This window comes from Oncorhynchus nerka, linkage group LG10 (genome assembly GCF_034236695.1).
Source record: "Oncorhynchus nerka isolate Pitt River linkage group LG10, Oner_Uvic_2.0, whole genome shotgun sequence".
In the NCBI taxonomy this organism is placed as follows: Eukaryota; Metazoa; Chordata; class Actinopteri; order Salmoniformes; family Salmonidae; genus Oncorhynchus; species Oncorhynchus nerka.
Window position 1 is genome coordinate 92,655,715 of NC_088405.1, and position 69,133 is coordinate 92,724,847.

The 69,133-nt window shown below is 44.8% G+C and overlaps 2 protein-coding genes across 2 annotated transcripts; both read left to right on the forward strand.

Annotated features, from left to right (window-relative positions):
• Positions 1–49,582: 49,582 nt before the first annotated feature.
• LOC115124592 (insulin-like) lies at positions 49,583–50,842 on the forward strand. The gene is made up of 3 exons (XM_029654006.1): positions 49,583–49,690; positions 50,092–50,278; positions 50,544–50,842. Exons 1-3 carry the CDS (start codon positions 49,598–49,600, stop codon positions 50,690–50,692), a joined length of 429 nt encoding a protein of 142 aa, XP_029509866.1. The 5' UTR covers positions 49,583–49,597; the 3' UTR covers positions 50,693–50,842.
• Positions 50,843–52,808: 1,966 nt separating this feature from the next.
• On the forward strand, positions 52,809–60,721 carry nipal4 (NIPA like domain containing 4). Its single transcript, XM_029654008.2, has 6 exons — positions 52,809–53,030; positions 54,258–54,518; positions 57,861–57,917; positions 58,322–58,412; positions 58,883–59,043; positions 59,342–60,721. Exons 1-6 carry the CDS (start codon positions 52,991–52,993, stop codon positions 59,938–59,940), a joined length of 1,209 nt encoding a protein of 402 aa, XP_029509868.1. The 5' UTR covers positions 52,809–52,990; the 3' UTR covers positions 59,941–60,721.
• The last annotated feature ends 8,412 nt before the right edge of the window (positions 60,722–69,133 follow it).

Here is a 69,133-nt window from a genome sequence, read left to right on the forward strand (position 1 = left end):
GAACCACATTATAGTCAGAGGAACCACACTATGGTCAGAGGAACCACAGTATGGTCAGAGGAACCACAGTATGGTCAGAGGAACCACAGTATAGTCAGAGGAACCACAGTATAGTCAGAGGAACCACATTATGGTCAGAGGAACCACAGTATAGTCAGAGGAACCACAGTATAGTCAGAGGAACCACAGTATAGTCAGAGGAACCACAGTATCGTCAGAGGAACCACAGTATAGTCAGAGGAACCACAGTATAGTCAGAGGAACCACTTATAGTCAGAGGTCAGAGGAACCACAGTATAGTCAGAGGAACCACAGTATAGTCAGAGGAACCACATTATAGTCAGAGGAACCACATTATAGTCAGAGGTCAGAGGAACCACAGTATAGTCAGAGGAACCACAGTATAGTCAGAGGGACCACATTATAGTCAGAGGAACCACATTATAGTCAGAGGTCAGAGGAACCACAGTATAGTCAGAGGAACCACAGTATAGTCAGAGGAACCACAGTATAGTCAGAGGAACCACAGTATCAGAGGTCAGAGGAACCACATTATAGTCAGAGGAACCACAGTATAGTCAGAGGTCAGAGGAACCACAGTATAGTCAGAGGAACCACATTATAGTCAGAGGTCAGAGGAACCACATTATAGTCAGAGGGACCACATTATAGTCAGAGGTCAGAGGAACCACATTATAGTCAGAGGAACCACAGTATAGTCAGAGGAACCACAGTATAGTCAGAAGAACCACAGTATAGTCAGAGGAACCACATTATAGTCAGAGGAACCAGAGGTCAGAGGAACCACAGTATAGAGGTCAGAGGAACCACAGTATAGTCAGATGTCAGAGGAACCACATTATAGTCAGAGGTCAGAGGAACCACATTATAGTCAGAGGAACCACAGTATAGTCAGAGGAACCACATTATAGTCAGAGGAACCACACTATAGTCAGAGGAACCACAGTATGGTCAGAGGAACCACAGTATAGTCAGAGGAACCACAGTATAGTCAGAGGAACCACAGTATAGTCAGAGGAACCACAGTATAGTCAGAGGAACCACAGTATAGTCAGAGGAACCACAGTATAGTCAGAGGAACCACAGTATAGTCAGAGGAACCACAGTATAGTCAGAGGAACCACAGTATAGTCAGAGGAACCACAGTATATAGTCAGAGGAACCACAGTATAGTCAGAGGAACCACATTATAGTCAGAGGAACCACAGTATAGTCAGAGGTCAGTCAGAGGAACCACAGTATAGTCAGAGGAACCACAGTATAGTCAGAGGAACCACAGTATATAGTCAGAGGAACCACAGTATAGTCAGATGTCAGAGGAACCACATTATAGTCAGAGGAACCACAGTATAGTCAGAGGAACCACAGTATAGTCAGAGGAACCACATTATAGTCAGAGGAACCACATTATAGTCAGAGGTCAGAGGAACCACAGTATAGTCAGAGGAACCACAGTATAGTCAGAGGAAACAGTATAGTCAGAGGAACCACAGTATAGTCAGAGAACCACATTATAGGAACCACAGTATAGTCAGAGGTCAGAGGAACCACAGTATAGTCAGAGGAACCACATTATAGTCAGAGGTCAGAGGAACCACAGTATAGTCAGAGGAACCACAGTATAGTCAGAGGAACCACAGTATAGTCAGAGGAACCACATTATAGTCAGAGGTCAGAGGAACCACAGTATAGTCAGAGGAACCACAGTATAGTCAGAGGAACCACATTATAGTCAGAGGAACCACATTATAGTCAGAGGTCAGAGGAACCACATTATAGTCAGAGGAACCACAGTATAGTCAGAGGAACCACAGTATAGTCAGAGGAACCACATTATAGTCAGAGGTCAGAGGAACCACATTATAGTCAGAGGAACCACAGTATAGTCAGAGGAACCACAGTATAGTCAGAGGAACCACATTATAGTCAGAGGAACCACAGTATGGTCAGAGGAACCACAGTATAGTCAGAGGAACCACAGGTCAGAGGAACCACAGTATAGTCAGAGGTCAGAGGAACCACATTATAGTCAGAGGAACCACAGTATAGTCAGAGGAACCACAGTATAGTCAGAGGAACCACATTATAGTCAGAGGAACCACAGTATAGTCAGAGGAACCACATTATAGTCAGAGGAACCACAGTATAGTCAGAGGAACCACATTATAGTCAGAGGTCAGAGGAACCACATTATAGTCAGAGGAACCACAGTATAGTCAGAGGTCAGAGGAACCACAGTATAGTCAGAGGAACCACATTATAGTCAGAGGAACCACAGTATAGTCAGATGTCAGAGGAACCACATTATAGTCAGAGGAACCACAGTATAGTCAGAGGAACCACAGTATAGTCAGAGGTCAGAGGAACCACATTATAGTCAGAGGAACCACAGTATAGTCAGAGGAACCACATTATAGTCAGAGGAACCACACTATGGTCAGAGGAACCACAGTATGGTCAGAGGAACCACAGTATGGTCAGAGGAACCACAGTATAGTCAGAGGAACCACAGTATAGTCAGAGGAACCACATTATGGTCAGAGGAACCACAGTATAGTCAGAGGAACCACAGTATAGTCAGAGGAACCACAGTATAGTCAGAGGAACCACAGTATCGTCAGAGGAACCACAGTATAGTCAGAGGAACCACAGTATAGTCAGAGGAACCACCTTATAGTCAGAGGTCAGAGGAACCACGGTATAGTCAGAGGTCAGAGGAACCACAGTATAGTCAGAGGAACCACATTATAGTCAGAGGAACCACATTATAGTCAGAGGTCAGAGGAACCACAGTATAGTCAGAGGAACCACAGTATAGTCAGAGGGACCACATTATAGTCAGAGGAACCACATTATAGTCAGAGGAACCACATTATAGTCAGAGGTCAGAGGAACCACAGTATAGTCAGAGGAACCACATTATGGTCAGAGGAACCACAGTATAGTCAGAGGAACCACAGTATAGTCAGAGGAACCACAGTATAGTCAGAGGAACCACAGTATAGTCAGTCAGGTATAGTCAGAGGAACCACATTATAGTCAGAGGTCAGAGGAACCACAGTATAGTCAGAGGAACCACAGTATAGTCAGAGGAGGAACCACAGTATAGTCAGAGGAACCACAGTATAGTCAGTCAGAGGAACCACAGTATAGTCAGAGGAACCACAGTATATAGTCAGAGGAACCACATTATAGTAGGTCAGAGGAACCACAGTATAGTCAGAGGAACCACAGTATAGTCAGAGGAACCACAGTATAGTCAGAGGAACCACATTATAGTCAGAGGTCAGAGGAACCACAGTATAGTCAGAGGAACCACAGTATAGTCAGAGGAACCACAGTATAGTCAGAGGAACCACAGTATAGTCAGAGGAACCACAGTATAGTCAGAGGAACCACAGTATAGTCAGTATAGTCAGAGGAACCACAGTATAGTCAGAGGAACCACAGTATAGTCAGAGGAACCACAGTATAGTCAGAGGGACCACATTATAGTCAGAGGAACCACATTATAGTCAGAGGTCAGAGGAACCACAGTATCGTCAGAGGAACCACAGTATAGTCAGAGGAACCACAGTATAGTCAGAGGTCAGTCAGAGGACCACAGTATAGTCAGAGGAACCACATTATAGTCAGAGGTCAGAGGAACCACAGTATCGTCAGAGGAACCACAGTATAGTCAGAGGAACCACAGTATAGTCAGAGGAACCACAGTATAGTCAGAGGAACCACAGTATAGTCAGAGGTCAGAGGAACCACAGTATAGTCAGAGGTCAGAGGAACCACAGTATAGTCAGAGGGACCACATTATAGTCAGAGGAACCACATTATAGTCAGAGGTCAGAGGGACCACATTATAGTCAGAGGTCAGAGGAACCACAGTATAGTCAGAGGTCAGAGGAACCACAGTATAGTCAGAGGAACCACAGTATAGTCAGAGGTCAGAAGAACCACAGTATAGTCAGAGGAACCACAGTATAGTCAGAGGAACCACAGTATAGTCAGAGGAACCACATTATAGTCAGAGGTCAGAGGAACCACATTATAGTCAGAGGAACCACAGTATAGTCAGAGGAACCACATTATAGTCAGAGGAACCACAGTATAGTCAGAGGTCAGAGGAACCACATTATAGTCAGAGGAACCACAGTATAGTCAGAGGTCAGAGGAACCACATTATAGTCAGAGGTCAGAGGGACCACATTATAGTCAGAGGTCAGAGGAACCACAGTATAGTCAGAGGAACAACAGTATAGTCAGAGGAACCACTTTATAGTCAGAGGAACCACATTACAGTCAGAGGTCAGAGGAACCACATTATAGTCAGAGGAACCACAGTATAGTCAGAGGAACCACAGTATAGTCAGAGGAACCACTTTATAGTCAGAGGAACCACATTATAGTCAGAGGAACCACAGTATATAGTCAGAGGAACCACAGTATAGTCAGAGGAACCACAGTATAGTCAGAGGAACCACAGTATAGTCAGAGGAACCACATTATAGTCAGAGGAACCACAGTATAGTCAGAGGAACCACAGTATAGTCAGAGAAACCACATTATAGTCAGAGGAACCACACTATGGTCAGAGGAACCACAGTATGGTCAGAGGAACCACAGTATGGTCAGAGGATAGTCAGAGGAACCACATATATGGTCAGAGGAACCACAGTATAGTCAGAGGAACCACAGTATAGTCAGAGGAACCACAGTATAGTCAGAGGAACCACAGTATCGTCAGAGGAACCACAGTATAGTCAGAGGAACCACAGTATAGTCAGAGGAACCACCTTATAGTCAGAGGTCAGAGGAACCACGGTATAGTCAGAGGTCAGAGGAACCACAGTATAGTCAGAGGAACCACATTATAGTCAGAGGAACCACATTATAGTCAGAGGTCAGAGGAACCACAGTATAGTCAGAGGAACCACAGTATAGTCAGAGGAACCACAGTATAGTCAGAGGAACCACAGTATAGTCAGAGGAACCACAGTATAGTCAGAGGAACCACAGTATAGTCAGAGGTCAGAGGAACCACAGTATAGTCAGAGGTCAGAGGAACCACAGTATAGCCACAGTATAGTCAGAGGAACCACAGTATAGTCAGAGGTCAGAGGAACCACAGTATAGTCAGAGGAACCACAGTATAGTCAGAGGAACCACATTATAGTCAGAGGTCAGAGGAACCACAGTATAGTCAGAGGAACCACATTATAGTCAGAGGTCAGAGGAACCACATTATAGTCAGAGGTCAGAGGAACCACAGTATAGTCAGAGGAACCACATTATAGTCAGAGGTCAGAGGAACCACAGTATAGTCAGAGGAACCACAGTATAGTCAGAGGAACCACATTATAGTCAGAGGTCAGAGGAACCACATTATAGTCAGAGGAACCACAGTATAGTCAGAGGAACCACATTATAGTCAGAGGAACCACAGTATAGTCAGAGGAACCACATTATAGTCAGAGGTCAGAGGAACCACAGTATAGTCAGAGGAACCACATTATAGTCAGAGGTCAGAGGAACCACATTATAGTCAGAGGAACCACAGTATAGTCAGAGGAACCACATTATAGTCAGAGGAACCACAGTATAGTCAGAGGAACCACAGTATAGTCAGAGGAACCACATTATAGTCAGAGGTCAGAGGAACCACATTATATAGTCAGAGGAACCACAGTATAGTCAGAGGAACCACATTATAGTCAGAGGAACCACAGTATAGTCAGAGGAACCACATTATAGTCAGAGGAACCACAGTATAGTCAGAGGAACCACATTATAGTCAGAGGTCAGAGGAACCACAGTATAGTCAGAGGAACCACTTTATAGTCAGAGGAACCACAGTATAGAGGTCAGAGGAACCACAGTATAGTCAGATGTCAGAGGAACCACATTATAGTCAGAGGAACCACATTATAGTCAGAGGAACCACAGTATAGTCAGAGGTCAGAGGAACCACAGTATAGTCAGAGGAACCACAGTATAGTCAGAGGGACCACATTATAGTCAGAGGTCAGAGGAACCACAGTATAGTCAGAGGGACCACAGTATAGTCAGAGGAACCACATTATAGTCAAAGGAACCACATTATAGTCAGAGGAACCACATTTCTCTACAATGCAATGGCAAGTACAATTTCCCAAGCGCCGCAAAATGAGTCCATGAAAAAGTTGAATTAAAACCATTTGAAATGCATGTCTTTAAGTGAGAATATTCCACATACACTACTTTAAAAGGGTTAGAGTCAATTGACTTCAGATCTCCATCAGATTATGACTTGACACCACAGTCCATATTCTACCTGGTGAATCTATTCCAGTCAGACATGTCAAGGGTACCCACCTGGTTTGGTGTTTAATGAAGACAGGGAGGAGGTAATGACTGAGGGAGGAGGTAAGGAGAGAGGGAGGAAGTAAGGAGAGAGTCGGAGGTAATGACTGAGGGAAGCACCCCACCACAACGGTCCATCCGTAGCACGGAAAAAGCGCGGGCCCAAATTCATCTTGGTCAGTAGTCCCAGACTAACTGTAGCTCTCTGTCTGAGCAGGTAAGTCATGATGCAGACACTGCTGTCCACTGCTTACCAAGGAGTGCCTGGTTGCCCAGATCACTTTAAACAAGGCTGCTGGCCTGACTCTGGCAGACATCATAGTGTCGGCTGGGACTGCCCTACATTATTCCACATGCTCAGATTGACACAGAACACAGAACTGTCTTTAGTTCTGGACTGTCTAAGGCTTCTATTAGAATATGCAGAAATTCCATTTAGCACAATATTCCAAACTGTCTCCCCTTAATGAGTTTAAATCAGAAAATAATAACCGAGATGCATTTTGATGTTTCTATCTACCTGACGTCTAGGTATGATTTTGATCTAATTATTGAATTGGTATTTGATTGAACTTTTGTTGCTGTAGGCCTGGGGACCAACATTAGCATATACATGACTTGTCTTCATTTATATAACAGGGAGCATAATCTTAACGAAGTCATGTGTTACATTTACTTCAACATAAATATAGAAATCAACAGAGAAGAAAATCTAGGTGAAAATAGTCACAGCTGATCATGTTGAACAAACACACGTTTCAAAACAACAAATGTGACAGGAGGGAAACGGTCCAACAGACACGCAGCACGAGGTTAATTAGGGACTATAGTACAGTGTAGGACAGATTGTAATCTGGAGGGCAACGTCGTGTCCACCGGGCCGCAAACACATTACACCTTGTTAAGACTTATGTTAGTCCAATACGTGTACACGCTGTTAGTTAGTCCAATACGTGTACATGCTGTTAGTTAGTCCAATACGTGTACACGCTGTTAGTTAGTCCAATACATGCACACGCTGTTAGTTAGTCCAATACATGTCAACGCTGTTAGTTAGTCCAATACATGTCAACGCTGGTAGTTAGTCCAACACGTGTACACGCTGTTAGTTAGTCCAATACGTGTACACGCTGTTAGTTAGTCCAATACATGCACACGCTGTTAGTTAGTCCAAAACATGTACACGCTGTTAGTTAGTCCAATACATGTACACACTGTTAGTTAGTCCAATACATGTACACACTGTTAGTCCAATACATGTACACACTGTTAGTTAGTCCAATACATGTACACACTGTTAGTTAGCCCAATACATGTACACACTGTTAGTTAGTCCAATACATGTACACACTGTTAGTTAGTCCAATACATGTACACGCTGTTAGTTAGTCCAACACATGCACACACTGTTAGTTAGTCCAATACATGCACACGCTGTTAGTTAGTCCAAAACATGTACACACTGTTAGTTAGTCCAATACATGTACACGCAACCACATCATTCATCTCAAGGTAGCCAGATGAGACAACCACATCATTCATCTCAAGGTAGCCAGATGAGACAACCACATCATTCATCTCAAGGTAGCTAGGTGGGACAACCACATCATTCATCTCAAGGTAGCTAGGTGGGACAACCACATTATTCATCTTAAGGTAGATACAGTAGGTGAGACAACCACATCATTCATCTTAAGGTAGATACAGTAGGTGGGACAACCACATCATTCATCTTAAGGTAGCTAGGTGGGATAACCACATCATTCATCTGAAGGTAGCTAGGTGGGATAACCACATCATTCATCTTAAGGTAGCTAGGTGGGATAACCACATCATTCATCTTAAGGTAGCTAGGTGGGACAACCACATCATTCATCTTAGCTAGGTGGGATAACCACATCATTCATCTTAAGGTAGCTAGGTGGGACAACCACATCATTCATCTTAATTAAGGTAGCTAGGTGGGACAACCACATCATTCATCTTAAGGTAGCTAGGTGGGATAACCACATAATTCATCTTAAGGTAGCTAGGTGGGACAACCACATCATTCATCTTAAGGTAGATACAGTAGGTGGGACAACCACATCATTCATCTTAAGGTAGATACAGTAGGTGGGACAACCACATCATTCATCTTAAGGTAGATACAGTAGGTGGGACAACCACATCATTCATCTTAAGGTAGATACAGTAGGTGGGACAACCACATCATTCATCTTAAGGTAGCTAGGTGGGACAACCACATCATTCATCTTAAGGTAGATACAATAGGTGGGACAACCACATCATTCATCTTAAGGTAGCTAGGTGGGACAACCACATCATTCATCTTAAGGTAGCTAGGTGAGACAACCACATCATTCATCTTAGCTAGGTGGGATAACCACATCATTCATCTTAAGGTAGCTAGGTGGGACAACCACATCATTCATCTTAAGGTAGATACAGTAGGTGGGACAACCACATCATTCATCTTAAGGTAGCTAGGTGGGACAACCACATCATTCATCTTAAGGTAGATACAGTAGGTGGGACAACCACATCATTCATCTTAAGGTAGATACAGTAGGTGGGACAACCACATCATTCATCTTAAGGTAGCTAGGTGGGACAACCACATCATTCATCTTACGGTAGCTAGGTGGGACAACCACATCATTCATCTTAGGTAGCTAGGTGGGACAACCACATCATTCATCTTAAGGTAGCTAGGTGGGACAACCACATCATTCATCTTAGCTAGGTGGGACAACCACATCATTCATCTTAAGGTAGCTAGGTGGGACAACCACATCATTCATCTTAGCTAGGTGGGACAACCACATCATTCATCTTAAGGTAGCTAGGTGGGACAACCACATCATTCATCTTAAGGTAGCTAGGTGGGACAACCACATCATTCATCTTAGCTAGGTGGGACAACCACATCATTCATCTTAAGGTAGCTAGGTGGGACAACCACATCATTCATCTTAAGGTAGCTAGGTGGGACAACCACATCATTCATCTTAAGGTAGCTAGGTGGGACAACCACATCATTCATCTTAAGGTAGCTAGGTGGGACAACCACATCATTCATCTTAAGGTAGCTAGGTGGGACAACCACATCATTCATCTTAAGGTAGCTAGGTGGGACAACCACATCATTCATCTTAAGGTAGCAAGGTGAGACAACCACATCATTCATCTTAAGGTAGATACAGTAGGTGAGACAACCACATCATTCATCTTAAGGTAGATACAGTAGGTGAGACAACCACATCATTCATCTTAAGGTAGATACAGTAGGTGAGACAACCACATCATTCATCTGAAGGTAGCTAGGTGGGACAACCACATCATTCATCTTAGCTAGGTGGGACAACCACATCATTCATCTTAAGGTAGCTAGGTGAGACAACCACATCATTCATCTTAAGGTAGCTAGGTGGGACAACCACATCATTCATCTGAAGGTAGCTAGGTGGGACAACCACATCATTCATCTCAAGGTAGCTAGGTGGGACAACCACATCATTCATCTGAAGGTAGCTAGGTGGGACAACCACATCATTCATCTTAGCTAGGTGGGATAACCACATCATTCATCTTAAGGTAGCTAGGTGGGACAACCACATCATTCATCTCAAGGTAGCTAGGTGGGATAACCACATCATTCATCTTAGCTAGGTGGGACAACCACATCATTCATCTCAAGGTAGCTAGGTGAGACAACCACATCATTCATCTTAAGGTAGCTAGGTGAGACAACCACATCATTCATCTTAAGGTAGCTAGGTGGGACAACCACATCATTCATCTTAAGGTAGATACAGTAGGTGAGACAACCACATCATTCATCTTAAGGTAGCTAGGTGGGACAACCACATCATTCATCTTAAGGTAGCTAGGTGGGACAACCACATCATTCATCTTAAGGTAGATACAGTAGGTGAGACAACCACATCATTCATCTTAAGGTAGCTAGGTGGGACAACCACATCATTCATCTTAAGGTAGCTAGGTGGGACAACCACATCATTCATCTTAAGGTAGCTAGGTGAGACAACCACATCATTCATCTTAAGGTAGATACAGTAGGTGGGACAACCACATCATTCATCTTAAGGTAGCTAGGTGAGACAACCACATCATTCATCTTAAGGTAGCTAGGTGAGACAACCACATCATTCATCTTAAGGTAGCTAGGTGGGACAACCACATCATTCATCTTAAGGTAGCTAGGTGGGACAACCACATCATTCATCTTAAGGTAGCTAGGTGAGACAACCACATCATTCATCTTAAGGTAGCTAGGTGAGACAACCACATCATTCATCTTAAGGTAGCTAGGTGGGACAACCACATCATTCATCTTAAGGTAGCTAGGTGGGACAACCACATCATTCATCTTAAGGTAGCTAGGTGGGACAACCACATCATTCATCTTAAGGTAGCTAGGTGGGATAACCACATCATTCATCTTAAGGTAGCTAGGTGGGATAACCACATCATTCATCTTAAGGTAGCTAGGTGGGACAACCACATCATTCATCTTAAGGTAGCTAGGTGGGATAACCACATCATTCATCTTAAGGTAGCAAGGTGAGACAACCACATATCACAGGTATAGAAAATACATTTTCCTCAGTAAAGTATACATATCATCAAATATAAACGTCTTACATGTGAAGGTTGACAGTCCACGATGTCAAGGGACCTATCCCCTTCATAACACCAGCCTCCATGTTTCTAATGGTGGGTTGATTTCTTCAATGGGACACGTCCCTAACCCTTGTGATATCAAACCCAGCATGACTGTCAGAGCCCCCTCCCCACCCCGCTGCACAAGGGGCTTCCTGTGTTCCATACCCTGGGAAGCCAGGTGAGCTGCCGTCAAACGGCTGCATAGTGTATGATTGCTACAGTCAGTGGCAGGAGAGCAGTCAGCAGCAACAGAGAGGGAAACATAATCGTTGCTTGCCTTTCTGTCTCTCCTCTGGCCCCATCAGCTCAACGAGCCATCTGCTACCACACCAAGACCATTTCACTGAGCCAGGGTGAGGAGGAATGGAAGGGTTGACCTCTGACCCAGGAGAGAATTCAATTTTGGTAAAATGACCTTCTGACCATGACCTTGAAACGGGAGCCCACGTTCTGAAGAGCTATACTCAAACTTCAGGTCTCTGTACCCTTGTGAATGTTCACTAGTGTCAGGAGATTTTCAAGGTGATAGACAAGGATGTACTCCGTTTATAGCGAAGGACAGTATTTTTTCCCAAGGCATCCATGCATCCTTGCCTTCCTGTACAGTATACCCCCCTCACACCATGATGGAACTGAGATATACCATTCAGTGACAAGACACTAAATCAGCTGACTGATATGTGTACGCACAAGAGAGATGCCTCCGCTTGAAGTGTTATTTTTTGGTAATATCACGGAATATCCATGCGTGATCATGGAATCAATCCTTTACAGTTTATTTTTTATTTTTTATTTTTTATGTCAACCTCAAGCACATGTTTAGTCACAGACTGCTAAGCGGTAAAATTGATATTAAGAATATTCATTGCGGTGTTAGTACAACCTGCATATTTCACAAACGGTATGTAAGTCCACCGGAAGGTTCTTCAGTTGAATGATGAACTACCTCTGGACTTGCAATGAGTGTCCTCAAATCCCCCAGGTGCTGAGGACGCATAATCTGTACAACCCCAGGGAAAACATGTGTATCCAGTGATTATATAACAACATGTTTTGTACCAATTTACTGCTTTAGGACTGTTATCATGAATTTGCAAGAAATAATACTGCATAAATTGGTTATAGCATTTGAGAATGCATTGGTAATACTGCAAATCGAAAACAGATGACAAAAAGATAGGAGGCCATTAATTAAGTTGTGGTTCCTGTAACAAATCGAATAAGAGTGTGCAGTATCAGCGTCATGGTTATCAAGTAGCTATAATATACAAGAAAAGAGGAGAGAGAGAGGAGAGATAGAGGACTAGTGAATAGAAAGGAGAGAGAGTAGCCCTTGAATTGAATTGAATTGAATTGAGTAGAGAGAGAGGACTAGCGAGTAGAGAGGAGAAAGAGAGGAGAGAGGACAAGTGAGTAGAGAGGAGAGAGGACTACTGAATAGAGAGGAGAGAGGACTAGTGAGTAGAGAGGAGAGAGGACAAGTGAGAAGAGAGGAGAAAGAGAGGAGAGAGGACAAGTGAGTAGAGAGGAGAAAGAGAGGAGAGAGGACAAGTGAGTAGAGAGGAGAGAGGACTACTGAATAGAGAGGAGAGAGGACTAGTGAGTAGAGAGGAGAGAGGACAAGTGAGAAGAGAGGAGAAAGAGAGGAGAGAGGACAAGTGAGTAAAGAGGAGAAAGAGAGGAGAGAGGACAAGTGAGTAGAGAGGAGAAAGAGAGGAGAGAGGACAAGTGAGTAGAGAGGAGAAAGAGAGGAGAGAGGACAAGTGAGTAGAGAGGAGAAAGAGAGGAGAGAGGACAAGTGAGTAGAGAGGAGAAAGAGAGGAGAGAGGACAAGTGAGTAAAGAGGAGAAAGAGAGGAGAGAGGACTAGTGAGTAAAGAGGAGAAAGAGAGGAGAGAGGACAAGTGAGTAGAGAGGAGAGAGGACTAGTGAGTAAAGAGGAGAGAGGACTAGTGAGTAAAGAGGAGAGAGGACAAGTGAGTAGAGAGGAGAAAGAGAGGAGAGAGGACAAGTGAGTAGAGAGGAGAAAGAGAGGAGAGAGGACAAGTGAGTAGAGAGGAGAAAGAGAGGAGAGAGGACAAGTGAGTAGAGAGGAGAAAGAGAGGAGAGAGGACAAGTGAGTAGAGAGGAGAGAGGACTACTGAATAGAGAGGAGAGAGGACTAGTGAGTAGAGAGGAGAGAGGACTACTTAGTAGAGAGGAGAGAGGACTACTTAGTAGAGAGGAGAGAGAGAGGACTAGTGAGTAAAGAGGAGAAAGAGAGGAGAGAGGACTAGTGAGTAAAGAGGAGAAAGAGAGGAGAGAGGACTAGTGAGTAAAGAGGAGAGAGGACAAGTGAGTAGAGAGGAGAAAGAGAGGAGAGAGGACAAGTGAGTAGAGAGGAGAAAGAGAGGAGATAGGACAAGTGAGTAGAGAGGAGAAAGAGAGGAGAGAGGACAAGTGAGTAGAGAGGAGAGAGGACTACTGAATAGAGAGGAGAGAGGACTAGTGAGTAGAGAGGAGAGAGGACTACTTAGTAGAGAGGAGAGAGGACTACTTAGTAGAGAGGAGAGAGAGAGGACTAGTGAGTAGAGAGAGGAGAGAGGACTAGTGAGTAAAGAGGAGAGAGAGAGGAGAGAGGACTAGTGAGTAGAGAGGAGAGAGGAGAGAGAGGAGAGAGGACTAGTGAGTAGAGAGGAGAGAGAGAGGAGAGAGAGGAGAGAGGACTAGTGAGTAAAGAGGAGAGAGAGAGAGAGAGAGAGAGAGAGAGAGAGAGAGAGAGAGAGAGAGAGAGAGAGAGAGAGGGGGGAGAGAGGGGACTAGTGAGTAAAGAGTCGAGAGAACTAGTGAGTAGAGAGGAGAGAGAGGACTAGTGAGTAGAGAAGAGAAAGAGAGGAGAGAGGACAAGTGAGTAGAGAGGAGAGAGGACAAGTAAGTAGAGAGGAGAGAGAGAGAAGAGATAGAGGACTAGTGAATAGAGAGGAGAGAGAGAGGAGAGAGAGGACTAGTGAGTAGAGAAGAGAAAGAGAGGAGAGAGGACAAGTGAGTAGAGAGGACTACTGAATAGAGAGGAGAGAGGACTAGTGAGTAGAGAGGAGAGAGGACTACTTAGTAGAGAGGAGAGAGAGAGGACTAGTGAGTAGAGAGAGGAGAGAGGACTAGTGAGTAAAGAGGAGAGAGAGAGGAGAGAGGACTAGTGAGTAGAGAGGAGAGAGGAGAGAGAGGAGAGAGGACTAGTGAGTAGAGAGGAGAGAGAGAGGAGAGAGAGGAGAGAGGACTAGTGAGTAAAGAGGAGAGGGGACTAGTGAGTAGAGGAGAGAGAGAGAGAGAGAGAGAGAGAGAGAGAGAGAGAGAGAGAGAGAGAGAGGGGAGAGAGGGGACTAGTGAGTAAAGAGTCGAGAGAACTAGTGAGTAGAGAGGAGAGAGAGGAGAGAGAGGAGAGAGTATTGGGGAGTAGAGAGGAGAGAGAGAGAGGACTAGTGAGTAGAGAGTAGAGAGAGAGGAGAGAGGACTAGTGAGTAGAGAGGAGAGAGAGAGGAGAGAGAGAGGAGTAGTGAGTAGAGAGGAGAGAGAGAGGACTAGTGAGTAGAGAGGAGAGAGAGAGGAGAGAGAGGACTAGTGAGTAGAGAGGAGAAAGGGAGGAGAGAGGACTAGAGAATAGAGGAGAGAGAGGACAGAGGACAAGTGAGTAGAGGAGAGAGGGCTAGTGATTTGAGAGGAGAGAGAGAGAGAGAGAGGTGAGAGGACTAGTGAGTAGAGCGAGAGGAGAGAGGACTAGTGAGTAGAGGAGAGAGAGGACAGAGGACTAGTGAGTAGAGGAGAGAGGACTAGTGACCTCTAGCCCACCTCTCTCTCTCTCCCAGCCAGCCCACCCACCTCTCTCTCTCCCTCCCAGCCCACCTCTCTCTCTCTCTCCCAGCCAGCCCTCCCACCTCTCTCTCCCTGCCAGCCCACCTCTCTCTCTCTCCCTCCCAGCCCACCCACCTGTCTCTCTCTCTCAACCCCTCTCTCTCCCTCCCAGCCCACCCACCTCTCTCTCCCTCCCAGCCTACCCTCTCTCTCTCCCTCCCAGCCCATCCACCTCTCTCTCTCTCTCTCTCTCTCTCTCTCTCTCTCCCAGCCCACCCACCCTCTCTCTCTCTCTCCCAGCCTAACCACCTCTCTCTCCCAGCCAGCCCACTCACCTCTCTCTCTCTCCTCCCAGCCCACTCACCTCTCTCTCTCCCTCCCAGCCCACCCCCCCTCTCTCTCTTCCTCCCAGCCCACCCACCTCTCTCTCTCTCTCTCCCTCCCAGCCTACCCCACCCATCATCTCTCTCTCTCCCTCCCTCCCAGCCCACCCACCTCTCTCTCTCCCAGCCCACCCAACTCTCTCCCCCAGCCAGCCCACCCACCTATCTCTTTCCCTCCCAGCCCACCTCTCTCTCTCCCTCCCTCTCTCCCTCCCAGCCCACCCATATCTCTCTCTCTCTCCCTCCCAGCCCACCCACCTCTCTCTCTCCCTCCCAGCCCACCCACCTGTCTCTCTCTCTCCCTCCCAGCCCACCCACCTCTCTCTCTCCCTCCCAGCCCACCCATCTCTCTCCCTCCCAGCCCACCCACCTCTCTCTCTCTCCCTCCCTCCCAGCCCACCCTCTCTCTCTCTCTCTCTCTCTCTCTCTCTCTCTCTCTCTCTCTCTCTCTCTCAGCCAACCCACCTCTCTCTCTCTCCCTCCCAGCCCGCCCAGCTCTCTCTCTCTCCCTGCCAGCCCACCCACCTCTCTCTCTCTCTCAGCTAACCCACCTCTCTCTCTCTCCCTGCCAGACCACCCACCTCTCTCTCTCTCCCAGCCAACCCACCTCTCCCTCTCTCCCTCCCAGCCCACCCCTCTCTCTCTCCCTGCCAGCCCACCCACCTCTCTCTCTCTCTCTCTCTCTCTCTCTCTCTCTCTCTCTCTCTCTCTCTCTCTCTCTCTCAGCCAACCCACCTCTCTCTCTCTCCCTCCCAGCCCACTCACCCCTCTCTCTCTCCTCCCAGCCCACCCCTCTCTCTCTCTCCCTCACAGCCCACCCACCTCTCTCTCTCTCCCTCCCAGCCCACCCCACCCACATCTCTCTCTCTCCCAGCCCACCCACCTCTCTCTCTCTCCCTCCCTCCCAGCCCACCCACCTCTCTCTCTCTCCCAGCCCACCCACCTCTCTCTCTCTCAGCCAACCCACCCTCTCTCTCTCCCTCCCAGCCCGCCCCCTCTCTCTCTCTCTCTCTCTCTCAGCTAACCCACCTCTCTCTCTCTCTCTCCCTGCCAGCCCACCCACTCTCTCTCTCTCTCCCAGCCAACCCACCTCTCTCTCTCCCTCCCAGCCCACCCACCTCTCTCTCTCCCTGCCAGCCCACCCTCTCTCTCTCTCTCTCCCTGCCAGCCCACCTCTCCCAGCCAGCCAGCCAGCCAACCCACCTCTCTCTCTCCCTCCCAGCCCAACCCTCTCTCTCTCTCCCAGCCAGCCAGCCCACCCACCTCTCTCTCTCTCCCTCCCAGCCCACCCCACCCACATCTCTCTCTCTCCCAGCCCACCCACCTCTCTCTCTCTCCCTCCCTCCCAGCCCACCCACCTCTCTCTCCCTGACAGCCCACCTCTCTCTCTCTCCCTGCCAATGCCCACCTCTCCCAGCCAGCCAGCCCACCCACCTCTCTCTCTCTCCCTCCCAGCCCGCCCACCTCTCTCTCTCTCTCTCTCAGCTAACCCACCTCTCTCTCTCTCCCTGCCAGCCAGCCCACCCACCTCTCTCTCTCTCCCAGCCAACCCACCTCTCTCTCTCCCTCCCAGCCCACCCTCTCTCTCTCCCTGCCAGCCCACCCACCTCTCTCTCTCCCTCCCAGCCCACCCACCTCTATCTCTCCCTCTCTCTCTCTCTCTCCCTCCCTGCCAACCCACCTCTCTCTCTCTCCCTGCCAGCCAGCCCACCCACCTCTCTCTCTCTCCCAGCCAACCCACCTCTCTCTCTCCCTCCCAGCCCACCCCTCTCTCTCTCCCTGCCAGCCAACCCACCTCTCTCTCTCCCTCCCAGCCCAACCCTCTCTCTCTCTCCCAGCCAGCCAGCCCACCCACCTCTCTCTCTCTCCCTCCCAGCCCACCCCACCCACATCTCTCTCTCTCCCAGCCCACCCACCTCTCTCTCTCTCCCTCCCTCCCAGCCCACCTCCCTCCCAGCCCACCCACCTCTCTCTCTCTCCCTGCCAATGCCCACCTCTCCCAGCCAGCCAGCCCACCCACCTCTCCCTCCCAGCCCGCCCCTCTCTCTCTCTCTCTCTCAGCTAACCCACCTCTCTCTCTCTCCCTGCCAGCCAGCCCACCCACCTCTCTCTCTCTCCCAGCCAACCCACCTCTCTCTCTCCCTCCCAGCCCACCCCTCTCTCTCCCTGCCAGCCCACCCACCTCTCTCTCTCCCTCCCAGCCCACCCACCTCTATCTCTCCCACCTCTCTCTCTCTCTCCCTCCCTGCCAACCCACCTCTTTCTCTCTCTCTCCCTCCCAGCCCACCCACCTCTCTCTCTCTCCCTGCCCGTCCACCTCTCTCTCTCCCAGCCAGCCCACCCACCTCTCTCTCCCTGCCAGCCCATCTCTCTCTCTCTCCCTGCCAGCCCACCTCTCCCAGCCAGCCAGCCAGCCAACCCACCTCTCTCTCTCCCTCCCAGCCCACCCCTCTCTCTCTCCCAGTCAGCCCACCCACCTCTCTCTCTCTCTCTCGCTCCAAGCCCACCCACCTCTCTCTCTCTCTCTCCCAGCCAGCCAACCCACCTGTCTCTCTCTCCCAGCCCACCCACCTCTCTCACTCTCTCCCTCCCAGCCAACCCACCTCTCTCTCTCTCCCTCCCAGCCAACCTACCTCTCTCTCTCCCTGCCAGCCCAGCTCTATCTCTCTCTCTCTCTCCCCTGCCAGCCCACCCACCCATCCCTCTCGCTCTCTCTCTCCCTGCCAGCCCACCCACCCACATCTCTGTCTCCCATCTCTCTCTCTCTCCCTCCCAGCCCACCCACCTCTCTCTCTCTCTCTCTCTCTCTCTGCCAGCCAGCCCATCCACCCACATCTCTCTCACATCTCTCTCCCATCTCTCTCTCTCTCTCTCCCTGCCAGCCCACCCACCCATCCCAGCAAGCCTTTAGTTATTAATCAGGTTGAACTCCTCAAATGGTTGCAAAAAAAATTCCAGGGGTGTCTAGGTACTTCAGAAAGTTGAGAGCTGCTTGCTAACATATCAGGTTGAGATGGCCTTGAGGGAGAGTGAGGTGAGGAAACACTACTATAATGACAGAAGGTTTTATTTAACTACCTTGCAGCAGCACTAGGAAATGAAAAACATCTACCCATCGTAAATGATATTACACCCTCCGCACAGCCCATGATGGCTTGTGGATTTTCCTGAAAATAGTTTTTGGGGGCCACATTAGAATGGGCTACAAATATGAAAGTGTGAGTGAGTGAGTGAGTGAGTGAGTGAGTGAGTGAGTGAGTGAGTGAGTGAGTGAGTGAGTGAGTGAGTGAGTGAGTGAGTGAGTGAGTGAGTGAGTGAGTGAGTGAGTGAGTGAGTGAGTGAGTGAGTGAGTGAGTGAGTGAGTGAGTGAGTGTCTTAGCATTGAAATACTCCGTTAGAATCCTCTAGCAGACAAGTGACTGCTTTCAATAATGGCGTTCGGCAGCGACATTTAATCAGTAGCACGCAGCAGTGGCCCAATGCTGAACCCAGGGATGATTTCTGTTCTTCTGGGCTAAATGCATTTTCATTTATTTGACATTGTAAAGATGATCAAAGCATTTCTCTGAGTTGTTTTTCTTCACTCTGTATATAAAGCATGTTATCTGAGTTGGTTTTCTTCACTCTGTATAATAAAGCATGTTATCTGAGTTGGTTTTCTTCACTCTGTATAATAAAGCATGTTATCTGAGTTGGTTTTCTTCACTCTGTATAATAAAGCATGTTATCTGAGTTGTTTTTCTTCACTCTGTATATAAAGCATGTTATCTGAGTTGTTTTTCTTCACTCTGTATATAAAGCATGTTATCTGAGTTGGTTTTCTTCACTCTGTATATAAAGCATGTTATCTGCCACACCCCAAGGATGTGATCAAAGCAACTCCCAACAGCCACAGTAGTCCTACTGTAAATATCTAATTGACCACGATAAACTCTACATCACAGCTTCCTATTCCTTTAGCATGGTTTCCTTCTAGTATCAGATTTTTAGGGCGTATGCCAGTGCATATACAGTCAGACAGTAGATAGTAGTGTACAAATTAAACCGTTTAACAGTGAAGCACCACCAGGGGCTTCTGCTATGATTGACGGAGTACCTCTGGGGATGCTCGGCTAAGAGCCACTGCTGGTCCCAGAGGTGCGGTGAATTAAACCGTTTATCGTCCCTTATCAAATTAACCAGTCTATTGAGCACTTGATTGTTTATTAAAGACCTTAAGATGCAATCACATATTAATAAACCTGTTTCCCGTTTTAAGCCACTTTTCCAATTAGGAACAAAAGCATTCAGTCATGTTCCTCAGAAACAATGGTGTTCTTCACAAACAGGAAAACTTAGTTTGAAGATATCTGCTCAGAGCAGCCCATTGCTTCTACTGTACATAACTGAGAGTGGATGCCCACAGTGCCCCCTACAGGGAATTACTATACACTATGAATTAAACTGAACAGACCCAACGGAACTGGCTTGCACTGCAGAACAGGGCCTTAGAGTAGGAATAATCCTTATAGAAAATACAAGCTCTAGTGATACAACTATGAAGACAGGTAGGAGCTGTGATCATCCTCAAATTAGTTTTTATTTTTTTTAGAAACAAAAACAATACATTTAATCGAACATCCTGTTGTAGGTAGAAATGGCACCTCCGTTTTTTGAACCACCACTTAGTCAAGATTTGACTTTGATTAAAACAGCTGCTTCATCCACCAATGACTTTCATCCTGTGGAACCCGATTACGACACAAACGATGAGTCACAGATATTAGTATGAATTACGCAACATGCAACACATCTACATTCTACACATCTACATTCAACACATCTACATGCAACACATCTACATTCAACACATCTACATTCAACACATCTACATGCAACACATCTACATTAAACACATCTACATTCAACACATCTACACTCAACACATCTACATTAAACACATCTACATTCAACACATCTACATGCAACACATCTCATGCAACACATTCAACACATCTACACTCAACACATTCAACACATCTACACTCAACACATCTACATTCAACACATCTACATTCAATCTACACTCTACATCTACATTAAACACATCTACATTCAACACATCTACATTCAACACATCTACATGCAACACATCTACATGCAACACATCTACACTCGACACATCTACACTCAACACATCTACACTCGACACATCTACACTCAACAGATCTACATTCAACACATCTACATTCAACACATCTACACTCTACACATCTACATTAAACACATCTACATTCAACACATCTACACTCAACACATCTACATTCAACACATCTACATTCAACACATCTACATGCAACACATCTACATGCAACACATCTACACTCGACACATCTACACTCTACAGATCTGCACTCGACACATCTACATTCAACACATCTACACTCTACAGATCTACACTCTACACATCTACACTCTACACATCTACACTCGACACATCTACACTCTACACATCTACATTCATCACATCTACATTCAACACATCTACACTCAACACATCTACACTCGACACATCTACACTCAACACATCTACACTCAACACATCTACACTCAACACATCTACACTCGACACATCTACACTCAACACATCTACACTCAACACATCTACGCTCGACACATCTACACTCTACACATCTACATTCTACACATCTACATTCAACACATCTACACTCAACACATCTACACTCGACACATCTACACTCGACACATCTACACTCTACACATCTACATTCATCACATCTACATTCAACACATCTACACTCAACACATCTACACTAGACACATCTACACTCAACACATCTACACTCGACACATCTACACTCGACACATCTACACTCAACACATCGACACATCTACACTCGACACATCAACACTCGACACATCTACACTCTACACATCTACACTCAACACATCTACACTCAACACATCTACACATCTACACTCTACACATCTACACTCGACACATCTACACTCTACAGATCTGCACTCGACACATCTACATTCAACACATCTACACTCTACAGATCTACACTCTACACATCTACACTCTACACATCTACACTCGACACATCTACACTCTACACATCTACATTCATCACATCTACATTCAACACATCTACACTCAACACATCTACACTCGACACATCTACACTCAACACATCTACACTCAACACATCTACACTCAACACATCTACACTCGACACATCTACACTCAACACATCTACACTCAACACATCTACACTCGACACATCTACACTCTACACATCTACATTCTACACATCTACATTCAACACATCTACACTCAACACATCTACACTCGACACATCTACACTCGACACATCTACACTCTACACATCTACATTCATCACATCTACATTCAACACATCTACACTCAACACATCTACACTCAACACATCTACACTCAACACATCTACACTCAACACATCTACACTCGACACATCTACACTCTACACATCTACATTCATCACATTTACATTCAACACATCTACACTCAACACATCTACACTAGACACATCTACACTCAACACATCTACATCGACACATCTACACTCAACACATCGACAAACACTCGACACATCAACACTCGACACATCTACACTCTACACATCTACACTCAACACATCTACATCAACACATCTACACATCTACACTCTACACATCTACACACAACACATCTACACTCTACACATCTACACTCAACACATCTACACTCAACACATCTACACATCTACACTCTACACATCTACACTCAACACATCGACACATCTACACTCTACACATCTACACTCTACACATCTACACTTGACACATCTACACATCTACATTCAACACATCTACACTCGACACATCTACACTCTACACATCTACACTCAACACATCTACACTCAACACATCTACAAATCTACACTCTACACATCTACACTCGACACATCTACACTCTACACATCTACACTCAACACATCGACACATCTACACTCGACACATCTACACTCTACAGATCTGCACTCGACACATCTACATTCAACACATCTACACTCTACAGATCTACACTCTACACATCTACACTCTACACATCTACACTCGACACATTTACACTCTACACATCTACATTCATCACATCTACATTCAACACATCTACACTCAACACATCTACACTCGACACATCTACACTCAACACATCTACACTCGACACATCTACACTCTACACATCTACATTCATCACATCTACATTCAACACATCTACACTCAACACATCTACACTAGACACATCTACACTCAACACATCTACACTCGACACATCTACACTCAACACATCGACACATCTACACTCGACACATCAACACTCGACACATCTACACTCTACACATCTACACTCTACACATCTACATTCATCACATCTACATTCAACACATCTACACTCAACACATCTACACTAGACACATCTACACTCAACACATCTACACTCGACACATCTACACTCAACACATCGACACATCTACACTCGACACATAAACACTCGACACATCTACACTCTACACATCTACACTCTACACATCTACACTCTACACATCTACACTCGACACATCTACACATCTACATTCAACACATCTACACTCGACACATCTACACTCTACACATCTACATTCATCACATCTACATTCAACACATCTACACTCTACACATCTACACTCGACACATCTACACTCGACACATCTAACTCGACACATCTACATTCATCACATCTACACTCTACACATCTACATTCATCACATCTACACTCAACACATCTACACTCAACACATCTACACTCTACACATCTACACCAGTAGAAATGGTGAACGCAGACTTGACATGGTGTTATTCTAATGTTAATTTAGACGAAGCTGGGTAAATCCTGGTGGAGACAGACATAGATTAACAACCCTCCCGTGATGATATAAAGGCTGCATCCATCTGCAGTGTAATAAAAATGGCAATCTTGCAGCTTGGTCCATATTAAATAAGATATGCTTAAGTCTTTAATGACCCAGCAGCTCGTTAGGCAGGCAGGCAGGCTGGTTCTCTCTCTCTCTCTCTCTCTCTCTCTCTCTCTCTCTCTCTCTCTCACTCTCTTTCTCATTCCCTGCCCACAGTATATCTCTCTCACCCCCCCTCTGTCTCTCTCTCTCTCTGTCTCTCTCTCTCTCTCTCTCTCTCTCTCTCTCTCACTCTCACTCTCTTTCTCATTCCCTGCCCACAGTATATCTCTCTCACTCCTCCCCCTCTGTCTCTCTCTCTCTCTCTCTCTCTCTCTCTCTCTCTCTCTCACTATCTTTCTCATTCCCTGCCCACAGTATATCTCTCTCACCCCCCTCTGTCTCTCTCTCTCTCTCTCTCTCTCTCTCTCTCTCTCTCTCACTCTCTTTCTCATTCCCTGCCCACAGTATATCTCTCTCACTCCCCCCTCTGTCTCTCTCTCTCTCTCTCTCACTCTCACTCTCTTTCTCATTCCCTGCCCACAGTATATCTCTCTCACTCCCCCTCTGTCTCTCTCTCTCTCTCACTCTCTTTCTCATTCCCTGCCCACAGTATATCTCTCTCACTCCCCCTCTGTCTCTCTCTCTCTCTCTCTCACTCTCACTCTCTTTCTCATTCCCTGCCCACAGTATATCTCTCTCACTCCCCCTCTGTCTCTCTCTCTCTCTCTCACTCTCTTTCTCATTCCCTGCCCACAGTATATCTCTCTCACTCCCCCTCTGTCTCTCTCTCTCTCTCTCTCTCTCTCTCACTCTCTTTCTCATTCCCTGCCCACAGTATATCTCTCTCACTCCCCCTCTGTCTCTCTCTCTCTCTCTCTCTCTCTCTCTCTCTCACTCTCACTTTCTTTCTCATTCCCTGCCCACAGTATATCTCTCTCCCCCCTCTGTCTCTCTCTCTCTCTCTCTCTCTCTCTCTCTCTCTCTCTCTCTCTCACTCTCTTTCTCATTCCCTGCCCACAGTATATCTCTCTCTCCCTCTCTCTCTCTCTCTCTCTCTCTCTCTCTCTCTCTCTCTCTCTCTCTCTCACTCTCTTTCTCATTCCCTGCCCACAGTATATCTCTCTCACTCCCCCTCTGTCTCTCTCTCTCTCTCTCTCTCTCTCTCACTCTCACTCTCTTTCTCATTCCCTGCCCACAGTATATCTCTCTCACTCCACCCCTCTGTCTCTCTCTCTCTCTCACTCTCTTTCTCATTCCCTGCCCACAGTATATCTCTCTCACTCCCCCTCTGTCTCTCTCTCTCTCTCTCACTCTCACTCTCTTTCTCATTCCCTGCCCACAGTATATCTCTCTCACTCCCCCTCTGTCTCTCTCTCTCTCTCTCACTCTCTTTCTCATTCCCTGCCCACAGTATATCTCTCTCACTCCCCCTCTCTCTCTCTCTCTCTCTCTCTCTCTCACTCTCACTCTCTTTCTCATTCCCTGCCCACAGTATATCTCTCTCACTCCCCCCTCTCTCTCTCTCTCTCTCTCTCACTCTCACTCTCTTTCTCATTCCCTGCCCACAGTATATCTCTCTCACTCCCCCCTCTCTCTCTCTCTCTCTCTCTCTTTCTCACTCTCACTCTCTTTCTCATTCCCTGCCCACAGTATATCTCTCTCACTCCCCCTCTGTCTCTCTCTCTCTCTCTCTCGCACTCTCTCTCTCTCTCTCTCGCACTCTCTCTCTCTCTCTCTCTCTCTCGCTCTCTACCCCTCTCTCTCTCTCTCTCTCTCTCTCTCACTCTCTTTCTCATTCCCTGCCCACAGTATCTCTCTCTCACCCCCCTCTCTCTCATCAGAAAACAAACATGTCTCTGGTTAATGCCATCTTCCATTTAAATAGACTACTTTGAAAAAGCACCTAACCACTACTACTCTGAACAAAAATTTAAACATGAACATGTAAAGTGTTGGTCCCATGTTTCATGAGCTGAAATAAAAGATCACAGAAATGTTCCAGGTGCACGAAAAAGCTTATTTCTCTCAATTGTTGTGCACAAATAGCGAGAATTTCTCTTATGCCAAGATAATCCATCCACCTGACAGGTGTGGCATATCAAGAATCTGATTCAACAGCATGATCATTACACAGGGGCACCTTGTGCAGGGGACAATAAAAGGCCACACTAAAATGTGCAGTTTTGTCACAAAACACAATGCCACAGATGTCTCAAGTTTTGAGGGAGCGTGCAATTGGCATGCCGACTGCAAGAATGTCCACTAGAGATGTTGGCCATAAGTCGCCTCCAACATAGTTTTAGAGAATTTGGCAGTACATCCAACTTTCCTCACAACCACATACCAAGTGTATGGCATTGTGTGGTGAGCAGTTTGCTGTTGTCAACGTTGTGAACAGAATGCCCCATGGTAAAGGTGGGGTTATGGTATGGGGCAGGCATAAACGACAGACAACGAACACAATTGCATTTTATCAATTGCAATTTGAATGCACAGAGAGATACCGTGACGAGATCCTGAGGCCCATTGTTTTGCCATTCATCCGCCACCATCACCTCATGTTGCAGTATGATGAGATCCTGAGGCCCATTGTCGTGCCATTCATCCGCCACCATCACCTCATGTTGCAGTATGATGAGATCCTGAGGCCCATTGTCGTGCCATTCATCCGCCACCATCACCTCATGTTGCAGTATGATGAGATCCTGAGGCCCATTGTCGTGCCATTCATCCGCCACCATCACCTCATGTTGCAGTATGATGAGATCCTGAGGCCCATTGTCGTGCCATTCATCCGTCGCCATCACCTCATGTTGCAGTATGATGAGATCCTGAGGCCCATTGTCGTGCCATTCATCTTCCACCTTCACCTCATGTTGCAGTATGATGAGATCCTGAGACCCATTGTCGTGCCATTCATCCGCCACCATCACCTCATGTTGCAGTATGATGAGATCCTGAGGCCCATTGTCGTGCCATTCATCTTCCACCATCACCTCATGTTGCAGTATGATGAGATCCTGAGGCCCATTGTCGTGCCATTCATCCGTCGCCATCACCTCATGTTTCAGAATGATAATGCACGGCCCCATGTCGCAAGGATCTCTACACAATTCACGGAAGCTGAAAATGTTCCAGTTCCCGCCAATATCCAGCAACATCGCACAGCCATTGAAGAGGAGTGGGGACAACGTTCCACAGGCCACAATCAACAGCCTGATCAACTCTATGTGAAGGAGATGTGTCGTGCTGCATGAGGCAAATGGTGGTCACGCCAGACACTGACTGGTTTTCTGATCCACGCTCGTACTGTTTTTAACTATCTGTGACCAACAGATTAATTTCTGTGTTCTCTGTCATGTGAAATCCATAGATTAGGGCCTAATGAATTCATTTCAATTGATTGATTTCCTCATATGAATCTTTGAAATAGTTGCATGTTGCGTTAATATTTTTGTTCAGTATACATCATGTGACTCAGATATATAAAGGCCAGTCCAGGACAACAACAATGAGATCTCTGTCTCTCATGCCTACATGATAAAACCAATGTCACCCATTCGGAAGCTCTGAAAACCATGAATTATAATTCATTTTCAACTTTTATTATGAGTATCGCAGTGTGCCTGGATACAGCCGTTAGCCATAGTACATTGGCCATACACCATAAACCTCAGAGGTGCCTTACTGCTATTAAAAACAGGTTACCAAAGTATATAGAAGTGTAAACAAGTCATTTTGCGTCCTACACCTGGTACGTCGTCTGATATACAACGGCTTTTCAGCCAATCAGCAACCAGGAGTCAAACTACCAGGTTTAATAATATGTCTACCAGCTGCAAACGGCCCTCCTCTCATCAGGTACATTAAAGACCTTTTCCCTCTTCTTTTCCCACCAAGTCGTCTACAGAGACATTGAAACTGCTTTCTTGACCCAGTTTTCGTGGTTTATGTCCTGTACTTCTGAACTATGTCAATTCTCACATCATTTATTTTTCTTCTAATTTACAACTGTCCCCCCCCCCCCCCCCCCTGTCACCAACTGTTGATGATGCCTCTCCTTCCTTCCCCCATGAATCCAGGAGGAGCAGGGAGCTAATCCACATGATGTGTGTGCTAAGTGGAACCATTCCATCTAGGAAAGCCTCTCTTCGCCACACAGAATAGACCTTCATGCTGAGATGGCTTTAATGACTTTTTAATGGGTCTATTATGCTTTCGCTTTTAACGATGTACTTACAACGGCTCTAATCATTTTATTGGAATGATGAATGATTGAGAAAAGGGTAACATTAATTTAATTTACAGTTCAGTCTTCCGTCGTCTTTAGAGGCCTGCTGCCGAGGAGAAGAGGAGTGAGAGGAGAGAGGACAACAGGCGACAGCAGACACAGTGTAACACCCTGGAAAGTAGACGTCCGTCATTTATGATGGCTGCATTGTTGTTTTCCCCTCATCACTAATTAGACCCCTTTTGTGTCGTCTACTGATTTCTGTGTCCAAGAGACAATGCTGCATTAACAAGACAAGCCACTGTCTGCATCCACTCCATATCGTTCATCTCTCACAAAATGATTACTTGGGGGAACTGGCTGTTCTCAGGCAAGGATGCTACAGCTCCCATAGTTCTGCTGTTGATCCATACACATATACATAAACCCATACATAGACCCATACATATATACATAAACCCATACATAGACCCATACATATATACATAAACCCATACATAGACCCATACATTACTAATTGGTGTCATTTTGAATGTTGGCAGTCAGTTTTATTCTTTGCACACACACACATGTACACTGAGTGTACAAAACATTAAAGAAAAACTTCCTAATATTGAGTTGCACTCCATTTTTTTTGCCCTCAGAACAGCCTCAATTCGTCGGGGCGTGGACTCTACAAGGGGGGGTCAAAAGCGTTCCACAGGGGATGCTGGTCCATGTTGACTCCAAATGCTTCCCACAGTTGTGTCAAGTTGGCTGGATGTCCTTTGGATGGTGGATCATTCTTGATACACACAGGAAACTGTTGAGTGTGAAAAACCCAGCAGCGTTGCAGGTCTCGACACAGTCAAACCGATGCACCAGGCACCTACTACCATACCCTGTTCAAAGGCACTTAAATATTTTGTCTTGCCCATTTACACTCTGAATGGCACACACACAATCCGTGTCTCAATTGTCTCCAGGCTTAAACATCCTTCTTTAACCCCGTCTCCTCCCCTTCATCTACACTGATTGAAGTGGATTTAACAAGTTACATCAATAAGGGATCATAGTTTTCACCTGGATTCATCTGGTCAGTCTGTGTCATGGAAAGAGCAGGTGTTTCTAATGTTCTGTATACTCAGTGTACTCATATGCAGATGCTCTCTGCAACAACACATTAGGTTGTTGTCTCATCATTAATGCAAAATGTATGACTGCTGCATCTGGAAAGATCATAGTTGAATACAAAATAATATTTGATGTGATCATAAGAAGTCTGAGGTACGCCTACATTGATGAGTGTTTGTTCATGTGCACAGACACCTTACTGTAAAGATAAAACGTGGCCATTGCCTTGGTAGTGTTTGTTCATGTGCACAGACACCTTGCTGTAATGATACAACGTGGCCATTGCCTTGGTAGTGTTTGTTCATGTGCACAGACACCTTGCTGTACAGGTAAAACGTGGCCATTGCCTTGGTAGTGTTTGTTCATGTTCATGTAGGAAGGGTCTGTCCCCTTCACACTGCTCCTTCCCATTCCTTCACCTCAGGACAGCTGAACTAGCAAATCTCTTTCAATTGGACATGTTCTCATTTTCAGAGTTTCTGCTACTGTTTGTTTTCTTGAACTACTATCCGATATCAAAGTCTTTTTTTTTCTATACCGTCCACACAGAAAGAAAACACTGTGAGCTGATGAGCAAGGTAAGATGGGCACCGTATGAACAGTATGGCCTGTATGGGATGGAGGAAAGGGGAAGGAGGGAGGGAGGGAGTAAGGGAGAGGGGGAGGGATGGAGGGGGAGAGGGGAAGGGAGAGATGGAGGGGAGAGGGGAGGGATGGATGGAGGGGGAGGGATGGATGGATGGGGATAGGGGGAAGGGATGGAGGAAAGGGGAAGGAGGGAGGGAGTAAGGGAGAGGGGAGGGATGGATGGAGGGGGAGAGGGGGAGGGATGGAGGAAAGGGGAAGGAGGGAGGGAGTAAGGGAGAGGGGGAGGGATGGATGGAGGGGGAGAGGGGGGAGGGATGGAGGAAAGGGGAAGGAGGGAGGGAGTAAGGGTCAGGGAGGGATGGAGCGGGGAGAGAGAGGGGAGAGGGAGGGAGTAAGGGAGATGGGGGAGGGAGGGAGATGGGGGAGGGGGAGGGATGGATGGATGGATGGATGGATGGATGGAGGGGGATAGGGGGAAGGGATGGAGGAAAGGGGAAGGAGGGAGGGAGTAAGGGAGAGGGGGAGGGATGGATGGAGGGGAGAGGGGAGGGATGGAGGAAAGGGGAAGGAGGGAGGGAGTAAGGGAGAGGGGAGGGATGGATGGAGGGGAGAGGGGGAGGGATGGAGGAAAGGGGAAGGAGGGAGGGAGTAAGGGAGAGGGGGAGGGATGGAGGGGGAGAGGGGAAGGGAGAGATGGAGAGGGAGAGGGGGAGGGATGGAGGAAAGGGGAGGGAGGGAGGGAGTAAGGGTCAGGGAGGGATGGAGCGGGGGAGAGAGAGGGGAGAGGGAGGGAGTAAGGGAGATGGGGGGGAGGGAGGGAGTAAGGGAGATGGGAGGGAGATGGGGGAGGGAGGGAGGAAGGGAGGGAGGATGTTAATCTCAGCGGAACAGCATGATGCTGCAGTACCTAATTGCCCGACAAAAAAAAGCAACCCTGTCTATTATGGAAGGGGCTGAAATCATGCAAATAGGTAGAAAGGCTGAGAGATAAGACAAACGCCAGCTGTTCCCACCCTGCCTGCAGCACAGAGATATCTCTGAGAGGAGCATGGGAGGCCTGTCAAGGCCTGGCTGCTGGACCTTCGTGGGGGAGCCGTCATCTTCTGTCCACTGCTTGGCTCTGGGAATCACGAGGTTATTACCCACCAGACGTTCAGCGCTATGGGGGAATTGGTCCAGTGTTATAGTTACAACAGCATTAAGGTCATATTTATCAGCACACTGAAGAGAAGGTATGTCATGACTAATCGGAGACTGACAGCCAATGAGGGTTTGGGATGATTTAGCAGGCAAGGGTATTAGATGAATGGCACGCCACCATCTACCACAGAGACGGTCTTAGGAGAGTAAAACAGCCATCTTTGCCAAGTTAGATATAGATTTCTGTAGAGTGCACCAGACTCTCAGCAAGTCCCTCAGGCAATGGACACGGACAGGCAGACCTACAGTAGTAGCAGCTTTACTCCAGCACTTACAACACAAGCTGTGAAGTTATACTTTCTTCCTCCGGCAAGCAGCATAATGTTGAAGATGTAACAGCATCGAGGAGTCCAGTCAATATCTAACCTACGGAAACAATACAACGGTTTTCGTGGAGAATTCAGCTCAAATGCCTCTGTAAAACAGACCCAGAAACAGACCCAGAAACAGACACAGAAACAGACACAGAAACAGACGCTCGATGCCCTCTGGTGGAGAGAGTTCTGTTGTGCTAAACACAGTGAGAATGCAAGTAGTGTCCGAGCACACAGGTCCGTCTGGTGTACACCGAGCACACAGGTCCATCTGGTGTACACCGAGCACACAGGTCCGTCTGGTGTACACCGAGCACACAGGTCCGTCTGGTGTACACCGAGCACACAGGTCCGTCTGGTGTACACCGAGCACACAGGTCCGTCTGGTGTACACCGAGCACACAGGTCCGTCTGGTGTACACCGAGCACACAGGTCCGTCTGGTGTACACCGAGCACACAGGTCCGCCTGGTGCACACCGAGCACACAGGTCCGTCTGGTGTACACCGAGCACACAGGTCCGTCTGGTGTACACCGAGCACACAGGTCCGCCTGGTGCACACCGAGCACACAGGTCCGTCTGGTGTACACCGAGCACACAGGTCCGTCTGGTGTACACCGAGCACACAGGTCCGTCTGGTGTACACCGAGCACACAGGTCCGCCTGGTGCACACCGAGCACACAGGTCCGTCTGGTGTACACCGAGCACACAGGTCCGTCTGGTGTACACCGAGTCTGTTTCATGTGGCCACGGTTACAGTGTCTAAACTGCAAGGACAATAGACTGACCTTTTCCAGTGGTTTAAGCGTTGTAGCATAAGTAAACTGTGGATTTTTTTATTTTTTTATTATCTAATGGGACCAAATATCTGATTGTGACTAACATTTTAAATGTTCTAAATGATTTTAGGGCAAGTATTACTTTGTAGACTAATTGCATGTGAGCGGACAGCTGACTCACAATGTAAACTAGAAATCCTTTAGAAAACACTTGTCATGCAAACGTACAGATTTCCTGCCATTCTTGCCAATAAAACATAGAGAGTTGACCTTTTTTGAAAGGTAACACTGTCACAAACCTTCCAAGTTGTGAAATTGGACAGTTGGTAAACATCAATCAATCAAATGTATTTATAAAAGCCCTTTTGTTTTAAATCTTTTTTATTTATTTTTTACATCAGCCGATGTCACAAAGTGATGTACAGAAACCCAGCCTAAAACCCCAAACAGAAACCCAGCCTAAAACCCCAAACAGAAACCCAGCCTAAAACCCCAAACAGTAACCCAGCCTAAAACCCCAAACAGAAACCCAGCCTAAAACCCCAAACAGAAACCCAGCCTAAAACCCCAAACAGAAACCCAGCCTAAAACCCCAAACAGTAACCCAGCCTAAAACCCCAAACAGAAACCCAGCCTAAAACCCCAAACAGTAACCCAGCCTAAAACCCCAAACAGAAACCCAGCCTAAAACCCCAAACAGAAACCCAGCCTAAAACCCCAAACAGAAACCCAGCCTAAAACCCCAAACAGAAACCCAGCCTAAAACCCCAAACAGTAACCCAGCCTAAAACCCCAAACAGAAACCCAGCCTAAAACCCCAAACAGTAACCCAGCCTAAAACCCCAAACAGAAACCCAGCATAAAACCCCAAACAGAAACCCAGCCTAAAACCCCAAACAGAAACCCAGCCTAAAACCCCAAACAGAAACCCAGCCTAAAACCCCAAACAGCAACCCAGCCTAAAACCCCAAACAGAAACCCAGCATAAAACCCCAAACAGAAACCCAGCATAAAACCCCAAACAGAAACCCAGCCTAAAACCCCAAACAGAAACCCAGCCTAAAACCCCAAACAGAAACCCAGCCTAAAACCCCAAACAGAAACCCAGCCTAAAACCCCAAACAGAAACCCAGCCTAAAACCCCAAACAGCAAGCAACGCTGTTTGCCCTTTCTATTGGATCCATGTTGGAACAAAGATGTTGAACGCAAAGCACTTAGACACTTTCCAAAGTCTTTTACTTGTAACTACAGTAACGATTCTACGACCTCTACGTATCACAAACTGGGTTCTGACTTCAGTGAGAGATCCACAGACGTCTAAACCGGAGGACCACTCTTGTTCTCTATATTGACAAAGTCTGCAGTGATGGACCTGAACTGAAGCACAGTTTGTTCTCAATGTCACTTCATTTCTAAATGAAATGTATGTTAAGAGATTGATTAAAGTAGTCAAACTACACAACATCGACCTCCAGAGATGGGGAGAGGGGAAAGAAGAGATGAAAAGGAAAAGGACAGAGACAAGAGGAGGAGACAGAGAGGAGAGGACGAGAGTGAAACAAGAGGAAGAGAGACAGAGAAGAGGAAGAGAGCTGTAGGAAAGGAAGAGAGCGAGAGAAGAGGAAGACAGCGAGAGAAGAGGAAGAGAGCGAGAGAAGAGGAAGAGAGACGGAAAGGGTGGGTGTATGTAAAAAATTTCATTTGATGTGCTGAAAATGATTGATGACAGGCCCCTTGAAGTCTACTCAATTCCCTGACACTTACGAGAGATGGCCAACAGCAGAATGCCAAGTGAGAGCGAAGCTCATCATGAAAAGCTGAATTGCACTGGTGGCCTCATTTGCATTGCCAGTTTACATACAGTTGAAGTCGGAAGTTTAAATACACCTTAGACAACTACATTTAAACTCTAATAGCTTGACTTTGCTGTCCTTAAGCCATTTTGCCACAACTTTGGAAGTATGCTTGGGGTCATTGTCCATTTGGAAGACCAATTTGCGACCAAGCTTTAACTTTCTGACTGACGTCTTGAGATGTTGCTTCAATATATCCACATAATTTTCCCACCTCATGATGCCATCTATTTTGTGAAGTGCACCAGTCCCTCCTGCAGCAAAGCACCCCCACAACATGATGCTGCCACCGCCGTGCTTCACGGTTGGGATGGTGTTCTTCGGCTTGCAAGCTTCCCCTTTTTCCTCCAAACACAACGGTGGTCATTATGGCCAAACAGTTCTATTTTTGTTTCATCAGACCAGAGGACAATTCTCCAAAAAGTACCATCTTTGTCCCCATGTGCAGTTTCAAACCGTAGTCTGGCTTTTTTATGGCGGGTTTGGAGCTGTAGCTTATTCCTTGCTGAGCGGGCTTTGTTTTACTGTGGCTATAGATACTTTTGAACCTGTTTCCAGTACCCAGTATCTTCACAAGGCCCTTTGCTGTTGTTCTTGGATACACTGCTAAAGCCGCTAACTTGGAGACACTGCTAAAGCCGCTAACTTGGAGACACTGCTAAAGCCGCTAACTTGGAGACACTGCTAAAGCCGCTAACTTGGAAATACTGCTAAAGCCGCTAACTTGGAGACACTGCTAAAGCCGCTAACTTGGAGACACTGCTAAAGCCGCTAACTTGGAGACACTGCTAACTTGGAGACACTGCTAAACTTGGAGAAACACTGCTAAAGCCGCTAACTTGGAGACACTGCTAAAGCCGCTAACTTGGAAATACTGCTAAAGCCGCTAACTTGGAGACACTGCTAAAGCCGCTAACTTGGAGACACTGCTAAAGCCGCTAACTTGGAGACACTGCTAAAGCCGCTAACTTGGAGACACTGCTAAAGCCGCTAACTTGGAGACACTGCTAAAGCCGCTAACTTGGAGACACTGCTAAAGCCGCTAACTTGGAGACACTGCTAAAGCCGCTAACTTGGAGACACTGACTTGGAAATACTGCGCTAACTTGATACACTGCTAAAGCCGCTAACTTGGAGACACTGCTAAAGCCGCTAACTTGGAGACACTGCTAAAGCCGCTAACTTGGAGACACTGCTAAAGCCGCTGACTTGGAAATACTGCTAAAGCCGCTAACTTGATACACTGCTAAAGCCGCTAACTTGGAGACACTGCTAAAGCCGCTAACTTGATACACTGCTAAAGCCGCTAACTTGGAGACACTGCTAAAGCCGCTAACTTGATACACTGCTAAAGCCGCTAACTTGGAGACACTGCTAAAGCCGCTAACTTGGAGACACTGCTAAAGCCGCTAACTTGGAGACACTGCTAAAGCCGCTAACTTGGAGACACTGCTAAAGCCGCTAACTTGGAAATACTGCTAAAGCCGCTGACTTGATACACTGATAAAGCCGCTAACTTGGAGATACTGCTAAATCCGCTGACTTCCTGTCTCAATCTGAAGAACTGACATAGTAGCTATAGATCCCGTAGCGTAACGTTCAACCTTGAGGCTGTCAAAACAACGTCTCTGTTACTTAGTCACATCTCGACAAGCAAGTTTGAGCAGAACTCTAATCACTGTGGAAGTTGTGGAATGATGGCTAATTAATAATTAGTGCCATGTTGCATAATCAAGTAGCATTGACAAAGACATGTTGGTAATTATGAGTCAACGGTGACTAATTACAGTGCTATTAGCTTCACAAGACTGACAAAAACCTCAGATAGATACACACACTTGATCATTTAACTTGAATCTCGAGAAGTCAAACACAGACTGCCACTTTCAAGGTTGCAAAGGACTGAGAATGGATTCAATGAAACCAAGAAAACACACAGCCAGTTTTGGCTTACAGAGAAAACAACCCAGTGGCATCTAATGGCAGTAGTGATATGTAACAATGCTACTTAATATGTTTACATACCCTACATTACTCATCACATATGTATATGTATATACTGTACTCTATATCATCTACTGCATCTTTATGTAATACATGTATCACTAGCCACTTGAAACTATGCTACTTAATATAATGTTTACATACCCTACATTACTCATCTCATATGTATACGTATATACTGTACTCTATATCATCTACTGCATCTTTATGTAATACATGTATCACTAGCCACTTTAAACTATGCCACTTTGTTTACATACCCTACATTACTCATCTCATATGTATATACTGTACCCTATATCATCTACTGCATCTTGCCTATGCCGTTCTGTACCATCACTCATTCATATATCTTTATGTACATATTCTTTATCCCTTTACACTTGTGTGTATACGGTAGTAGTTTTGGAATTGTTAGGTTAGATTACTCGTTGGTTATTACTGCATTGTCGGAACTAAAAGCACAAGCATTTCGCTACACTCGCATTAACATCTGCTAACCGTGTGTATGTGACAAATAAAATTTGATTTGATTTTGATATCATGTACTTTTGGCTTAGCTTAGGTCATTGAGTGACCTCATCAATTGAGGCAGTTCAATTTATGAGTCATTTTTTTGTTTTATACGTTTTGTATATATATATATTTTTAAACCTTCAATCGTAACTGCAGCACATCTTGAAAAAGGAGGAAATGTTGACAGGAACCTATCACTCATATACTGTACGAGTGAGCCATAATCACAAGTTCCTGGTATTGATGAAATACCAATCACAGTCTCTCTCCTCGCCCACAGGGTTAAGATTATCGTGTAGAACAACATGATCAACATCATCTCTACAAGTCATTTCCTGAAGTAATGAATCCCCCTCCTGATGGAATAACACTAACGGAAGAGCACCTCACACCATCCAAAATAGCCCCCCCCATCTCTCTATTCTAGTCTTTTGCTCTAGGCAAACTAACATGTTATTATTGGTTAAACCCCTGGGCAGAATTCAATTATAATTATTGTGTATGAAAATACCACTCCTTTAAATAGAGAGATCCAATGATATGAGATCAAACAGTTAAAAGATCTTTGTTAGTGTGTGTGATGTGCGAGTGATCGTTTAGTTAATAATATTTAGAATGCTTATTAGATGCTCTGCTGTTTCAATGGACTTTCTCTGACCTGGCATTGTAACATGGCTTATCCTCCATCAAACTTCCATTATCATCTTGAGCTTGTGTTTTGTTATAAACTACGTTATCTTACGCTAAAGTTCAAAATTAATATTTCATTATTTAACCTTTACAGTTCAAAGCACCGACTGTTGCGTTCTCTCAAAACCAATTAAACCTTTTGGTATTTTCTTCTAACGCAGACTGTCAACTACAAAATGGATGAAAGAAACCACTTCAATGGAGTAATCGTCTGTAATTACTTGTGACACAGCACACTCTGAAAGCAAGGTCACTTTGGCCATATCTGCTGCTATCAATGGTCAAGTATTCAGATTGTTTCATTTTAATAATAGAACTGGGGGAGGGGGGATATCTGCACCTCTATCATAATATGTAAGGTAGGTGGAACTCACTTAATGCTTTCTACTTTCCAAATACAAATGGGTCTATAGTACATTTAACTGAACATACAGTAACTGACACTTACAAACATGCCATAGCTGACTGGGTAGGCCATCAATCACTGCATCCTGGCTGTGTACACAGAGGCATGGATAACACCTCTTTCTCGATCTCAAATAGTGCTGCCATTTTAAATGTCTATATGTTCTCATGATCACAGAAGGTAATCTAGAGACACATTTCACGTAATTCAGGGGCAAATTGGAAATGACATAAAGACTGGACAATAAAGCCATAGGATATAATTTGGATAACTTACAGTAGACTAGTTTACAGTAGACTAGTTTACAGTAGGCTAGTTTACAGTAGACTAGTTCACAGTAGGCTAGTTTACAGTAGACTAGTTTACAGTAGACTAGTTTACAGTAGATTAGTTCACAGTAGACTAGTTCACAGTGGACTAGTTTACAGTAGACTAGTTCACAGTAGACTAGTTCACAGTAGACTAGTTTGCAGTAGACTAGTTTACAGTAGATTAGTTCACAGTAGACTAGTTCACAGTAGACTAGTTCACAGTAAACTAGTTTACAGTAGACTAATTCACAGTAGACTAGTTTACAGTAGGCTAGTTTACAGTAGACTAGTTTGCAGTAGATGGGTTCACAGTAGACTAGTTCACAGTAGACTGGTTCACAGTAGACTAGTTCACAGTAGACTAGTTTACAGTAGACTAGTCCACAGTAGACTAGTTTACAGTAGACTAGTTTACAGTAGATAGGTTCACAGTAGACTAGTTCACAGTAGGCTAGTTTACAGTAGATGGGTTCACAGTAGACTAGTTCACAGTAGGCTAGTTTACAGTAGATGGGTTCACAGTAGACTAGTTCACATTAGACTAGTTCACAGTAGACTAGTTTACAGTAGATGGGTTCACAGTAGACTAGTTCACAGTAGGCTAGTTTACAGTAGATTAGTTTACAGTAGACTAGTTTACAGTAGACTAGTTTACAGTAGATTAGTTCACAGTAGACTAGTTCACAGTAAACTAGTTTACAGTAGACTAATTCACAGTAGACTAGTTTACAGTAGACTAGTTTACAGTAGACTAGTTTACAGTAGGCTAGTTTACAGTAGACTAGTTAGCAGTAGATGGGTTCACAGTAGACTAGTTCACAGTAGACTGGTTCACAGTAGACTAGTTCACAGTAGACTAGTTTACAGTAGACTAGTTCACAGTAGACTAGTTTACAGTAGACTAGTCCACAGTAGACTAGTTTACAGTAGACTAGTTCACAGTAGACTAGTTTACAGTAGACTAGTTTACAGTAGACTAGTTTACAGTATACTAGTTCACAGTAGGCTAATTTACAGTAGACTAGTTCACAGTAGATTAGTTCACAGTAGACTAGTTTACAGTAGACTAGTCCACAGTAGACTAGTTTACAGTAGACTAGTTTACAGTATACTAGTTTACAGTAGACTAGTTCACAGTAGACTAGTTTACAGTAGACTAGTTTACAGTAGACTAGTTCACAGTAGGCTAGTTTACAGTAGACTAGTTTACAGTAGACTAATTCACAGTAGACTAGTTTACAGTAGACTAGTTCACAGTAGGCTAGTTTACAGTAGACTAGTTCACAGTAGGAAATAGCATAATGGAATTTCAGATTCCATGGGCCAAGTCGTGTCTTATTACAGTGAATCTACCCAACTATACAATCAGAGATGATTTCATCCCACCTCCTTTCTCTCATTTCAGGACGTATTTCTCTGAAGTGGTATATAAAGACCAGTGAATCCTGGATGGGTCTTCATTATGTGGTAAGGGAGGACAAGCAGTAGAAAAAATAACAGAGTACTTTGGAACCACTGAAAGGTTTGATCACAGAATTAAATTGAAATGACGGATCATCACCTCAAGCTGAACCTCGGCAAGACGGAGCTGCTCTTCCTCCCAGGGAAGGACTGCCCGTTCCATGATCTCGCCATCACGGTTGACAACTCCATTGTGTCCTCGTCCCAGAGCGCTAAGAACCTTGGCGTGATCCTGGACAACACCCTGTCGTTCTCAAATAACATCAAGGCGGTGGCCCGTTCCTGTAGGTTCATGCTCTACAACATCCGCAGAGTACGACCCTGCCTCACACAGGAAGCGGCGCAGGTCCTAATCCAGGCACTTGTCATCTCCCGTCTGGATTACTGCAACTCGCTGTTGGCTGGGCTCCCTGCCTGTGCCATTAAACCCCTACAACTCATCCAGAACGCCGCAGCCCGTCTGGTGTTCAACCTTCCCAAGTTCTCTCACGTCACCCCGCTCCTCCGCTCTCTCCACTGGCTTCCAGTTGAAGCTCGCATCCGCTACAAGACCATGGTGCTTGCCTACGGAGCTGTGAGGGGAACGGCACCTCAGTACCTCCAGGCTCTGATCAGGCCCTACACCCAAACAAGGGCACTGCGTTCATCCACCTCTGCCCTGCTCGCCTCCCTACCACTGAGGAAGTACAGTTCCCGCTCAGCTGCGCTGGCCCCCCAATGGTGGAACAAACTCCCTCACGACGCCAGGACAGCGGAGTCAATCACCACCTTCCGGAGACACCTGAAACCCCACCTCTTTAAGGAATACCTAGGATAGGATAAAGTAATCCTTCCCCCCCCCCCTTAAAAGACCTAGATGCACTATTGTAAAGTGGCTGTTCCACTGGATGTCATAAGGTGAAAGCATCAATTTGTAAGTCGCTCTGGATAAGAGCGTCTGCTAAATGACTTAAATTAAATGTAAATGTAAATAATTGCTTGAAATAGTCAGTCAAAAATGACAATTTCATTTAAATTATAGATATGTACATATCTGCCTCCATCTGGTTAGTCCCATTTTAAAAAGCCACTGTCCATTTCAATAAGTAATAACATGTAACCTTATTCAATCTGCCCTGGAATTAATTCATCAAGATGCATTCAAATCCCTCTTTTGTCCCAAAATGTTATTAAGGGCTTCCTCTTGCTTTATGCCAAGCATTAAATTAATTAAATTGGATAAAAATAAAAATAAATCTTCAATCCATATCAAATTAATCTAAATCAACATGTAACCCATAACTATTAAACATTTCCTTTGGGATTTTGAGTTGAGCTGTCTCTCAACCCTTTCAGCCATTGGCTACTCGGCAGTAATCTTTGGAATACGGGGGAAAAAAAACAAAAAAAACAGGACAAATGTTCCTGGAATTCATGTTGGAATTGATCCACATTAGTGTAGTCTCTCCATACTGTACATTGATGAACCACTGTAAGTAACAGGACCTACCCAACTATTCACCATCTCACAGAGATCCAAGTAAAGGCTGTTATATTTCCCTCCAACAGTGACGGAGAAGGTAATATCCCAGATGGCATCTCTCAGGATTGACATGTTCTCTATATGTGAATGTTGTTCCATGCGCAGCTGAAGAACCTTGTACATTAGCTCCGTAACCGTACATTCCTAGAATGCCTCAAAGCGCAACTAGGCAAACATTCAGCTACACATTCAGTATGGGGCGGCAGGGTAGCCTAGTGGTTAGAGCGTTGGACTAGTAACCGAAAGGTTGCAAGTTCAAATCCCCAAGCTGATAGATATGTACATATCTGCCTCCATCTGGTTAGTCCCTGAACAGGCAGTTAACCCACTGTTCCTAGGCCGTCATTGAAAATAAGAATTTGTTCTTAACTGACTTGCCTAGTTTTAAAAAAAGGTTAAAAAAAAAAATAGCATTAGTGGGAGAAAACATTCAGCTATACATTCAGTATAGAATTAGTGGGAGAAAACATTCAGCTATACATTCAGTATAGAATTAGTGGGAGAAAACATTCAGCTATACATTCAGTATAGAATTAGTGGGAGAAAACATTCAGCTATACATTCAGTATAGAATTAGTGGGAGAAAACATTCAGCTATACATTCAGTATAGAATTAGTGGGAGAAAACATTCAGCTATACATTCAGTATAGCATTAGTGGGAGAGAAACAAAACGTGATGAAGCAAATCTCACATTGACTGTACTGTACTCTAACTACAGAAAAACTAGTAAGATCAAAACACACATTTGCTGTTCTTTATTGTTTGTTTGCTGTTTTAATGTTACACATGAGAGTTGTATGTGAGAACTTGGGTGGACTGTATATTCTTTAGGTTAAGTTTTACTTTATGTGTTCTGTCCTGGGCTAACGCACATAGGGGCGGCAGGGTAGCCTAGTGGTTAGAGCGTTGGACTAGCAAATCCCCAAGCTTACAAGGTACAAATCTGTCGTTCTGCCCCTGAACAGGCAGTTGACCCACTGTTCCTAATAGGGGTCTGGCAACTTGCTTTAACCAAAGTGTGTGTGTGTCAAATAAAATACAATTTTATTGGTCACATACACGTGGTTAGCAGATGTTATTGGTCACATACACGTGGTTAGCAGATGTTATTGGGCACATACACACAGTTAGCAGATGTTATTGGGCACATACACACAGTTAGCAGATGTTATTGGTCACATACACATGGTTAGCAGATGTTATTGGTCACATACACATGGTTAACAGATGTTATTGGTCACATACACATGGTTAGCAGATGTTATTGGTCACATACACGTGGTTAGCAGATGTTATTGGGCACATACACACAGTTAGCAGATGTTATTAGTCACATACACACGGTTAGCAGATGTTATTGGTCACATACACACGGTTAGCAGATGTTATTGGTCACATATACACGGTTAGCAGATGTTATTGGTCACATACACACGGTTAGCAGATGTTATTGGTCACATACACATGGTTAGCAGATGTTATTGGTCACATACACACGGTTAGCAGATGTTATTGGTCACATACACACGGTTAGCAGATGTTATTGGTCACATACACACGGTTAGCTGATGTTATTGGTCACATACACACGGTTAGCTGATGTTATTGGTCACATACACACGGTTAGCAGATGTTATTGGTCACATACACACGGTTAGCAGATGTTATTGGTCACATACACATGGTTAGCAGATGTTATTGGTCACATACACATGGTTAGCAGATGTTATTGGTCACACGGTTAGCAGATGTTATTGGTCACACGGTTAGCAGATGTTATTGGTCACATACACACGGTTAGCAGATGTTATTGGTCACATACACACGGTTAGCAGATGTTATTGGTCACATACACACGGTTAGCAGATGTTATTGGTCACATACACACGGTTAGCAGATGTTATTGGTCACATACACACGGTTAGCAGATGTTATTGGTCACATACACACGGTTAGCAGATGTTATTGGTCACATACACATGGTTAGGGGATGTTATTGGTCACATACACATGGTTAGCAGATGTTATTGGTCACATACACATGGTTAGCAGATGTTATTGGTCACATACACATGGTTAGCAGATGTTAATGCGAGTGTAGTGAAGTGCTTGTGCTTCTAGTACCGACAGTGCAGCAATATCTAACAAGTAATCTAACAATTCCACAACAACGACCTAATACACACAAATCTGCAAGATGCAATAGATGGTATAAAACACAGTCTATACATATGAGATGAGTAATGCAAGATATGTAAACATCATTAAAGTGGCATTATTAAAGTGACTAGTGATCCATTTATTAAAGTGGCCAATGATTTCAAGTCTGTATGTAGGCAGCAGCTTCTCTATGTTAGTGCCGGCTGTTTAACAGTCTGATGGCCTGGAGATAGAAGATATTTTTCAGTCTCTCGGTCCCAGCTTTGATGCACCTGTACTGACCAAGCCTTCTGGATGGTAGCGGGGTGAACAGGCAGTGGCTCGGGTGTGTGTGTGTGTGTGTGTGTGGTCTGCAAATAAAGAAATACATAAAGATACACTAGTGAATGACAGAAAACAATTTCCAATTTCCATCTCTTATAAACAATATGCATGGCTATAACATGACTATGATGACTTCATGCTATACAGGACCATGCAGATGTAACAGTATAACTTTAGACCGTCCCCTCGCCCATACCCGGGCGCGAACCAGGGACCCTCTGCACACTTCAACAACAGTCACCCACGAAGCATCGTTACCCATCTCTCCACAAAAGCCGCGGCCCTTGCAGAGCAAAGGGGGAACCACTACTTCTAGGTCTCAGAGCAAGTGATGTTACCGATTGAAACGCTATTTAGCGCGCACCACCACTAACTAGCTAGCCGTTTCACATCCGTTACACAGAGCAATACAACGTGACTGTGACTGCCCTCCTTTGAAATCAAAGGGCTGCCACAGCAAGTGTACTTCAAAGCAGAGCATCATCGTCTCCAGTACAGGGCTACAACCGCACAATGAACTTTTCACCTCTAAACAGTGAAATACAATGTAATATCCATATCATGATGTACCATACACCTATGCAGTTACAGGGCATATAAACAATGTAATGGGGGATATTATCCTATACCCTACACACTCAACTGGTGGACAGGTCAGGCTTCGACCCCTGGTATCATATAAACACACATAAGAGATGGAAGAACGCATAGAATTACAGGAAATTAACTTTGAAAACATTTTAAAAATCACTGCCCCATTGAAAATGTGTAGATTTGCAGGAAATTACCTTTAAAACTGCACATTTGAGGGGTGTGAACAGTTTGAGGTTGCATGGGTTGCTTGTTGGCAGTAGAAACTATCAATTAGCATTACTATACATATGACCTCATCATAGCAGAGTGCATCTTCAGTCATAAACTATCAACAAGGACGCACACTGGCAATGGCCAACACAATGAAAGCTAACTGGAGGGAAAACACAAGGATGATTGGAACTTTCTGTCATTTGACTGCTCTCTAGCTGATTCTCTTCTCTGAGCTCGACCAGCATGCTCTGCTGCACTACACCGGTGGCCGTAGCTACAGCTCTGATATATATGATTAACTATAAATACTTCACAGCCTTTTGTACAAGATTTTTTCTTTTCTTTTTCTCGTTCATAGAAAATGTATACCTAGTGTATTGTAGGGACAGGTTTATAAGCTCCGGATATCGAAACTGCTACTTGAGCATGTTTTTGTGGCACAGTTGATGGCTGGCATGTATGGAACATTATTTGGGTCTTTGCGTGTCAAAAAATATATACACATCAAATACGCACACACACCGGCCACGATGCGTTTACAAAACCCCGTTGGTGATAACACATTGTCTGTTCCATCCAATGGGAAAACGTATGTGTGAGCATTTAAAATATGATCAGGATCAAAAATGTTTCCAAATATCTTAGATACAGATGATATTAGCAACTTCTGCGGTACCTGGCGAGCACCAATGCAACCAGACTGAAAACAATGACCTATAAAACTGCCGTCATTTTTCAAAGTTCTTAGCAATGATTAAGGAATCCATGTGAGTAAGTATTAGCTAGGTAGCGACTTGTTGTTCTCCCATTTAAATCAAACTTCAGTTCATGAATATAACTAGCTAGCCAGCTACTTAACTATTTCGCCCAAAGCTAACGTTAAGCAGCCAGCTGGTTTCATATGACTAGTGAGACTTGACCCGACCGGGTTATGTGTTGTGAAGTTAGCCACAAAAATGTTTAGCCACAATAGTGGACTTTGCAGGGCGTCTTCAAAATAAAGGCCCGTGGTGAAAGTGATTCAAATGTTTGAAATTGGTGGAATCATGCCATAATTTGACTAGATAATGTTAAACAAGGTTAGAGTATTGGAATGTGGAGCAATGAAATAGGGTATCAGTCTTCTCGGTGACACCCACTGAACACAACTGTGAAGAGTTTATTCAAATATTAGCTTCGTAGCTCTTATTGCGAGACTTTGACTGTGGGAAATCACCTCCCCAGTCCGCCTATTGTGCGTATTGATATTCATATTGCACTGTAAAGCTTTACCTAAGGATTGGGGATCAATTAAATGGGGTATCAGCCTACTCAGTAGCAAAGTGCTTTTTTCCCCCAAAGTCCTCTGTTATCAGATTTGTGTCAAATTAACATATTATTGTCTTTAGTTGAATTTATATAACAACATTCCAACCTCGTTTAGCATGATCTATTCCATTATGGAATGATCTCACTATATATATTAATTTGCATCACTTTCAATTAGATACTTTTATTTTGAATGCGAACTGCAAATTCCAATACTGTGGCTCATCCTTATTGTGGTTAGCTTCACACAGGTAGGTCTGAACATTATTAATCAAATAAGACCTGTCTTATAAATTAGGGGTATTTTAGATGATGACACCAAGCTAGATCGTTTTCTAGCTAACTATAGTGCTTTTACACCGTGCTTTTACACCTGCATTGTTTGCTGTTTGGGGTTTTAGGCTGGGTTTCTGTACAGCACTTTGAGATATCAGCTGATGTACGAAGGGCTATATAAATAAATTTGATTTGATTTTGATTTATAGCTACTGAAATATATGTTGTTTTGCTATGTTTATGGGGAAGAACATTGTTTGCATCCCTCAGCTAGCTAGCTTTTTATATGAGCAGCACTGTCCCAGACTAGAGCTTGGGGAAGCGTGTCTACGGAGCGGAGCGTTTACCAGCATCATAGCATACGTAGCGGCGAATCACTGTGGAATACGAGTAATCAATGTGTAATAACTAAGTTTTAAAAAATGTATGAACGTGTTAAATTATTATGTGACGTATTCAGGTCCTGATTGGTCAACAAGCTTATTTGACACGTCAAATAATGTTATTTGACGTGTATCTTTTTTTAAAACGTGCAAAGACCCAAACGGCGTTCCATGGGAAGGGCTGAGGGCCAGAAGGTTGAGGGTTTGAGTTTACACTCCCTGCCTGTTTCATTACAGTATAATAGGCGTGCTCCCAATTGATCTCCACTCTTCTCTTTTATTTTACATGACATCATGCCCGCACACTAAATCAGCCATACATCACATGAGTGGTGCTAAATTACAGGCACTGCTCAGTTTGACCTTTCAAGATAAAAAAAAGAAACATTAAAGATGAGCCTATGTACTTAATCAACCCGGGTGATTATCAAGCACATTTTTCTTGCAGAAGAACATTTATGGATCTGTCCTCTTTCCAGTACGCTGTTCATAAGACGGCCTCACTTTAAAGAGCAAATGATATGAATCATGCCCATTGGTATGTCAGACATCACTTTTGAAACTTATAGCAAAAGTCTACTTTTTCGTTCTCCCTTAACGGCTTCTGTAAAGTCTGAGCCCTTTGGAAAAGCTGAAAGAGAGAGACAACCTAATGGACTTTATTGTCCTTTAATTCACACAGGTGTCTGTCCGGAAATAAGTGAGCACAAACCTGACTATGATGGTTTATGCATCATTTCTAGCTACTGATAGCAGACTTGAAAGAGGAATAAAGGAGAGCCCATAATCCTGGCATGTCAGGCCCAATGAGGACATTTCCTAAGTCTTAAGAGATGAGAGGAGTGAAGTCAAAGGTTGTGTTATGTGAGACAAGTGTTAAACCCTACTGGTACTATTTATCAGTACTATTGGGGTTTTAGGCTGGGTTTCTGTACAGCACTTTGCTGATGTAAGAAGGGCTTTATAAATACATTTGGAGGGGATCCGGATTCAGTAGTACTACTAGAGAGGATCCAGATACAGTAGTAATACTAGAGGGGATCCGGATACAGTAGTACTACTAGAGGGATCCAGATACAGTAGTACTACTAGAGGGGATCCAGATACAGTAGTACTACTAGAGAGGATCCAGATACAGTAGTACTACTAGAGGGGATCCAGATACAGTAGTACTACTAGAGGGGATCCAGATACAGTAGTACTACTAGAGGGGATCCAGATACAGTAGTACTACTAGAGAGGATCCAGATACAGTAGTAGTACTACTAGAGAGGATCCAGATACAGTAGTACTACTAGAGAGGATCCAGATACAGATACTGGAGGGGTAGTACTACTAGAGAGGATCCAGATACAGTAGTACTACTAGAGAGGATCCAGATACAGTAGTACTACTAGAGAGGATCCAGATACAGTAGTACTACTAGAGAGGATCCAGATACAGTAGTACTACTAGAGAGGATCCAGATACAGTAGTACTACTAGAGAGGATCCAGATACAGTAGTACTACTAGAGAGGATCCAGATACAGTAGTACTACTAGAGAGGATCCAGATCAGTACTACTAGATACAGTAGTACTACTAGAGAGGATCCAGATACAGTAGTACTACTAGAGAGGATCCAGATACAGTAGTACTACTAGAGAGGATCCAGATACAGTAGTACTACTAGAGGGGATCCAGATACAGTAGTACTACTAGAGAGGATCCAGATACAGTAGTACTACTAGAGAGGATCCAGATACAGTAGTACTACTAGAGGGGATCCAGATACAGTAGTACTACTAGAGGGGATCCAGATACAGTAGTACTACTAGAGGGGATCCGGATTCAGTAGTACTACTAGAGAGGATCCAGATACAGTAGTACTACTAGAGAGGATCCAGATACAGTAGTACTACTAGAGGGGATCCGGATACAGAGTACACTAGAGGGGATCCAGATACAGTAGTACTACTAGAGAGGATCCAGATACAGTAGTACTACTAGAGGGGATCCAGATACAGTAGTACTACTAGAGAGGATCCAGATACAGTAGTACTACTAGAGGGGATCCAGATACAGTAGTACTACTGGAGGGGATCCAGATACAGCAGTACTACTAGAGGGGATCCAGATACAGCAGTACTACTAGAGGGGATCCGTATACAGTAGTACTACTAGAGGGGATCCAGATACAGCAGTACTACTAGAGGGGATCCGGATACAGTAGTACTACTAGAGCGGATCCAGATACAGTAGTAATACTAGAGGGGATCCGGATACAGTAGTAATACTAGAGGGGATCCAGATACAGTAGTACTACTGGAGGGGATCCAGATACAGCAGTACTACTAGAGGGGATCCAGATACAGCAGTAATACTACTAGAGGGGATCCATATACAGTAGTACTACTAGAGAGGATCCAGATACAGCAGTAATACTAGAGGGGATCCAGATACAGTAGTACTACTAGAGGGGATCCAGATACAGTAGTACTACTGGAAGGGATCCAGATACAGTAGTACTACTAGAGAGGATCCAGATACAGTAGTACTACTAGAGGGGATCCAGATACAGTAGTACTACTAGAGAGGATCCAGATACAGTAGTACTACTAGAGAGGATCCAGATACAGTAGTACTACTAGAGGGGATCCAGATACAGTAGTACCACTAGGGAGGATCCAGATACAGTAGTACTACTAGAGAGGATCCAGATACAGTAGTACTACTGGAGGGGATCCAGATACAGCAGTACTACTAGAGGGGATCCAGATACAGTAGTACTACTAGAGGGGATCCAGATACAGTAGTACTACTAGAGAGGATCCAGATACAGTAGTACTACTGGAGGGGATCCAGATACAGTAGTACTACTAGAGGGGATCCAGATACAGTAGTACTACTAGAGGGGATCCAGATACAGTAGTACTACTAGAGAGGATCCAGATACAGTAGTACTACTGGAGGGGATCCAGATACAGCAGTACTACTGGAGGGGATCCAGATACAGTAGTACTACTAGAGGGGATCCAGATACAGTAGTACTACTAGAGGGGATCCAGATACAGTAGTACTACTGGAGGGGATCCAGATACAGTAGTACTACTGGAGGGGATCCAGATACAGTAGTACTACTAGAGGGGATCTGGATACAGTAGTACTACTAGAGAGGATCCAGATACAGTAGTACTACTAGAGGGGATCCAGATACAGCAGTACTACTGGAGGGGATCTGGATACAGCACATGTAGTACGCACACTTACAGTAGTTTTACCTCTGTCAGAATAAGACATTTGGGGATAGCATTGTGCAATCTAGAGTTTTCTTTAGAGGTAGACCGGGGGAATACAGAATAAATAATTACACACTGCACAAACACTTTTTCATCAGAATGCTGGAGGTTGTGGGGTCAATATTGCTGTTGCTTCATTAGTACTAACAAAATGTAGTTATGGAACGTTAATCTCACATCACAGTAACTGACCCAAGAGCATTTCTATAGCATTGCCTTTACCATCACAACATTTAACATTTACATTTAAGTCATTTAGCAGACGCTCTTATCCAGAGCGACTTACAACACATAAGTGCGTCATGGAAGAAGTTGTCACACAAAAAAAAAGATGACTCTTTCCATCAAAGGTCGGCTAATGGCTAATGTGTCAACATGAAACATCCCACTAACATCACAACAGGACACGGTAAGTACCTTCAACACCAAAAACTGTTGCTCAGGACACTCATTGAGCCACAAGCCGTCTCTCACTAGCTACCTTCTTTAAACAAACAGCTACTATACTCTTTAGTGTGTCTGAAGCAGGAACAGGTCGGTCAAACGCAAGCCAACAATCCCTGGAATCCTCTGTACATCTCAGACACAGGTCACATCAGTTACGTCCGATTCACCGGCCCTCCGCTTGGACCACTGATGTCACTTAGTAAAACAAACATGCCTAACGAGGCGAACAATTGGATTGCCACTTACCGTTAGATTTTATTGAGCAACTTCTCTTTTCCGCTGACACTGGCAAAGACCACAGACCCTTGTTCCCGAGGCCTGCCTGCCTGCCTGCTCCAGGGGTATAAAATGGGGGGAGAATCTGGTGTTCTGCCTCAACCAACTTTTCCTTCAGCATTTCTGCTACTCTTCTACAGAGCTTCTTCACCACCACCTCCACAGGTAAGAGCCGGGGGTCTCTTTGTGTGTCACTGGAGGGTTGGGAACCACAGTTGGGTTAGGGTAGCGGATCTTGGGGATGTAGATGTCACTAGAATCTGAAAACAACCTTGGAACTCTTACTGTTTTTGTTGAACAAATGTATTTCCGTCAGTAACAACTGTATTTTACTGCATCTAGTGAGCTATTCCCGTATGCGTGCTTATGGAAATAGTCGTTTTGTTGATGTAAGGCTATGGTTTCTTTTAGAACATGCTGAATGACAATATTACACCAGAATATGGGTCGTGTCGTCAGCATTACACAGGAGGAGTAATGTCCCTCCTAGAAGAATAGAGATGTTTCTCTGCATGAAACTCCCACAGTGTTAACATACCTGCTTCGTTTGTCTTTCTCTCCTCCAGTCCACCATCAACATGGCCCTCTGGCTCCAAGCTGCATCTCTGCTGGTGCTGCTGGCCCTCTACCCTGGGGCAGACGCTGCAGCTGCCCAACACCTGTGTGGCTCTCATCTGGTGGACGCCCTCTATCTGGTGTGTGGAGAGAAAGGATTCTTTTACAACCCAAAGAGAGATGTGGATCCCCTAACAGGTAAGACACCTCTAGCACTGTCTGAATTCAAAAGACTTCATTTCGACAACTCAACTTGATCTAAGACCACAAGTTACTTTCCTGTTTTTGTGTGTATATGTGTCGAAATGACATTTAGAAAACGCATGGTCACTTAGAAGAAACTACAAATATGAAATTGAATGTGAAGGCAATGATGAAACACAGAAAAGGACAGTAGTCCATACAATATGCTGCTTGATGTTATGGGGTAGCACTCACTCAATGTGCTTCTCTCCTCTTGCAGGGTTTCTCTTTCCAAAATCGTCCCAGGAGAACGAAGTTGCCGAGTCCCCGTTCAAAGACCAGATGGACATGATAGTAAAGAGAGGTATTGTAGAGCAGTGCTGTCACAAGCCTTGCAACATCTTCGACCTGCAGAACTACTGCAACTGAGGCCTGTCTCACCGCTAAGCCTGCTCTTCTCTCTGCCACTCTCCAATGCGCAGAGGCATCATCCCCGTCTCAAAGAAAAGCTTCAAGTGCAGACAAGAAATGGCATAGACATGTTTTATTTTTCCTAGAAAATAAAGTTCTATGAAATGAGCAAGCACTTTGTTTTCCTTTTGTAAATGGGCCTTATGTTCGGAGTAGGCTACTATGACTTCTGTTCAATGTGTGGTTCGGATTTTCTCATTATCCTGGGTTGAAACCAAACTATTGTAAATGTATATTGTAATGCAGACAAAATGGCCACGAGAAACACTCTTCTCACGCCACTTCTAAAGAGTTTCGTCTGGAAGTGACTTTTTTTGTAGCAGGTTGGGAGAATGAATTAACCCTTTCACCCTGCTCCTCTGCACACTCCACTAGCGTCCAGTCAAAGCTAGCATCCACTACAAGACCGTGGTACTTGCCAATGGAGCAGCAAACCCCTCCCTACCTTCAGGCTATGCCCAAACCCTAAACCTCAACTCGGGGTCTCCATTCTGCCACCTCTGGTCTTTTGGCTCTCCTACCACTACGGGAGGGCAGCTCCCGCTCAGCCCAGTCCAAGCTCTTCTCTGTCCTGGCACCCCTATGGAGGAACCAGCTTCCCCCTGAAGCTAGGACAGCAGAGTCCCTGCTCACCTTCCAAAGACATCTGAAACCCTACCTCTTCAAAGAATATCTTAAAGAATCCCACAGCACCTAATATCCATTAGATTGGGCAAAAACGAATTGTTTGGTTTTAGGAGGATAATATAATGTCTTTCTTGCACACATTGTGTTGTATGATGAAGTCCTACAGAGCTGCGCTTCTCAAAGTGGACACTGGGGGTCACTCTTCCCTCTGATTTACAGAGACATAAGACAGAGATGACGATCACATCAAAAAAATGAATGGAATGAATCGAGAGGTTTTAGTTGAGTATAGTTTAGATTATAGGATGTCCATTAGCTGTTGCACATGCAGCAGCTACTCTTCCTGGGGTCCACATCAAACACGTGACAAAATACACAACAGTTATAGACAAGAACAAAATAAGATAATAGTACATTAAATTAAAAAAAATGTGAATAAGATAAGAATCATATATTGTCAAGACACCGAGAGACAATAACAATACTTTTTACACACTTCATGTATACATTTTAATTTACTTATATACAGTACAGTTCATTTAGATCAATATGATTAAATTATATTAACAACCTAAAATGTTGTAAATATAACTAATTTGATAAAGAAGCCTTTCTTTTTTCTTTATTTGACCTTTATCTAACTAGGCAAGTCAGTTAAGAAGAAATTCTTATTTTCAATGACGGCCTAGGAACAGTGGGTTAACTGCCTGTTCAGGGGCAGAACGACAGATTTGTACCTTGTCAGCTCGGGGGTTTGAACTTGCAACCTTCCAGTTACTAGTCCAACGCTCTAACCACTAGGCTACCCTGCAAAGTATAGGGCAGTTCTCCTATGCATTAACCAATGGTTGTGGTAACGTCATCGACTGTGCAGTCGGCTGTTCAGAGGTGCGTTCATTTCGCCTGAACGTTTGAAGTACATTGCGATAACATCTGTTAAATGTTATCGCAATGTAACATCCACAACATTCTTGTACGTTCTTGAACAGACTTTGAGGTACGTTTGCTCCCGTTTGGTGGGTGTGGCGACGTGTGGCTTGACGCAATAAGTGTAGTTTTTAAAGTGTGATTGCCATGCTGCCAGAGTCCCCAAACCCCCTCCCCGGTTTTTTTTCGACTGAGCCTTCAGAATAGCACCGTTTCAGTTCAATTGAATGTTCCAGAATGTAAAAACGTACTGAAAGCAGCCCAGATTGCTTTAACATTCTCCCTTGCTCATTCGATGGACACGTCAACCACTGGTTAGCTAGTTGATAGGTAAATTACCTATCCAGACGTTGTAAGATCTGATAGGCGTCAGCAACGTCTGAGCAGAGGGACTTGCCCTTGATCAGTAGTGAAAGCGCAGCGTCGTCGCCTGCTCTTTTCGAGGCCAATGAGAGAGCTGCTGACGGAGGTAATGGGCGGGCCAGACGTACACCTGAGCAGGTCAGGGTGACTTGATGTGTGTGGCCACGCCCCCTGTGAATAATGTGTCGGATCGATTCGTTTCTGCGAACGTTGTTTTTTTATGCGTGGAATTAAGAACGATCACATTGGGAACGGATACTTTTACCGGTCTCTTTTTTAGCCTACTACTACTTTTTCGGCTACTTCGAGATTTATTGGATATTAGCCTAAATCAACACAATGCAATATGTTCATTTATCTAAGGATTCATGCCGAAACGGTACGTTTATAGGCTAATACTTCAATGTCATCATATTATTGTAGGCTACGTTATTTAATGGGAAATGGGGGCTTACAATATTTTTTGAATGTTTGTGATATAGCAACAGTAGGCTTATTCACGAAGGGCGTATTGGCAGAATGTACAGACAATAATACCCATGGGTTGGCATCCGTAAATACACTTAATAGACAAAAATGATATTGTCAGATATTATTTTCTAAACGTCTTCATCTGGAGCAGAACACAAAGCCAGTTTTTAAATGTATGATTTTTAAAAGCAATTGTTTGAAAATATTTTAGAATATCAAGTGGGGTTGTTCATGTCTTTGAACTACTTTTAAATGGGCTGATTTCCAAAGCCAGTTTTTCAGGTCATTCCACTTGAAATGTCCATATAATTGATGATTTCTACGCTCATGAGAATTGTAATCTCCGTTGTGTGTGAGTAGAACACCTTTGTTGACAGAGAGAACAGGTCACTGCACCATGCCAATGCGGGGGCATTGTTCAAATGGTGAGGTCATGTATTGAATCTGCCAGTCTCACTAAACATGAAATGTCATGTGGATTTCTAAAGTAGACTATCTAATCTTCTTATATTTTCTGTCCCAATGAAATCCAAAGAAATTGAGCCTCATTTTATTTGACCATTCCAATCTTTAATTGGGCTTTGTGTAGATAGGTTAGTGTTGATAACATACAACGTGAATACACTGGTATCATTCTGATAACTGCCATGGATATTACTATCGTGACATAATAGTAATCAGTCAACACATGACCTGGTTAAGCAATCTGCTATGTAGGCCATTACCGCTGTGTGTTTTGGACTGGTTTCTCTTCACCAGATGTTCTAATAGTGTTTATACTTTATTGTACATAAATGTCCAGGTATTTACTTAGAAATAACATGGTAATCACACAATAAGAACATAATATCTTTCATAAAGCTATAAGGCCCGAGCAGGTGTAGTGTAGGTGTGCCTGGAAACAGCCCTTAGCCGTGGTATATTGGCCATATACCACAAACCCCCTGAGGTGTCATTGCTATTATAAACTGGTTACCAACGTAATTAGAGCAGTAAAAATACATGTTTTGTGAAACCCGGTGGTATACGGTCTGATATACCACGGCTGTCAGCCAATCAGCATTCAGGGCTCCAACCACCCAGTTCATATGAAGCTATAATGTTAAAAGTGATTTCACTCTGCTTGTTTTTCCAGGTTCCATAATAAGGCTACTGTGTCCATCTCAGACTGCGGTGTGTATAGTCAACGGGGAGGCAAACCTCCTCAACACCTCCTTCACTGACAATCACAATGCCACTGAGACAGGGCTGTCAGCCGTCGGCAACAACTGGACCAACTATAACTTCTGGACTGGTTTGACCTTGGCGGTGCTGTCGGCCTTCCTGATTGGAGGAAGTGTGATGCTGAAGAAGAAGGCCCTGCTTCGCCTAGCCAATAATGGACAGACCAGAGCAGGTGGGGGGTCTTCACTGTTTAAGGATGTGGAAAAACACAAAGACGTCACATTACACCACAGGAGGGCTTTGTCCTTATTTTGATCAACGTTTTATATAGAATCAAGTTCTGATGGGTATCTACTGACAGTCGTTTTCTTTACGTCATCACTAGCCGAACTCCACCCAGTACCACATCCTGAATCTTACACACCCTTCTAGCCTCACTCCACCCAGTACCACGTCCTGAATCTTACACACCCTTCTAGCCGAACTCCACCCAGTACCACGTCCTGAATCTTACGTACCACGTCCTGAATCTTACACACCCTTCTAGCCGAACTCCGCCCAGTACCACGTCCTGAATCTTACACACCCTTCTAGCAGGAACTCCGCCCAGTACCACGTCCTGAATCTTACAAACCCTTCTAGCCTCACTCCACCCAGTACCACGTCCTGAATCTTACACACCCTTCTAGCCTCACTCCGCCCAGTACCACGTCCTGAATCTTACAAACCCTTCTAGCCGAACTCCGCCCAGTACCACGTCCTGAATCTTACACACCCTTCTAGCCTCACTCCGCCCAGTACCACGTCCTGAATCTTACACACCCTTCTAGCCTCACTCCGCCCAGTACCACGTCCTGAATCTTACACACCCTTCTAGCCTCACTCCACCCAGTACCACGTCCTGAATCTTACACACCCTTCGAGCCTCACTCCACCCAGTACCACGTCCTGAATCTTACACACCCTTCTAGCCGAACTCCGCCCAGTACCACGTCCTGAATCTTACAAACCCTTCTAGCCGAACTCCGCCCAGTACCACGTCCTGAATCTTACACACCCTTCTAGCCTCACTCCGCCCAGTACCACGTCCTGAATCTTACACACCCTTCTAGCCTCACTCCACCCAGTACCACGTCCTGAATCTTACACACCCTTCTAGCCTCACTCCACCCAGTACCACGTCCTGAATCTTACACACCCTTCTAGCCTCACTCCACCCAGTACCACGTCCTGAATGTTACACACCCTTCTAGCCGGCTACCACCCAGTACCACGTCCTGAATCTTACACACCCTTCTAGCCTCACTCCACCCAGTACCACGTCCTGAATCTTACACACCCTTCTAGCCGAACTCCGCCCAGTACCACGTCCTGAATCTTACACACCCTTCTAGCCGAACTCCGCCCAGTACCATGTCCTGAATCTTACACACCCTTCTAGCCTCACTCCACCCAGTACCATGTCCTGAATCTTACACACCCTTCTAGCCTCACTCCACCCAGTACCACGTCCTGAATCTTACACACCCTTCTAGCCGAACTCCGCCCAGTACCACGTCCTGAATCTTACAAACCCTTCTAGCCGAACTCCGCCCAGTACCACGTCCTGAATCTTACACACCCTTCTAGCCTCACTCCGCCCAGTACCACGTCCTGAATCTTACACACCCTTCTAGCCTCACTCCACCCAGTACCACGTCCTGAATCTTACACACCCTTCTAGCCTCACTCCACCCAGTACCACGTCCTGAATCTTACACACCCTTCTAGCCTCACTCCACCCAGTACCACGTCCTGAATGTTACACACCCTTCTAGCCGGCTACCACCCAGTACCACGTCCTGAATCTTACACACCCTTCTAGCCTCACTCCACCCAGTACCACGTCCTGAATCTTACACACCCTTCTAGCCGAACTCCGCCCAGTACCACGTCCTGAATCTTACACACCCTTCTAGCCGAACTCCGCCCAGTACCATGTCCTGAATCTTACACACCCTTCTAGCCTCACTCCACCCAGTACCATGTCCTGAATCTTACACACCCTTCTAGCCTCACTCCACCCAGTACCACGTCCTGAATCTTACACACCCTTCTAGCCGGCTACCACCCAGTACCACGTCCTGAATCTTACACACCCTTCTAGCCGGCTACCACCCAGTACCACGTCCTGAATCTTACACACCCTTCTAGCCTCCTACCACCCAGTACCACGTCCTGAATCTTACACACCCTTCTAGCCGGCTACCACCGAGTACCACGTCCTGAATCTTACACACCCTTCTAGCCGGCTACCACCCAGTACCACGTCCTGAATCTTACACACCCTTCTAGCCGGCTACCACCCAGTACCACGTCCTGAATCTTACACACCCTTCTAGCCGGCTACCACCCAGTACCACGTCCTGAATCTTACACACCCTTCTAGCCGGCTACCACCCAGTACCACGTCCTGAATCTTACACACCCTTCTAGCCGGCTACCACCCAGTACCACGTCCTGAATCTTACACACCCTTCTAGCCGGCTACCACCCAGTACCACGTCCTGAATCTTACACACCCTTCTAGCCGGCTACCACCCAGTACCACGTCCTGAATCTTACACACCCTTCTAGCCGGCTACCACCCAGTACCACGTCCTGAATCTTACACACCCTTCTAGCCGGCTACCACCCAGTACCACGTCCTGAATCTTACACACCCTTCTAGCCGGCTACCACCCAGTACCACGTCCTGAATCTTACACACCCTTCTAGCCGGCTACCACCCAGTACCACGTCCTGAATCTTACACACCCTTCTAGCCGGCTACCACCCAGTACTCTACCCTGCTACCTAGAGGCTGCTGCACTATGTACATAGTCATTGAACACTGGTCACTTTAATATTGTTAACATAATGTTTTACCACTTTATATGTACATTGAGTGAACAAAACATTAAGAACACCTTCCTAATATTGAGTTGCAGTCTATGTCATGGTGCATGTTCATAATGTTTTGTGCACTCAGTGTATATACTGCATTCTAATCATAACTACCTTTTCTGTTCAGATACTGTCTATACATACCATTCACATACATATATATTTATTTATGACTCTGATATTTATCATTCTGTTAGGTCTTAATTTTTTAAAACATAAAAAAAAAAACGGTTTAGATGATTGTGTGCATTGTTGTTGTATTGCTAGATATTCCTGTATTGTAGGAGCTAGAACGCGATAACATCCTGTAAAACTGTGTAGGCGACCAAGAAACCTGGATTTGATTTGACTATGACCCAACAGTATGATATTTCAGCTCTCCGTATCGATAGCAAATAGTACATCCACTTCCTGTTTAAAGGTTGTTGTAGTATCTAAATACTGGACATGAACCCTGACCGAAACGATGAAACACAGTCTAATAAAGGACTCGTCCTCTGTCCGTTATATAACGTTTGATTAAACAAACTGTCCTGAATATCAGGGTTTCCTGAGGACAAGAAACAACTTTATTTGTTATTGATTGATGTTATTGATTTGTTTTGTCTTCTAATTCTAATGAATGCCTTGTTTGCTGTGTTCTGTGCAGGTGAAGGTGGTCATGGATATTTAAAGGACTGGTTATGGTGGAGTGGACTTCTAACCAGTGAGTGTTGTTGTTGTTGTTGTTGTTGTTAAATCTATCCTCAATGTTTGTCACAAGCACTATAATGTAAAGTGGGAATACCAGTAGTTTTATCATAGTTCTGTTGGGTAGCTAGTAGAACTATAAGGCTTATCCCAGGGGTGTTGAACTCATTTTGTCCCCTGGGGGCCGAATTCGGTCTTCACTGCATTCCGGAGGGCCGCACTGATTTAATTTTTAATTTTATTTTTTAGATTTCCTTGCTGTCAAAATTAGTAAACATTTCTCCTCTAGCCATTGTTTTGGGAATTTTCGATGAACTGTTTAGTGATCATTAGCGAGCTGGACAGCCAAGAAACCGTCTGAAAGAACCAAAAGGATTAGGACTACATCAATGTTTTTGCATTATGTCCTGTCTCTCACAGTGGGTGCCGGTGAGGTTGCCAACTTTGCAGCGTACATGTTTGCTCCAGCTACTGTGGTGACTCCTCTGGGCGCCCTGAGTGTCCTTATCAGGTACCCTTACTTCTTCTGTTGTCTATTAACACACAGCCTTCACATACAGCTACTGTGGTGACTCCTCTGGGCGCCCTGAGTGTCCTTATCAGGTACCCTTACTTCTCTGTTGTCTATTAACACACAGCCTTCACATACAGCTACTGTGGTGACTCCTCTGGGCACCCTGAGTGTCCTTATCAGGTACCCTTACTTCTCTGTTGTCTATTAACACACAGCCTTCACATACAGGTACTTCTACTCTCTCTGGTTTCTCATTTTCCATGACTGTGTCAAATCTCACACCGTTGTTGTCATTTTTGCACCCTTTATTTTGGTGTACATGGGAACTTATTTGAACTTTCAGGAGCTGTTGTGTGTGTGTGTTTTGTGTTCGTGTTGATACTGTGTATCCTCACATCGAAGTCATTGTTCTACAGGTTTGCATTAATATTCAAATGACTGTCATTGTGGCTTCTCTCTGGACACAGTGCAGTGCTGTCCTCTTACCTGTTGGGGGAGACACTGAATCTGTTGGGGAAGCTTGGCTGTGTGCTCAGCATACTGGGCAGCACTCTCATGGTGATCCATGCACCTGAAGAAGAGGAAGTCACTACCCTACAGCAGATGACTGACAAATTGCTTGACCCAGGTACATCGTTTATATTCATTGACATAGGAATTATTCACACAGCAATTCTTTTTATTAAGGGCAGTGCAACAATGAGGTAATGAACATGTCATTTAGAGTAGATAAACTTCAAAGATGCTATCGTCATTATTGAGCAATTATGTAGACAGAAGGACAGACGGTACATACGCACCAGGGAACAACACCTTTCTGTTCCCTAACTACCTTCCACCACACCCTAGAGAAACACTTATCTCCCTCTCTCCTCTGTGTCAAGCCTCACTTCAATGGCTCCTGTGTATCCGCTTTGTGTCTCTAGGCTTCCTTGTGTTTGCCAGTATCCTGCTGGTGGCCTGCTTGCTGCTTATCTTCTACTTCTCCCCCCGTGTGGGCCAGACCAACATCCTGGTCTACATCGGCATCTGTTCCCTGCTGGGAGCCTTCACCGTCTCCTCCGTCAAGGGCCTGGGCATCGCCATCCGCACAGTGACCTCTGACCCGGCCGTGGTGCGTCACCCGCTCACCTGGATCCTTCTGGTGTCACTGGTCAGTTCCATCGTGGTCCAGGTCAACTACCTGAACAAGTCTCTGGACACCTTCAACACGCTGCTGGTCTACCCAATCTACTACGTGTGCTTCACCACCGTGGTGCTCACCACCTCCATCGTCCTGTTTAAAGAGTGGGGGACCATGTCTGGTGTGGATGTGGTGGGCACCGTGGGGGGCTTCCTGGTCATCATCTTGGGGGTAGCCATGCTGCACCTGTTCAAAGACATCCACGTCACCCTGGAGGGCCTGGCCAGCAGAATGTGTCAGCCGCTGGAGGTGAAACGGGAGGACAAACACATCCTCATTGAGAATATGGAGAGCCTGCCTCCCATGAGAGAAGACGCACCCAGAGTCTTCATCATCAGCTGAGAGACTGGCACTCAGGATCTTCATCATCAGCTGAGAGACTGGCACCCAGGATCTTCATCATCAGCTGAGAGACTGGCACTCAGGATCTTCATCATCAGCTGAGAGACTGGCACTCAGGATCTTCATCATCAGCTGAGAGACTGGCACCCAGGATCTTCATCATCAGCTGAGAGACTGGCACCCAGGATCTTCATCATCAGCTGAGAGACTGGCACTCAGGATCTTCATCATCAGCTGAGAGACTGGCACCCAGGATCTTCATCATCAGCTGAGAGACTGGCACCCAGGATCTTCATCATCAGCTGAGAGACTGGCACCCAGGATCTTCATCATCAGCTGAGAGACTGGCACCTGAGAGAACTCTTAGCACATTCACTTATGTAAATATGTATTTGTTAGTCTTTTTATTGGTAGTTTTATGTAGATTTGTGACCAGAGCTGTTGTTGACTATGTTTATGATGCTCCAGGATGCTAAATAGCTACTGAGGACCTTTGTCTATGAAGGTACCAGAGAAGAGATGACATTTTATATAGTTTTTTATACTTGTGGGTGTTTTTTAACCTCAGTTAATGATCATATGGGTTGCTGATGACGCTGCAGGCTATGTAGACTGCTGCTGAAGACCAATGTTTGTGATTCATCAAGGCATTTTAAAAAGGGCTCTTTTTTATATAGATATATATATATATATATATACTTTGCATTTTAAGATGTTGACTACATTTCATATTTCTGTTGCCTGTCACTCATTTCAATAAATATTTTCTATTTTGTGCCCATTTCAGTGGAGAGATGAGGAAGTATTGTTGCCGCAGCTCTTACAGTTGAGCCCAGGTCGGGGATTGAGATGTTTACATCAATACTCAGTAAGAACTATAGCACCTTAAATGATAACATAGAGATTAAGATCCAAGCTAAAGTCTCAAAACTCAAACAATGGCAGCTGTTGCAGGAGTACACATTTACTTAACTGCCACACCCAAAAAACCGTCAAGCTCTCTTCAATAGGCCCATTGTAGCCTAATACCAGCGTGCAGAGACACGCTGTGTGGCCACACAGGACACGGATTTGCTTGAAGCGATCTGCTACATGATGTGAATAAGATTGTTCGTGTCCCCTGACCGTTGACATATTTGGAAATTGCTCTGGAAGAAATGTAGCACAACCAATCAAACTGCAGTTTGAAGACAGTTACTTTTACAGCATTTAAACAAATAAATATTAAGACATTCATAATTATGAATAGCTTTACACATTGTAAACTTTGACCTTGGGAAACCTCAATCTTGATATTTGAAATAGTATAGTGTATTATTCCGTTCCCTATTGGTCATGGCCTGGGAATCATGCTAAGGTATTGATATTTGATATAGTATAGTGTATTATTCCGTTCCCTATTGGTCATGGCCTGGGAATCATGCTAAGGTATTGATATTTGATATAGTATAGTGTATTATTCCGTTCCCTATTGGTCATGGCCTGGGAATCATGCTAAGGTTGGTTTCACTAATTGACGGCGTGGGAAGGCTGAGAGATGACTAACCGTGAGGAGTGGAGTTTCACTGTTGTGGCGGCATTTTATTGCCTGAGTCACCTCATTTTGTGTGTGTGTTTTATGAACTGGGGTGTAATAGTTTGATCCACAGTATGTGGGATCTAATCATTTTGTTATGAACACTATGATATTCCTCTATACCTACAGGATCCATTACAACTTAACAGTCAAATAATCACTGGAATAGGAAGTAATTAACCTGTAGCAGCAAGGATCATTATTACAGGCCCATTGATTGAACGCCAACACAGAACCCCTGAAACAGTTTCAGTGCAGTTATGAATTTGTACTCAGTAAATTATTCAGTGTGCTTGTTCTGGCTTCCCAACTATATCCTCTGAGACAAACAGGTTCCCCTGCTTTTTTCTTTTCTTTCCTAGGGATGAAGTGTGCTCACTGGTCTCAGTCAACAAAGATGTGTCAGGTGTCTGCACCACTGAGCTTTGTCAGGAGCAGAGCAGACTAATTATGTGGGTTGGCTATTAACTGCTGAACTGAGAGAGAGAGAGAGAGAGACAGGGAGAGAGAGAGACGGAGACTGAGAGAGAGAGAGACGGAGACTGAGAGAGAGACGGAGACTGAGAGAGAGAGAGACAGGGAGAGAGAGACGGAGACTGAGAGAGAGAGAGAGAGAGACAGGGAGAGAGAGAGACTTTGCTGTCTCAGACAGAGCCCAGGGACAGGTTGCTATAGAGCCCTCAGAAAGGTAACAGACTAAAGTAATTATCAACGGATGAAGGTTTTAGTGTGTCTACACCCTACCTACACCCTATCTAAACCCTACCTAAACCCTACCTAATCTAGTTATCAGACCAAATAGTTATATTTTGTAGTTAAAATTGAAAATACTAACTTTTCAAATACTCAAGGATGGTCATATATAGTTTTCATAGAGTTTCAACTAAAAGGCTACTATCTTCTTTGATATTCAAATACTGGTCCCAGAAAACCAAATAATATTTGGAGGTATTTCAAGTTATTTGAAAACATTTTTTTTTTTTTGATGGCTGACAAATATCTTATGAATAACCAAAAACTACAGCAGATAGTTTAGCTAGTCTAAATATATTAATATAAGTACACGGTTTAGAGGTCTCATAGATATGAATATTAATATAGCCTATAACCTATAATTAAATGAATGAGGGACATGGAATCCCCTCAACATTAGACTAGACCACTTTTTGCAGCTTCTAATAAATATATTTCTATAATTAGTGACATGAGGTAATACAGTAGCACTTTACATCAAGTTCTTCCGTCTAGTAACTTTGTGAATATTACAATAGCAACATTGTTTACATGGGATGTTTTTAAATTGCTATATAATAATTTAATTATAATTAATAATTTGCATAATAATGGAGTGAAATAAGGAAGAAACTTGTAACTTTTTGAGTTACAAAAACTCTCAGCTCATTACTTATGCAATTAAATCAAATGTATTTATATAGCCCTTCGTACATCAGCTGATATCTCAAAGTGCTGTACAGAAACCCAGCCTAAAAACCTCAAACAGCAAGCAATGCAGGTGTAGAAGCACTAAAATGCAATTACCAAAATATGATGTAAAAAAACATTAAAATAAAATTGCAGTTTTATTACACAGGCACGAGAACAGTTTTCACCAGTTAAATGTCATGGCAAAATGTAGATTTCCGCTTTAATAGACATACTCAAAACTAACTGCTATTCACGTGTAATTACATGATTCTGACATGCCAAAACTTGGCATAATTGGAAAGAAGACATCTGGGAGATGGTGAGGAAATTATCAGAAGATAGATAGGAGTTACATGGTTCAGAATATACAAGATCAAGCACACACAAAGATAACCGTTATTGACAAGCTATAAGTGAATTATTGATGACTAGAGCTGGAAACACACATCAGATGGCTTCCACAACATGTGAACAATATCAGAAAGAAATTGATATTGACCTAACAACTAGACATGGGAAGATGTTTAAGTCAGTGGTGTCAGGTGTGGACACGGGAAGTTTCCAAGTCTCTGAGCCAGGAAGCAATAGTTTCCATTACGCATAAAAGGTTCTAGGCCTTGCTTTGTCCCACCCAGGTCAACTGCATATCCCTGGAAAGCTTATCTCATTGGCTACAAGGCTGTCAATGTGTTATAGTAGCCAATCCCCTGTGTAATGGATGCCTACAGCACGTAACCAGGCAACATCATATTTTTAATACACAAAGATATAGTCACTCGGTGGACATTCGATGTTGCCATTAAGTCATACATCATTAGAGAACATTGTCAATAGGCTAGATTTGTTCCCACCAACCTAAGGATTAATGTCATACCCCTCATGTAGCTACAGCTCAAACACAGACCAAAAGGAAGCTGACCTCCTCAGTGGCGCAGTGGTCTAAGGCACTGCATTGCAATGTGCCACTAGAGATCCTGGGTTCGAGTCCAGGCTCTGTTGCAGCTGGCAGCGACCGGGAGACCCATGGTGTGGCGATGAATTGGCCCAGCGTCGTCTGGGTTAGGGGAGGGTTTGGCCGGCAGGGATGTTCCTGTCCCATCGTGCAGTAGTGACTCCAGTGGCGGGCTGGGTGCACTGCACGCTGACATGGTCGTCAGGTGTATGGTGTTTCAGCATTGTGGCTTGGCTGAGTTGTGTTTTGGAGGACGCACGGCTCTTGACCTTCGCCTCTCCCAAGTCTGTACGGGAGTTGCAGCGATGTCACAGGACTGTAACTAGCAATTGGATACCACGAAAAAGGGGTAACATTTAACAAATATATATGTTTGGTGAAAACGTTGTATAAAATAAACATTTTGACTCTCAGGGCTGGTGATCAATAACGGTTGGTCACAGCCAGACAAATAAGATATCCTCATGATGTGTGGAGTCCCGGCTTTTGGTGTGAATCAATTTATTCCGGGTTCATTTTGTTTATGCTTCACACCGCTAACCGTAATGTAGGTAGCAGCCATCTTGAAATGAGGTCATCGACTCAACCTGCCCTTATACACTCGTATGCCCATACATGGTAGTAAGTCACACAAAAGATTTGAAGACACAGATCAATAGCCAATATACTCAGCTTTCTGCAGATACGCTGCTTTTGCAGATATGGGCCACCGTTCTCATAAAGGACTGACTTGGGGACTTTACATTTAAGAGGTTAAGTGTTCATTCTTTAACATGCAGTTCCAGATAAACTCAGGGGAAAAAAGAAACGTCCTCTCACTGTCAATTGCGTTTATTTTCAGAAAACTGAACTTATTTGTATGAACATAAAATGAATCAACTGAGACATAAACTGAACAAGTTCCTCAGACATGTGACCAACAGAAATGGAATAATGTGTCCCTGAACAATGGGGGGGTCAAATTCAAAGGTAACAGTCAGTATCTGGTGTCTGCACCAGCTGCATTAAGTACTGCAGTGCATCTCCTCCTCATGGACTGCACCAGATTTCCCAGTTCTTGCTGTGAGATGTTACCCCACTCTTCCACCAAGACACCTGCAAGTTCCCGGACATTTCTGGGGGGAATGGCCCTAGCCCTCACCCTCCGATCCAACAGGTCCCAGACGTGCTCAATGGGATTGAGATCCGGGCTAGTCGCTGGCCATGGCAGAACACTGACATTCCTGTCTTGCAGAAAATCACACACAGAACATGCAGTATGGCTGGTGGCATTGTCATGCTGGAGGGTCAGGTCAGGATGAGCCTGCAGGAAGGGTACCACATGAGAGGGATTTCCCTGTAATGCACAGCTTTGAGATTGCCTGCAATGACAACAAGCTCAGTCTGATGACACACCGCCCTAGACCAGAGTACAGGCCTCGGTGTAACGCTCATTCCTTTGACGATAAACGCGAATCCGACCATCCACCCTGGTGAGACAAACCGCGACTCGTCAGTGAAGAGCACTTTTTGCCAGTCCTGTCTGGTCCAGCGACGGTGGGTTTGTGCCCATAAGCGACGTTGTTGCCTGCGATGTCTGGTGAGGACCTGCCTTACCACAGGCCTACAAGCCCCCAGTCCAGCCTCTCTCAGCCTATTGTGGACAGTCTGAGCACTGATGGTGTAACTCGGGCAGTTGTTGTTGCCATCATGTACCTGTCCCCCAGGTGTGATGTTTGGATGTACTGATCCTGTGCAGATGTTGTTACACGTGGTCTGCCACTGCGAGGACGATTAGCTGTCCGTCCTGTCTCCCTGTAGCGCTGTCTTAGGCATCTCACAGTACGGACGTTGCAATTTATTGCCCTGGCCACATCTGCAGTCCTCATGCCTCCTTGCAGCATGCCTAAGGCACGTTCACACAGATGAGCAGGGAACCTGGGCTTCTTTCTTTTAGTGTTTTTCAGAGTCAGTAGAAAGGCCTCTTTAGTGTCCTAAGTTTTCATAACTGTGACCTTAATTGCCTTCCATCTGTAAACTGTTAGTGTCTTAACGACCGTTCCACAGGTGCATGTTCATTTAATTGTTGATGGTTCATTGAACAAGCATGGGAAACAGTGTTTAAACCCTTTACAATGAAGATCTGTGAAGTTATATGAATTTTTAGGAACTATCTTTGAAAGACAGGGTCCTGAAAAAGGGACTTTTCTTTTGTTGCAGAGTTTACAACCCTGGCGTTGTTGAAGGCAGCCAATCCAATAACAGTCACTTCCTGAGATCTGTATTCCAATAGTTTTAAAAAGTGGTACTTTTTTTGTGTGATCTGTATTCAAATAGTTTGTCACCTCCAAAGTAGCTATTTGTTCCCCCTCGAAAATAGTTACTTTCAACAAAGCATAGTTCAAATGATAGTTATCCCAGTTCTGGTAGCGATCACCCACAGGTCATGTTAGGGTTACTAGGCAGACTGGTGTTACTAAGGGCTTGATCCTATATGTGAACTGAAGAGAGGGTGTGGTTTCTTTCTTTAGCCTATCACTAACCCAGTCTCAACAAGGTGAAATGAAGAGAGGGTGTGGTTTCTTTCTTTAGCCTATCACTAACCCAGTCTCAACAAGGTGAAATGAAGAGAGGGTGTGGTTTCTTTCTTTAGCCTATCACTAACCCAGTCTCAACAAGGTGAAATGAAGAGAGGGTGTGGTTTCTTTCTTTAGCCTATCACTAACCCAGTCTCAACAAGGTGAAATGAAGAGAGGGCGTGGTTTCTTTCTTTAGCCTATCACTAACCCAGTCTCAACAAGGTGAAATGAAGAGAGGGCGTGGTTTCTTTCTTTAGCCTATCACTAACCCAGTCTCAACAAGGTGAAATGAAGAGAGGGCGTGGTTTCTTTCTTTAGCCTATCACTAACCCAGTCTCAACAAGGTGAAATGAAGAGAGGGTGTGGTTTCTTTCTTTAGCCTATCACTAACCCAGTCTCAACAAGGTGAAATGAAGAGAGGGTGTGGTTTCTTTCTTTAGCCTATCACTAACCCAGTCTCAACAAGGTGAAATGAAGAGAGGGCGTGGTTTCTTTCTTTAGCCTATCACTAACCCAGTCTCAACAAGGTGAACTGAAGAGAGGGCGTGGTTTCTTTCTTTAGCCTATCACTAACCCAGGCTCAACAAGGTGAAATGAAGAGAGGGTGTGGTTTCTTTCTTTAGCCTATCACTAACCCAGTCTCAACAAGGTGAACTGAAGAGAGGGCGTGGTTTCTTTCTTTAGCCTATCACTAACCCAGTCTCAACAAGGTGAAATGAAGAGAGGGCGTGGTTTCTTTCTTTAGCCTATCACTAACCCAGTCTCAACACGGTGAAATGAAGAGAGGGCGTGGTTTCTTTCTTTAGCCTATCACTAACCCAGTCTCAACAAGGTGTAACATGGAGAGGAGAGCGCCTTTCTCCAGCCCTCGCCTTACAATCCCTGTTTCCTTAGAAAAAAATCCTCATCATGATTAAAAATAATACCACCAACAATTTGCTGAAACACTTGTGGTTATGTTCTGTTTTTCACATGTATTGTATGCCATTATAATGACAAAATTTTAAAAGATAATCTATTAAATTCCTTGGAGGTGTGCAACAATTATGGTCAATGTTCACATTGTGTATTTAATGTAAAGTACACAGTAGGAAATTCAGCTAGATTGATAGCTGAGCTATCACAGCTCCAGACACAATGAGACATAATAATGGAACAAGCAGTACACAATATGTCCACTAGATGGCGATATGCTCCCATTCATAGAGCAGTAACCATTACTCCTCTGGTTTTAGGCTACTTATCATCCATACTACCATAGACGACAGGAACACAATAGCAGTATGCAGAATAACAGATATGTTAGCTAGATTAGTAGATATCATACAAAAATGTTGTAGACTCTGGGGGTTAAGAGAAATGTCTACTTAGGGTGTATCAGGGACTATTGTACCTGCTATTGTACCATCATACTTAGATACATTAGTAGTCTACACATTAGTGACATTGTGAACCAGTCAATATCAGTCAAAGTTCAGGGTTGTGGGGATACATGAGTCAAAGGTCAGGGTTCTGGGTATTCATGAGTCAAAGGTCGGGGTTCTTGGTATGCATGAGTCAAAGGTCAGGGTTCTGGGGATGCATGAGTCAAAGGTCGGGGTTCTGGGTATTCATGAGTCAAAGGTCAGGGTTCTGGGGACGCATGAGTCAAAGGTCAGGGTTCTGGGGACGCATGAGTCAAAGGTCAGGGTTCTGGGGATGCATGAGTCAAAGGTCAGGGTTCTGGGTATGCATGAGTCAAAGGTCGGGGTTCTTGGTATGCATGAGTCAAAGGTCAGGGTTCTGGGGACGCATGAGTCAAAGGTCAGGGTTCTTGGTATGCATGAGTCAAAGGTCGGGGTTCTTGGTATGCATGAGTCAAAGGTCAGGGTTCTGGGTATTCATGAGTCAAAGGTCAGGGTTCTTGGTATGCATGAGTCAAAGGTCAGGGTTCTGGGTATTCATGAGTCAAAGGTCAGGGTTCTGGGGACGCATGAGTCAAAGGTCAGGGTTGTGGGGATGCATCTGTTTTCGGCTCCCGGGTGGCGCAGTGGTCTAAGGCACTGAATCTTAGTGCTAGAGGTGTCACTACAGACCCTGGTTCAATTCCAGGCTGTATCACAACTGGACGTGATTGGGAGTCCCATAGGGCAGTGCACAATAGGCCTAGCGTCATCCGGGTTAGGGGAGGGTTTGGCCGGGGTAGGGGAGGGTTTGGCCGGGGTAGGGGAGGGTTTGGCCGGGTTAGGGGAGGGTTTGGCAGGGTTAGGGGAGGGTTTGGCCGGGGTAGGGTAGGGTTTGGCCGGGGTAGGCTGTCATTCTAAATAAGAATTTGTTCTTAACTGACTTTCCTAATTAAATAAAGGTTAAATTACTTCTTATTTTTTTTAAACTCGGTCTGAACTCTGTTCTGTTATAGTGAAGAGAAATATAGTTGTTGTTGCAGCAGTGTTTGCTTCATTGGCCATAATGTAGTGTTGATGAAGTTGATTAGTCTCAGTCATTCATCTGCCAGTGCGTTGGTGGGCTCATCATATCCTGTTTCCTCCTCGTTGTTTATCAACCAGTTGGTTTCTGCCTTTGATGGTCATTTAAATCCCTAATCTTGTCACAGGGAATTTGTCTCGCTGCCACTCAACTTGAAACAACATTTTGGTCACAGTAATATAGTATGTTGTGCCTCCCTCCCTTCCCGATCATTCT

Excerpts from the sequence above, each read along its gene's own strand:
- LOC115124592 (XM_029654006.1), top strand. The coding sequence starts at position 49,598 with ATGGGGGGAGAATCTGGTGTTCTGCCTCAACCAACTTTTCCTTCAGCA. Across the intron at positions 49,691-50,091 it reads CTTCACCACCACCTCCACAG|TCCACCATCAACATGGCCCT; the intron begins GTAAGAGCCGGG and ends TCTCTCCTCCAG. Across the intron at positions 50,279-50,543 it reads AGATGTGGATCCCCTAACAG|GGTTTCTCTTTCCAAAATCG; the intron begins GTAAGACACCTC and ends CTCCTCTTGCAG.
- nipal4 (XM_029654008.2), top strand. The coding sequence starts at position 52,991 with ATGCAATATGTTCATTTATCTAAGGATTCATGCCGAAACG. Across the intron at positions 53,031-54,257 it reads TAAGGATTCATGCCGAAACG|GTTCCATAATAAGGCTACTG; the intron begins GTACGTTTATAG and ends TTGTTTTTCCAG. Across the intron at positions 59,044-59,341 it reads TGACAAATTGCTTGACCCAG|GCTTCCTTGTGTTTGCCAGT; the intron begins GTACATCGTTTA and ends TTGTGTCTCTAG.